Consider the following 72089-nt stretch of genomic DNA (forward strand, 5'->3'; position numbering starts at 1 on the left):
TGAAATAAAATATGTGCAACTGTCTAGAATTGAAATTAATTCCGGAATTAAACTATTCTAGTTTTTCCCTACACCCAAACAAGACCCTACGGTTTTTATCTGTTCAAATTTGAATCCAACAGGTTTGTATCTGTTTATTCAAACTGAACAGGTATCATACCTGTTCAAACAGGTTTTGCACCTGTTTAATTCAAACCCAACAGCCATAAATTCTCCTATAAATAGACAAGTCTCTCATTTGTTTCTTCACTCCAATTTTTGTCCATCCTTGCTGCAATTCTTCTCTGCATTTTGTTGCATTTATTCCAGTATTTTTCTGTGAGAAAGAGTGTATACACTAAGTGTGTTCGTTGAACAAATAAATTGTAGTGCTGCATTTATTTGTTGATTGATCATTTTATCCTGGGGAATAGACGTCCACATTCTGAAAGCACCGTGGAGAGGACGAATCTGTCTTAAGGACACAGTGTCGAACACTGAACTTGATCAGATTATTATTTGAAGAAATTAATCAATACCCAAACAGAATTGATTTATTTAAGTACAGTAAAGATTGTCCAACAGATTTTGGGTAATAAACTAAATAATTAAGTCACTTCTAATTATTCTACATGTTCAAAAAAAAAAATCGAAATTTGGATACTTGGACAAGAAAAAGTAAGTATAAGTGCAAAAAATAGAAGATTCTTTCATGACTTGAACATTGGTTACTAAAACTTGTATTTTAGTAGCCAAAACTTTCCCGCGGCAACATATTTTTTGGTTTCTAAATTTGTCGCCCAAATAATGATTTTTGACAAAATATGTGAGTTGCCAATAATGATTTCCAACAGTATATTTTTTTTGTAATTAATATTTGATTTATTAGAATAAAGGTAAAATAAAAGAGTTATTTTATCAAAATACCAATACTTATGTTTAGGTTTGTTTTGACAACATCAAATAGTAATAAAAAAAATCAAAAAATCACTAAAAAATCAATCCCTTTCCTCTCTACTTCTTGTATTTTTTTCGTAAAAAATTAAAAAATCATTCTAAACATATTAATTTTTTTCACCTCATATTTTAGTCAAAAAGACAAAAAATTACTAAAATAACCGGTATTGAGAGACTTTTAATCAGATTGGAGATTGCCCCACAAACCTAACTATCGCACGGTACAAACAAGGTTTTGCCGGCTGGCAATAAGTTGAGGGATTCAATGTCAATGATGCCACCCCTTACTATAGAAGCCCTGATAGAAGGAGTGCATCAACACATCCGGGTAGAGGAAGATGAGGCGCGTACCAAGGAAGAGTCCGGCATAACAGCGATACCAGAAAAAAAAAAAAAAAAAAAAAAAAAAAAAAAAAAAAAAAAGCCTTTGGCAAGAGTTAACACGGTTGACAAGTAGACCGACCGCGCAAAAGTCTTTGCTCGACTGGGGGACAATTAAGAAGGTTGGCAGGAATAACCAATATTTTGTTCTCTTCAGGCGAGATCAGGATCTAGGCTGAAGAAGGTTGGCAGAAATAACCAACATTTTGTTCTCTTCAGGCGAGATCAGAATCTAGGCTGAAAAGGGTTGGCCAGAATAACCAACATTTTATTCTCTTCAGTCGAGATCAGGATCTAGGCTGAAAAGGATTGGCCGGAATAACCAACATTTTGTTCTCTTCAGTCGAGATCGGGATCTAGACTGAAGAGGGTTGGCTGGAATAACCAACATTTTGTTCTCTTCAGCCGAGATCAGGATCTAGGCTGAAGAGGGTTGACAGGAATAACCAACATTTTGTTCTCTTCAGCTGAGATCAGGATCTAGGTTGAAGAGGGTTGGCAGGAATAACCAACATTTTGTTCTCTTTAGCCGAGATCAGGATCTAGGCTGAAGAGGGTTGGCAGGAATAACCAACAATTTCTCTTCCTCTAGCCGAGATAAGGATCTAGGCTCAGGAAGGTTAGCGGGTTTGACCAACAAATTTTTCATTCTTCAGCCGAGATAAGGATTACGGCTCAAGAAGGTTGGCAGGATTAGGTAAGGCCAAGCTAATTAATTCGGCTTGACGTGCAGTCGGAATGATGCAAAACATTGAAAAAGAAACACGGTAACCAAGCAAAGAGATCGAAAATTTTCATCAATTGGGCGATGATTACAAAAGGTAGAACATATAGCCCGGTTACACAGAAAGAACGTCTTCTCGTGTGATTGCGAACTCAAAGGTTTTAAATGTTGAAGAGAAAACAGTGGGCCCTTTTTCAAAAATTTTTGGGCAAAGTGAAACAGCTGGCATAGTACGACGGGGCAATCGACGTGTCTTGGGAAGGACATGATGTCAGACTTTTTTGGGGCGACAGGCTGTGCGACCAGCACAATTTCAGGATGCCGAACAGGCTTTAGTTCAGCTGGAATCATAGTTTTATCTCGGCTGGAATCGTTGTTTCAATACGGTTAGACTTCGGTAGCTCGGCTGAAAGTCAATAATCCCAAACATGTTTCGCAGATGAAATTTAGGGGCAATTGAGAGGGTAATTTGTGAACAAATTGGGTTGAGTTAGGAAAAGTCTTCTTTGGAAGTTAGGCTGCGCAATGGGCCGAGATAAGAGCTGATGTAGCTCGGTTTTGGGCTAAGAAGACACTAGGTCGGCCAGAGCTGGGTTGCTAGGGCTTGGACCTAGCTATCTGAAGGTAGTCTTTTATCAGACCGAGATGTTGTCAATGGAGAGGGCCGAGCTATGTGTAACTCGGCAAGGTGTAATCCAGTAAATCGACTTTTAATCACACGTCCCGAACGACAGGGGACCGAGATAAGGCAGCTCGGTCAGGAATGCATATCCGAGCATAAGGGAGTGGCCATCTTACTTGGCAAGCAGTAAGTAAGGAGTTATCAGAATGTGCATTATCCTTGGGAATGTAATTTCTAGGAGGACTCTACTAAGGAGAGTAGAGTCCTACTAGGATTGTGCAAACTATCTCACTTTGTTAGTAGTGAGTAGGGTGTGTAATTCTTAGGACTCTGCTAAGGAGAGTAGAGTCCTACTAAGATTGTGGAAACCATCTCACTTGGTTGGTAGTGAGTAGGGTGTGTGATTCCTAGGACTCTTATAAGGAGAGTTGGAATCATACTAGGATTGGGCCAGGCAGAATCTATAAAAGCTCATAGCAGGAACTATATATAGGTATCCCAATTCTTACTCTAGAATACACAGAGTTTATTGTCTATTGTCTAGTTGCTGACTTAGGTATCGGAGGGGTTTCCGGCACACACCCGCCGGCTAGCTCGCATTTTTGTTTTCAGGTGGCAAAGCGACGACATTTGGAGAATTGCAAACTTGATCAACAGGATTATACGAGAAGATTATTTCGTGCTCGTACATTCTCAAACCAACCCTATTTCAGTAAAAAGGAAATGAATGTACATTGTAAATAAAATCACTATTTACCAATTTAAAAAAATAATCATTTCATTAGAGCGCAAAAGAATAATCATTCTATTTTTTGTTTAAAATCATTTTGACGAACCAATCATTATTTTATAATATATTTAGATCATAAATTTAGATAAAAATTTGTGAAAAGAAAGAGAAAAAACTAGCGAACTGTAACTATATTTTACTCTTTTTTTATTTTAAATTTTTACTTAAATTTATAATCCAAACGGCAGTATTAAGTTACACCGACATCCCACAAGTTTGTTTCTAGAGAACCTTGATGTGAGCGAGCGGGGGCCTATATGTCGGGCTAACCCAACATACATGTTCGCTTGCTGCTGGAATAATAAAGTATGGGTTCGATGACATCAATAATTAAAGGTCAAAAAAAAAAAAAAATCAATAATTAAGAATATTTCTCATACATTCGGTTGAGATTTTATTTTTTTTGTTAAAAAAATCGTTTTTCGTTATATAATTTTTTTTTATAAATATCTTTATTTGGGCCTAAAAAGTGAATTTAAAACATTAACTTAGGACCCATTCCACTTTTTCACTAACAAAAGAAAGTATTCATCAGTTTTTTAGCGACAAGTTTTTTTTTTTTTTTTTTTTTAATGTATTTTTTAGAAACAAGTTTAAGCCAAAAAAAAAAATAGTAAAAAATAATTGTGAAACCATCTGATTGTATTACTGTATATCTACCTTTCATCAAACCAAATTATCTTATTATGTTCTCTCCGATTATTTTTAGTTAAATACTTTTATCATTTTACGAAATCACGAATATATTTATTTTTTAAAACAATATATTTTGAATCCAACAAAATATACATCAGAGTGTGGTAACACCTGAAGATATTGTATATCAAACAATACTGCATAAGATTTGATCCTTTTCAAGCCTTCCACAAGATTTGATTCTTGTTGGCATGCAATCAAATATAATATTAAAAAATAATAAATAAATAAATAAAATCAAGATGACATATACTGTGGGAGGATAAAACTTGTAGAACTGACACTATGGAGTTTTGTAAGTTCTTCGGTTGTAGCAATAAAAACAATCACTAGTCTAGTATGTCTTACTGTATATATCTATACTAGTTTGTCTAGTTTGTAAAACAATTATTTGTCTTTTTTTTCTTTGTTTTTTTTCAATAATTCATTGAGTGTCCAAAATATGAAAGTTTACCGAGTCGAATATACAGCACACAAAAATGACTCAACCATCAGGCCATTATTGTTTTGGCAACTTATTAAAATAGTTAAAAAATCAAAAGTTATTACTAAAAGTCAACTTTTCTCTCTACTTTTCAGCATCTTATCACTAAAAACTTAACTTTTCTCTCTATTTTTCTGCACGTATTTTCATAAAAAACTAAAAATCAACTAAAATAATTAGTTCCCAAAACAACCCCCTGTCTATCGCTTAAGGCCTCTAAATTGAAAAAAAAAAAATTTATTGTTGAAGTCTTCATTGAACACTAAATAATTCATCTTGCTACCCATTTTTTTTGTGCGCAGCAATATTAAAATGAGATCTTGTCCTACTTAGACAATAAATTTTTTTTCTATTACATTATATTGATGTGTACTTTTTTAGCTAATTACAATAAAAATAAGAGATACTTAAACATTTAATAATGTTTGGACACGTGTAATTTTTAGTAAGATTTTTTATAAAATTTTAATGCATGTAACATTGTTCAATAAAAAATTCTAAAGGCAGATAATCGGATATAAATCTATCATATTGGGTGGAATTCACCACGTGTGTAGTTCCAACACTATGGTCCCGTTTGGTGTAACTGTTAAAACAGCTTATAGATTATACCTTAACAGATTATAGATTATGACTTTAATCAGAAGTTGTTAATCTGTTTGGTGTAGATGTAGGATTATAGATTTAAGTTGCTGAGTAGTGTTTGTTAAATAAGCTGTGAAATAGTTTTTTCAATTAATTTTTATTTTTTATTTGTCTACATTTCTCATAAAAAAATAATAATAATAATCTATAGTCTATTTGAGTCTTTTTCTATTTTTAAAAAAATAAAAAATAAAAAAATTTAAGAGTATAACCATAAATTAACATGTCCACAGCAGAAGCTGATAATCAGAAGCAAGGGGTGAACAGCTTCTCAGAATCAGCTTTTTTGAGTTAAAATAAACTGTTAGAATCAGAAGCTGTTTGAAATAAGTTTAACTCCAAAATAACTTTTTCAAAGCTAAAAGCCATAAGTTAGCTCTGAAAAGCTGAAATAAACACCCCCTATTTATGACAGGACTGTGTATGCTTTCGTAATCTGATTTTGTACATGTAGATATGCAATCAATTTGTTGGGCATATGGGCTAGGCCCAATAAGGCAGATCAAAGAGTAAGGAATGATGAATGTTTCAAAATTTCAAGTTAGCCTATAACTAAAAGGTCCACGGGCTTAGAAGGCCTTACACTGATCTAAGGGCGGGCTTGGTTACTCTAGTTTGGGCTCACAAACAAAACTCCCAAACAGCCTTGAACCATTGTTTTACACTATTTTTATGAGCAATTTACATATAATTATATATCAAAAAGTTGATCAAACACTCATGGATATGATACCTACACTTATGTGAGTGTTTAATACAAATTTTGATGAAACATGTAGGGGTTATAACACTTACTAATTTTTTTAATATATGGAGTTATATATATACTTGTAAAAGTTAAAAAATAAAATAAAATTATATAAGTGTTAATATAGACACGTGACACAATTATTATGGTCGTAAAGCAGTGGTCAAACTTCATTAGCCACTTTGCTATGTTGCATCACAACTTTCAAACAAAATGTTGAAATCATTAGAAAATGAATAAATAAAATCAATAAAAGTGGATTAATCCTTTTTGACAACTTGAAGACAATCCAAAGAACAAGTTTGTTAAGATATGGCTCAAAAATTCAATTTTGATAACAAAATATGTTTTAATTATCCTCCAGGACCACAATGATCCAACCATCACCCACTTGTAATTGAGTGAACGTAACATTACTTTCATAAAAGAGTTTGACGAAAAATTATTAAGTGACTTTGAAGAACTGTATAGTAATAGTTATATCAATTATAAAATGTTATGCACTGCGTTATTTTCTTATTATCAATACAAAATTATAAATCTCACTCCTTTCACTAATTACAATATATACCACGTGATCACAATCCAAAACTACTAAGCCTCCGTTTAGAAGTGGGTTGGCTTTTTAATTTTTTTGACTATTTTAGTCTGGGCTAAAAAGCTTGTTTTGGAAAGGGCTTTTTAGCTTTTTGGCTTTTTTGACTTTTTTTGTGAGAGAAGAGTGTAATGATTATGGGTTGGATGTGATGTTTTGTTTGTTATGGCTAAAATAACCTATTTTATTTTTTGTGGCTAAAATAGCCAAAAAAGCCCAACCAACTTCTTCCCAAACGGTGCCTAAATAACTTCTCGAGTTTGACAGTTGGCAAAATTAGCATTTTTCTCCACCAACATGAATATTGGCCCCGTTTGGTAGAGTTGTGGGAAAGTGATTATAATTTATAACTTAACAGTTATAAACTGTGAACATAAGCTGATTTTTAACTTATAAATTAAGTTTCTCCTCCCTCACTCAAAGAATAAGTTGATTTTTGACTTACAAAAAGCTATAAGCTGTATCGTTAAGCTGAACCAAACACATCAAAATAACTTAAATTAAGTTAAAAATTAAAATAAATTGAAAATAAACCCTATCAAACAGGACCATTATAATGATAATTATTAATTAATTTTATGAATAATAAGCCACGTTAAATGTCTAACACACGTGCTTGCTTATTGGCTTTTACAATACCATTCGTGCCCCTTTTTCCAACCTATTTTTGAAAGGCTCTTTTTTTTTTGGATTATAGTAATTTTTTTTCTCCCTTTCTTTTCTGAATCTTTTATTGCCACAGGAGTTAAGAGAATATTCTATATTATTATAAGTTTGTGAATAAATTTATCAACACACAAATCAATCAAAGAATTATATACAACTCTCGTTGGGGTTTAACTCTTTTAGTGAGTTTGGAGAATAGTTTTTTTTTTTTTTTTTGTGGGTATAAAAAAAGAGAATAATTGGTGTGCTCGAATTTTTTTTAGTAGTTTTTTTTTTATTTTTTTCTTTGTTTATTTTATTATTTTAACTTAAAAATCAAATTTTCAAACAAGGCTGAAATATGTATGAATAGGCAAGATTTTATAAAAACTGATTTTATTAATAAATTTTGTAAATTTTTATTTATAAATATGTATTGTGTGTTTTATATTGTGTTTAATTTTTATATTTATAAGTTTATGGCATTATTTTTGGACAATGGATTGAGCACCCTTCCTTGTGAAATTTACAACAATATTATATATATACCATGTTTTTCATTGTAAGTGTCACGACTCAAATCCGCCCCTATAGGTTTGGCACTGTAACCGGCCAGTAATCCGTAGATTACCAAAAACCTCTGAACAGATTAGCAAATAATAAGGGGCTGCAGAAGCAATAATAAAAAATAGACAAGATCCAATGAGCTGTGATAACGTACATGGGACAGAACACTTCAAAATTTATATATATACATAAGCATGCCAGTCAAGGATACCAATATTTACAAAGTATTATATCCCAAGACTTGTCCTTACAAAACACATACAAAGACTAGCATGAATACAAAAACAGCCATAACATTAGACTTCGACCGGAACCTCCGCGGGAGGCGCAGCAGTTGGCTGACAAAACAGACAGAAGGCCGTCAACTCTGGCTTTGGTCGTGTACCGGCTCACCTACATACATAATATAAACTGTGAGTGAAAGCCCAGTGAATAATAATAGAGTAAAGGGTTTCAATGAATGAATTCGTACAGATTCAAAAATCATATTTCAGTTCATATCAAAATTATAGTTTGTCCAGATCATATACAGACAGAAATCATAAGTCATGATTAAGCTTACGTGATACATCCATTAGCATAAACAGAACATAACAGAATGTATACACGTAAGGTTACAAATAACCAGTTCCATAAAGGAACCTCCGGATTCGGGTAACAGAACAGAACAGAAGCTAAGCCCCCGTGACAGGGCCTCCGGTACGAGTAACAGAGTACAGACAGAAATAAGCTCCGTAAAGGAACCTCCGATACCGGGTAACAACTAATAGATATCACATGATGCTAAGGATGTCACGAATACATATCAAAAATTGAACAATCATTCATTGTACAGAACATATTATTTCGGAAAACAGATCTTGTTTTATCACACAGAAAGTAGATTTAGTTTGAACATAACTTTACTAAATTATTACTCACAGTTGGCCTTGAAACAAACAGACGGAGCAGGTTAGTCAGACAGGGTGCGGCACGTGACCTACATAACACATAGCAGATACAAACTTGAAACACACGTTCTAATTGTACAAAACTTATGTCGTTGGTTCTTAGTGTGTTTCTAACCTTAAATCCTCACTATAGAGTCTTAAATATGGCCTAGGAATGCCTAGGATGGAATGAGGATGCAAAGATGCCTTGGAAAACATTTCTCAAATTTTGCTGAAGATAAGGTCCACGCTTGAGCGTGGCTTTCCCCGCTCGAGCAGACAAAAAGAAGCCCCGCTCGAGCGTGGACATCCCCGCTCGAGTGGACTGCGAACTTATGAAAAAATGCTTGATGCAAGAAATTCACGCTCGACAGGCGTTCGACCTCCGCTCGAGCGTATGACATAGACCTTCGCTCGAGCGTGGCTTTCCCCGCTCGAGCGGGCTACAAAACACACAGATTTCTGGGTATACGCAGTTCAGGCTCAAGCGTGACTCTCGCCGCTCGAGCGGAAGTGCATGTACTCAGGCTTCACGCTCAAGCGTGAAAGTCCCCGCTCGAGCGTGGGTCAAATTTCTAGAAAATCCAGATTGACCTCCAAACATGAAACTCGACCTCTAACCAACCAAAACTCATTTTTCTGGGCCAAATCTTTGGAAAACACTAGTAAACTCAAAGTCTAAGATGTTTCAAAGATCAATTTGTAAAATCAAAGCCCAAGGGTGAGTCAATTAAACACAATTTCAAATAAAGTATCAAGAACATAACTTAAATGTAACATGCATGAATTCTCAAGACTCCTAATGCTCCAAAACATGATCCAAAACAAGATTAAGCTCAAGAATAGGATGAATTCATGGACTAAAACCAAAAGGTGGACATGCATGTGGAAGTTCACGAAGAACAACTCCAAAATCCAAGAATATGTGCATGCATGCATGAATTCACTCTCAAATCCAACTCTTAAAACCAATTCTAGACTTTAAACTCTAATCTTCCAAGAGCCATGCAAGAATTAAACTTAAATGCACAATTGAAAGGAGAATCTCCTACCTTAAGCCTTGAATTCCAAGCCTAGAAGCTCAAATATGCAAGCTACTCTTCAATTCTCCTAAACTCCAAGCCAAATCTCTAGATGAATCCTATTTTCTCCTAGCTCTCTCTCTCTAGTCGGTTTTGACAAGGAAATTAGCTGAGGAAATATGTTTCAAAGTGTAATAAGGTTGGTCTCCAAATCAAGCCACTAAGTGGCATAATGGTAGATAAGTCCAACTAATGTAATTTAGCTTTATTTAATCATACCAAATCAAATTTTAATTAAATCTACTCTAAAGTCACATAAATTCCAATTATCACATAGCACTAATCAATTTTGAAATCGGGCACCGATAAGGTTTTCAATTTGCAGTTTTAAACATAAAACACGAACAGATCATTTTAAGGCAAACAGATAAAAACACTAAGATAATGCAATACATATGCAATTTAATTCCGGATTCCTTCTAAATTACTGTTAGGCATAATTAATCATGGCTTAGCATTAATCGGAGGTCGGGGTTATTACAGTCTTCCCCCCTTAAAAGAGTTTGGTTTTCCAAACTCGAATTACCTTCATTCGAAATCAACATTGGGTCAAATGAGAATAAATCCGGATATCTCTTCATCATGTCTTCCTCGGTTTCCCAAGTTGCATAGGTTCCTCCGTGGTTTTGCCAATTAACTTTTACCAACGGTATCTCTTTATTTCTTAACTTTTTGATCCGGCGATTCACGATCTGGATAGGTCTTTCCTCATAGGTGTAGTCATCTTTCAAAAGCACATGTGTCGGTTCAATGACGTGGAGTGGATCTCTCAAATATTCCCGAAGAGTCGATACATGAAAGACGTTGTGCATATGTTCCATTACTGGAGGTAAGGCTACCCGATATGATACTGGATTGATCATTTCGAGGACTTCATAAGGTCCAACATACCTTGGCGCCAATTTTCCCTTAACACCAAACCGAGTTTGACCCTTCATCGGGGTCACCTTTATAAACACGTGGTCCCCAACTTCATATTCCCTTTCTTTTCTTCGAACATCGACATAGCTTTTCTGCCGACTCTGTGCAATTTTCAGGCGCTGCTGTATCAGTTTCACTTTCTCGGTTGTTTCTTGCACAAGTTTCGGTCCCAACAAAGGTCTATCACCTACTTCAGCCCAACATATCGGAGAACGACATTTTCTTCCATACAAAGCTTCGTAAGGAGCCATTCCAATGCTTGAATGGTAACTGTTATTGTACACAAATTCAACTAATGGCAAGTAGGTCTCCCAATTCCCTTGGAGATCTAACACACACATTCTGAGCATATCCTCCAGAGTTTGGTTTGTTCGTTCAGTTTGGCCATCTGTCTGTGGGTGATAGGCACTATTCAGCCTCAATTCAGTCCCCAAAGCCTGTTGCAAACTCTGACAAAATCTTGATACAAACTTTGAGTCCTTGTCAGACACAATAGACACTGGCACTCTATGCAATCTCACAATTTCAGTCATATAGATATTGGCCAATTTATCAGCGTTATAAATAGTTTTGACAGGTAGAAAATGGGCAGACTTAGTTAAACGGTCAACTATAACCCAGATAGAGTCCATACCTCGAGAAGAACGAGGCAATCCCACAATGAAGTCCATGGTAATGTGCTCCCATTTCCATTTCGGTATTGGGAGTGGTTGTAGCAAACCAGCGGGTCGTTGGTGTTCAGCTTTAACTTGTTGGCACTGTAGACATCTAGCCACGAAATCAGCAATACCCTTTTTCATTCCAGGCCACCAAAAATTCTGTTTCAAATTATGATACATCTTCGTGTTCCCCGGATGCATAGCAAATTTACTACTGTGAGCTTCGGTCATAACACGTTTCCTCAAATCATAACAATCGGGCACACAAAGACGGTTATGAAATTTTAGCACATTATTCTCAAACACAAATCCTGGCCTCCGCTTTGAATCAAATTCCTCTGTGATCTTTTTCAAGTATTCATCCTTGCACTGTTTCTGTTTGATCTCGTCAAGAATTGTAGGTTGAGCGGCAATAGCAGTTAATAGCCCATCTTGTTCTAGGTCAGTCAACAATTCTTTTCGGTTGGATAACAAACATGACAAATTCGCACTGGATTTTCGGCTCAAGGCATCTGCTACGGTATTAACCTTTCCTGGATAATACAAGATTTGCAAATCATAATCCTTGATTAACTCTAACCATCGCCTCTGCCTCATATTCAATTCCTTTTGGGTGAAGAAATATTTCAGGCTTTTATGATCGGTATCCACCTCACAAGTTACCCCATACAAATAGTGACGCCATATTTTCAAAGCAAACACCACAACCACTAATTCAAGATCATGTGTTGGGTAATTCTTTTCATGAGGTCGAAGTTGTCTAGAAGCATAGGCAATCACCCTTCCGTTTTGCATTAGTACACACCCCAAGCCTTTATAGTAAGCATCACTGTACACTTGAAACCCATCAGTACCATTAGGCAAGGTTAAGATTGGTGCAGTCACTAACCTGGTTTTCAACTCTCGGAAAGCTGCCTCTCTTTGTTCATTCCAGTCAAATGGCACATTTTTCTGAGTTAACTAAGTCAATGGCATGGCAAGCTTGGAAAAGTCTTTCACAAACCTCCGGTAGTAACCTGCAAGTCCTAGAAAGCTTCGGACTTCTGTCACATTTGTTGGTCTAGGCCAATCCACAACGGCTTCAATTTTCTGAGGGTTAACAGAAACTCCATCCTTGTTGATTACATGTCCCAAAAATGCCACATTGTCAAGCCAGAATTCATACTTGGACAATTTAGCATACAACATTTTCTCTCCAAGATCTGCAAGGTAGTTCTCAGATGGTTCTCATGTTCTTTCCTGTCTTTAGAATAAATCAAAATGTCATCAATAAATACAACAATGAATTCATCTAGATATGATTTAAACATCCTATTCATTAGATCCATGATGTGCATTGGTCATCCCAAACGGCATTACTAAAAATTCATAATGTCCATATCTAGTTCGGAATGTGGTTTTCTCTATGTCCTCAGCTCTAACCTTTACTTGATAATACCCGGACTTGAGGTCAATTTTAGAAACACTTGGGCACCCTGAAGTTGATCAAACAAGTCATCTATTCGGGGCAGAGGGTATTTATTCTTGATAGTCACTTTGTTCAGTTCTCGGTAGTCTATACACATTCTCAAAGATCCATAATTCTTTTTAACAAACAAAATTGGAGCACCCCAAGGCGAAGTACTCGGATGGATAAATTTCTTATCTAACAGTTCCTGAAGTTGGGTTTTCAATTCTTTCAATTCAGAGGTAGACATTCTATAGGGAGTCTTGGAAATAGGTTGTGTCCCCAGAAACACCCAGTGAATTCAAATTCTCTATCTACTAAGTCCCCAGGTAAGTCAGTCGGAAACACATTGGAAAATTCACAAGCAACAGGGATTGTTTCTACAGTAACACTGTCAGATAGTGCAGTTAGTATACAACACAGATAACCTCTACATCCCTTCCTAAGGAGTTTTACAGCTTTCATAGTCGAAATCAAATATGGGGGAGGAATTACCCCATTCCCAATAAAAGTAAATTCAGGCATACCCGATGGTCTAAACATAACAATTTTATTCGCACAGTCAATGATAGCGCAGTATTTAGTTAACCAGTCTATCCCAAAAATATAATCAAAATGATTAATGTCCAAGGGTAGTAAGTCCACATATAACATCATATCGCCAATCATAACATCACATGTTGGATAAATATGAGTGCGCACCATAGAATCCCCAGACGGCGTAGATACAGATAACACATATGTCATAAGTTCTAATGGTCTAGTCAATTTTCGAGAGAAAGCATACGATACAAAGGAATGTGTAGAACCAGAATCTATTAGTATACATGCATTTTGAGAACATATAGAAAGTGTACCTAACACCACAGTATAGGTGTTCGGTACGTCACCGGGCACTAAGGCAAACACTCGGCCTTGTCTCAGAGGTTCTTTCCCAATATTGGCTTTGGCATTGGTTTTGGCCACAAAAGCGGATCCCTCTGAACTTGCTGCATGACGGCTAGTAGTCTCAGACCTGAGCGGGCAATCTTCACTACATTATTTGGCTGGCCACACTGGAAACAAGCACCGGACGCTCGGTAGCACACACCCTTGTGCCCTTTTCCACAATCAGAACAGACCGGAATAAACCCACTACTCTAACTCGAGCTGTTCGAAGTCCTTGTGTTTTGCTTCTTACTAACAAAGGACGGGCTCTTTTTAAAACCAAACCCGGATCTTTTTCCTCTCCACTCAGTAGTTGTAGTTGCTGGGGCTTTACCTTGTTTCATGGCGGCTATGGTGGCCTCTTCCATTAAGGATCAGTCTAACACTTCCACATAAGTAGGCAATTTCAGGACGCCTACCCGATCAAACACCTCTAAATCCAGTCCACCTTCAAACTTTCGTGCTTTCTTGTAATCAGTTTCCACCATATGTGGAGCAAACCGTGCTAATTCGGTGAATTTAGCTTCATATTCCGCCACAGACATTCTTTCCCGTTTGAGTTCCTAAAATTTAGACACCTTCCGATCCCTGAAGCATTACGGAAAATATTTATCATAAAAGATTGCATTGAACTGTGCCCATGTCATATTCCCATTGCCACTTCGAATCAGTAACCACCACCTACAGGTTTCATCTTTCAGAGTGTACGTGGCTAGGAGGACTTTCTGAGTTTCAGAACAAGGAAATACTTCATATAACTTTTCCATCTCAAGCAACCACGTCTCAGCTTTCAAAGGTTCAATTCCACCATAGAACGTTGGCGGTTTCATTTTCATAAATTTTTGTGTCAGATTTATGATGTCGGTATTATATGCCTCGGCTTGTGCCGGTGGAGGTGGAGGGGGCAAAAGTTGTTGTCTCTGTTGTTGTGTCCAGGCTTCAGTCAACGTTGCTAACATCTGTTCCATTCGGCCCATGCGAGCCTCCGAAGATTCACTTTCACCACTTTCCCTTGCATTCTCCATCTTACTATACAGACATCAATGATAATAAGCACAGGCATAATCTTATTCGTTTCCTTCAATTCATTTGATTCAAATGCACATTCAGTTTTTCACATTCAGTTGCATTACCTCACACTCACACATGTAGATGGAATGCCCCTAACTCTTACTAGGACATCCTAAGCTCATACAGACCCATGTGTGTTGTAGAACACGTGTTCTGATACCACTCTGTCACGACCCAAACCCGCCCCTATAGGTTTGGCACTGTAACCAGCCAGTAATCCGTGGATTACCAAAGGCCTCTGAATAGATTAGCAAATAATAAGGGGCTGCGGAAGCAATAATAAAAAATAGACAAGGTCCAATGAGCTGTGATAATGTACATGGGACAGAACACTTCAAAATTTATATATATACATAAGTATGCCAGTCAAGGACACCAATATTTACAAAGTATTACATCCCAAGACCTGTCCTTACAAAACACATACAGAGACTAGCATGAATACAAAAACAACCATAACATTAGACTTCGACCGGAACCTCCTTGGGAGGCGCAACAGTTGGCTAACAAAACAGACAGAAGGCCGTCAACTTTGGCCCTGGTCGTGTGCCAGCTCACCTACATACATAATATAAACTGTGAGCGAAAGCCCAGTGAATAATAATAGAGTAAAAGGTTTCAATGAATGAGTTCGTATAGATTCAGAATTCATAATTCAATTCATATTAAAATCATTGTTTGTCCAGATCATATACAGACAGAAATCATAAGTCATGATTAAGCTTACGTGATACATCCATTAGCATAAACAAAACAGAACAGAACGTATACAGGTAAGGTTACGAATAACCAGTTCCATAAAGGAACCTCCGGATCCGGGTAACAAAACAGAACAGAAGCTGAGCCCCCATGACAGGGCCTCCAGTACGGGTAACAGAGTGCAGACAGAAATAAGTTTCGTAAAGGAACCTCCGATACCAGGTAACAGCTAACAGATATCACATGATGCTAAGGATGTCACGAATACATATCAAAAAATTGAACAATCATTCATTGCACAAAACATATCATTTCAAAAAACAGATCTTGTTTTATCACACAAAAAGTAGATTCAGTTTGAACATAACTTTACTAAATTATTACTCACAGTTGGCCTTGAAACAAACAGACGGAGTATGTTAGTCAGACAGGGCGCGGCACGTGACCTATATAACACATAATAGATACAAACTTGAAACACACGTTCTAATTGTACAAAACTTATGTCGTTGGTTCTTAGTGTGTTTCTAACCTTAAATCCTCACTATAGAGTCTTAAACATGGCCTAGGAATGCCTAGGATGGAATGAGGATGCAAAGATGCCTTGGAAAACATTTCTCAAATTTTGCTGAAGATAAGGTCCACGCTCGAGCGTATTCCCCGCTCAAGCGGACAAAAAGAAGCCCCACTCGAGCGTGGACTTCCCCGCTCAAGTGGACTACGAACTTATGAAAAAATGCTTGATGCAAGAAATTCACGCTTGACAGGCGCTCGACCCCCGCTCGAGCGTGTGACATAGACCCTCGCTCGAGCGTGGCTTCCTCCGCTCGAGCGGGCTGCAAAACACACAAACTTCTGGATATACGCATTTCACGCTCGAGCGTGACTCTCGCCGCTCGAACGGAAGTGCATGTACTCAGGCTTCATGCTCAAGCGTGAAAGTCCCCGCTCGAGCGTGGGTCAAATTTCTGGAAAATCTAGATTGACCTCCAAACATAAAACTCGACCTCCAACCAACCAAAACTCATTTTTCTGGGCCAAATCTTTGGAAAACACTAGTAAACTCAAAGTCTAAGATGTTTCAAAGATCAATTTGTAAAATCAAAGCCCAAGGGTGAGTCAATTAAACACAATTTCAAATAAAGTATCAGGAACATAACTTAAATGTAACATGCATGAATTCTCAAGACTTCTAATGCTCCAAAACAAGATTAAGCTCAAGAATAGGATGAATTCATGGACTAAAACAAAAATGTGGACATGCATGTGGAAGTTCACGAAAAACAACTCCAAAATCCAAGAATATATGCATACATGCATGAATTCACTCTCAAATCCAACTCTTAAAACCAATTCTAGACTTTAAACTCTAATCTTCCAAGAACCATGCAAGAATTAAACTTAAATGCACAATTGAAAGGAGAATCTCCTACCTTAAGCCTTGAATTCCAAGCCTAGAAGCTGAAATATGCAAGCTATTCTTCAATTCTCCTAAGCTCCAAGCCAAATTTCTGGATGAATCCTATTTTCTCCTAGCTCTCTCTCTCTAGTCGGTTTTGACAAGGAAATTAGCTGAGGAAATATGTTTCAAAGTGTAATAAGGTTGGTCTCTAAATCAAACCACTAAGTGACATAATGGTAGATAAGTTCAACTAATGTAATTTAGCTTTATTTAATCATACCAAATCAAATTTTAATTAAATCTACCCTAAAGTCACATAAATTCCAATTATCACATAGCACTAATCAATTTCGAAATCGGGCGCCGATAAGGCTTTCAATTTGCATTTTAACACATAAAACACGAACAGATCATTTTATGGCAAACAGATAAAAACACTAAGATAATGCAATACATATGCAATTTAATTTCAGATTCTTTCTAAATTACTGTTAGGCATAAGTAATCATGGCTTAGCATTAATCGGAGGTCGGGGTTATTACAGTAAGGTTCTAGTGTCCCACCTCAGGAATGAGAGGAAGTTCCTGAGCTATAAAAGTAAAAATCTAAACCCTTATATAGCATTGAGGCCATTTCCCAGGTGGTAAGATCCCTAACAGAACTCCTCAGTTAAGTGTGCTTAGGCCGGAGTAGTTTTGGGATGAGTGATCCACTAGGAAGAACAAATCCGTGCAGGCATGGCCCAAAACGGACAATATCGATAGCTTGTGAAGGGTTGGGGCATTACAAATGGTATTAAAGCCGACTCTCCGGAGTACCAAGTGTGGGCCCCTGGCGTCTCTCGGTGCATGTGGGTGGGCTTGTGAGCTGACAGGCTACTATACGGGGACATGCTACCCCCTTAAGAGGGGTGGATTGTAAGGTCCTAGGGTCCTACATCAGGAATGGAAGGGGAGTTTCTAGGCTATAAAAGTAAAAATCTAGACCTTTATATAACATCGAGGCCTTTTCTCGAGTGGTGAGATCCCTAACAGAACTCTCTAGTTAAGCCTGCTTAGACTAGAGTAGTTTTGGAATAGGTGACCCATTGGAAATAACAAATCTGTGCAGGCATAGCTCAAAGCGGACAATATCGATAACGTGTGAAAGGTTGGGCATTACATTCATAATCATTAATCTAACTAATTTTTTTGTATTGTTTAGTCTTGTTCCTTTATTTCTTTTATACTATAAGATATTTAAAAAGAATTATATAGTTGATGTTGAAGTGGAGAGAGGCACGCTATAATAATTATGGGTATTCATCTTAATTTGAGAGAGCGTATGGGCTTAGTAGGCTTATTTTGAGATTTATTTTGGTGATTTGTATCTTTAACTTTTTAGGACTTGTTAAGTATAATTTTCATATAAAAAATCAAGATAATTGAACTTTAATAACTATATTTTTTAATCAAATTTGTATTACAAAAAATGAATAGTAATTCTTGAAATTATATTTTTCATTCATGTTTTAAAAATAAATATGATTCAAACATATAACTACCGATATCTAATCATCATGAGTTTTTATATAAATATTCTACTCAACGAGTTATAATGGTTTCGATCACTGAAATCGATCTCAAAATAGGCCTATCAAATCTAACCATTCTCTCAAATTGATATGATAACTTGCGAGAAACAAAATCCAATAATTATAACATCTTCTAATAACCTTGAAAATATTCAATGGATTGAATAGTGGTAGTTGCGGCCTTGAAAGGCAATTGAGAATTTATCCACATCACAGTAAAAATCTCTTTAACAAAACCTAGAAAGTTAAGTATACGTGGAGACCGAATATTACTGGGTTTTTTTAATTTTTAATTTTAAAAAATAACAAACATGGTGTGTACATGTGAGATTCGATTTTCACACAATTTGTATTTGCGTGTGGAAAGTAAGTTGAAATTGTTCAAAAGTTCAAAGTTATCTAGATTTATATTTTACCATATGATGTTGTCACTAATGCATTAAAATAATGCATAAATGGTGAAGTGAGATAATTAAATCAAGGTGTTTTTTGTTAATTGTATCTTCTGGGTAGGAGGATGACGGCCATACAACTCCTTAAGTATTTACTAATGTTTTGCATTTTTTATGTAATTTTTCTTATTGTATAATAGGTTTACCATTTTTTAATATAATAGACCTTAGGTATACATATGATGTTTATTAGAATTTTTTTTAAGGTTTCTGATATTAAGATTTTGTAAGATAAATGATATATAAAATTTTCATAGTAGTTAAGGTCCCTCAACATTTATACAGAGAAAATTCGGCTTAGAAAAATTTTGTCCCGACTCAGAGAAATTTCAATTTTTATAGAGAAATTTTTCTAATTTTCATACCAAAAAAATTTTAGAATTTTTTTGTGATCATACCAAAGAAATTTCGAAATTTCGATGAGTTGGGTGAAATGTCTCTGAGTCGAATTTTCTTTATGAAAATATTGAAGAACCTTAGCTAACAAAAAAAAATATCTTGGATCTCTCCAACTATCCAAAGTTTGAGAGGGATGTTTCACTAATTTTCCCTATTTATTATTGAAATACACAGAGGATGTAAAGTAAATGATATGATAAATAATTTTTTTAAGACTGTGTTTGGATCATGAATTTAAATAAAAATTTAAAAAGAAAATAGCAAAACGTATAAAAAATATAAAAAATATAATTATATTTTATTCACATTTCACTTACTTTTCGATTTCATTCCCTTAAAATCTCTACCCAAATTTTATAAATTAAACACTTCCTAACAAATAGTATTCAACAAAGTATTAAATTATTATACATTCCTCAACAATCTCTATAACATACAAAAATTTTAAGAGATTACATTTTTTTTAGAGTGCTGCTATTAGCACTTCATAAATTATTTTGAACCTCTAATTTTTAGCCTTTTTTTAATTATTATTACAATAATAACCTCAAATAAAATTACTACAAAGGACATTATTAATTTTGGGATATCACATTTCACAATTAAACCTACACACCCACTACATCATGAAATATGGTTTATGAAGCTACCCATCTCCATCACCACCCATCCATCTTCCCCAAATCCCATCTTCAAAATCTACCCACCCCCAAAATCTTGAAAATCATTTGACGACAATATTCTAGCAGTAACGATGGCAACCATTTGATTACCTACACTTCTCCAGCAATGACAATGAGTGAAAATTTGTCTGGCAATCACAACTCCATAAAACGAGAGAAGTACAACAATAAAAGTTTGAAAAATGCTTGGGAGCACTAATTAGTGCTCCCACTAATTAGGTGGCAGTGGGTCCTGCCATTAATGATGTGATATTTTGGTCTTGGAGTTGTATTTTTTTTTTAATGCATTAGTGCTATTAGTGGTGGTGTTTTTAGTGGGATGAATCATTGTTGTAAAAGTTTATAAGAGGTTCATAGGTTTGATGTTGTTCTTAACTAAGAGGAAATTAACATTGTAAGAATAAGTTTTTTGGAAAAAAAAAATGACAAAAATAATAAAATCTATTCATCATTTTTTCAAGACTGAACTCCCTGAACATATGACTGAAATTCGGAAATACAGGGCTGAACATTGTTTATTTGTTCGGGAATCGGTGACAATCATTTATTATTTGTTCGGAAACAAATAACCGAACATTATTCATAGGTTCAGACCTGTTTTACTGAGAAAATTAAACCAATTATTATAATTTTTTTCTGAAAGAGAATAAATTATTGTTAGAAAACTAAGGGTGTGTTTGGTTTGTGTTTTGAGATAAATTTTCAAAAAAAAATTTGGGGGTGAGTTTAGAAATTTTTTTAATTTGTTTGGTTGTATATTTTGAAAATAGTTTTGGAGTTTGGGAGTTTTAGATGATTTGATATTTTGTTGTAGTTGAATAGATGTGTGTGAGAGAAAAAAGTAATTGAGGAGGAGCGATGAGAGAGAAAAAGTGATTGATTGCTGCATAAGAGAGAGAAAGTGATTTTAGAATTATTTTTTTTAAAAAAAAATTGAACCAAACAAAAATTTGAGAATTTTTCTTAAAATACAAACCAAACAAGTCCTAAGAAATTATGTGTGTGTATATATATATATATATATATATATATAAAGAGAGAGAAAGCATACCAACTGTGACAATGATGGATGAGGTAGTAGAAATAGTAATCACCTTGCCTTCGTGGGCTTTGTTAGAGTTTTTTTTTTGGAAGTGGGGTTTTTTTTGGGTATAGAGAGCGTGCATTCAATAGGTGAAATATTTTCACAAGAATAATTTAGTATTATTTGGAGGGAAAATAAATTTTAAGAATTTCAAAATTTATAAGTAAGGGTCCAAAGAAATGTGAAGTCTAAAATAATTCATGGAGTGCTAATCAATATGTTTAGTTTCAATTTTCTGAAAATTAAGTTTTTTATTTTTCGTATTTTTTTTAGTGAATATTTTTTAAATTTTAAGCATCGTTTTTTACTTTTTTAGATGTACCTTACTTAGATATATCTAAAAAGTAAAATATTTGTGAAAAAATATTTTAAAAAATTAATACATACATAAAAATATGAAAAATATATTGAATTTTTGTATTTTTTTTTATATTTTTGGTATTTAATGAATTTTTTAAAGATTTTCTTCACGAAAGTTATATTTTTTAAGTGTATTTATGTTATGTGTGTCTAAAAATTTTAAAAAAAATTGTTTAAAAATTTAAAAAATTCAGTAAAAACAGAAAATAAAGAAAAAAAGTAAATTTTTTTGAAGAGTATTTTAAAAAAACTAAAAACAAACATAGTGAATAGCACCACTTTTTTTTTTTATCTTTAAAAATAAAAATTTTATTATAAAAAATGTTAACAGATCAATTTTTCCACGATGGTACGAATTATCACAAAAAATAATTTAAAAGTCAACAAAATAATATTTAATGATAAAATTTTAAAATGTGTTTTTTGAATTTTTTAGATTAAAATTTTTGAATATTGAGTTTTTTAGTTTTCATATATTTTTTTTATTTTTAGTAAATATTTTTAAAATTTAAACATTTTTTATACTTATTTAGATGTACTATCTAAAAAATAAAACAATTATAAAAAAATATTTTAAAAATTAATAAATACATAAAAATGTACTGAATTTTCGTTTTTTTTTTTGTATTTTTGATATTTAGTGAATTTTTTAAAAAAATTCACAATTTTTTTTTTATTTTTTAAGTATATTTATGTTAGATAAATCTAAAAATTTAAAAAAATTATTTAAAATATTAAAAAAATTAATAAAAACGAAATAACACAAAAAATAAGAAATTAAAATTTTCTAAAAAATATTTTTAAAAAACTCTAACTAAAGTGATTACTATTACAAATTATTTAATAATCTAAAAATAACATATCACATATCACATCATGTAGAAAGTATCTAATAATTTTCGGGTAATTCAACTGTTCACAGATAAATTGATTTGTCTCTTGATTGCTTTGGTTCAATGTTCCAGAGTGGAATCATAAGCTTTGCTTCAATTTTTTTTTCTTTTTTATTCATTTAAGGCAAGTGATAATGATTAAAAAGTGAGAAAGAAGACAAGCTAGCTCCAAGAGTACCCATTACTTCCAAAACCTTTGAAGCTAACTGCTCTGCCCTCTGCCCCTCAATCCGAGGCTATCACAACCAACCTTTTGCTGATTTCTAATCCTAAGCAAGCCCAGGCTCGATTTTCAAAAGACTCCATTTTTTTTTTTAAGCAAAGAGATAAAGAGAGAAAAAGATAGAGAAGACCCACCTTGGTTCTTGGATTTTAGGGCTTGAGAGGGAAGAACTTTGAGATTTGTGTAGAATTGCAGAGATTTGAGGTGGGTTCTGAGTTGGGTTTGTAGAGAAGCGTGGAGGGAGATCTGGGGAAACTTGAAAAGCTATGGAGCCTCCAAGTGGGTTTCGGGCTTCTTTGTGGAATTTCATATGTTTCTTGCCTTACTTTATTGGACTTCTTATTCTGGGTTTTATCAAAGGTACAGTTTCGATTCATCACTTGTTTTTTTGCTTCTTCCTTGTTCTGCTGTGGGTTATCTTCTTTCCTCGTACTCTGCTGTGGTTAGGAACAAGTTCATTTAATCCACTATTTGTATCTTTCTTCTTATAATAATCAATGATATATTGGGCTGGAATACAGTTTGAATTCTTTAGGTTGTGTTTGGATCTTGGTTTTTGAAAGGGATTCGGGTATGGAAAGGAAAAGTGAGGTGAAATGTGAAGGAAATATCAGCTCAATTTATGTCAATTTCCGTTTGTTTTTTCTTGCACTCCTCAAATCCATCTCCAAATCCGAAATCCAAACACAGCCTTAGTATCCATTATTTATTTCAATCGACTTTGTGGCTTGAGGTTGTATATGTATCCACTGGCTCTTGTATTGCTTTGGACAAAATGGTTCCTATTATGCCAACTAGTGGTTGTCCCGATATGTGCTATGAAATCTACAACCAAAGCAATTGAGAGATTTTTAGGGAAAATAAAATAAAAAAACTGAAGCAATTTTGTATGGCATAATTGCTGTTGTGAGCATTTTTGGAAATTACAAAGATTCACCAACTTGGTCGTGGGCCTTACATATTAGTGTAGATAGTACAGATGGTTCTTAACTCGCCATTAAACTGGGAATTAATTACCAAATGCGACAGTTAGTTCTATCCATATAAAGCAAAATAAAGGTACATATTAGAAAGGGTGTTCAAATTTTCTGTTTGAAGGTGAGGCATTGTCTATATACTGTAATAGGTTATATTCATTAGTATTGAGTCTGTGAAATGTGAATGCATCACTTTAGGAAGCACCAAGTACTGGGTAAACTTAGGAAATGTTTTCTGAGGGATAACTGTAATTCTGGATAAATGTGATTAGGGCTTATACCAATGTTTTATTTCAGGTATCATTCTCTGCCCGTTGATATGCCTTATTATGGGAATTGGAAACTCTGGTATAATTTTGGGTCTCTGGCCTGTACACATTATCTGGACAAACTATTCCATTTTAAGGTGCGTTGTTGGGCCTTCCACATCCAGATATCTTTCATTCACCCTGTTATCTTGTCTAACTTGTAGTAATTTCTTTCTCATTTTAATGCCAGAGCTAAGCGGTTTGTGCCACTCTTGAAGATTGTAATCTGCTTATTCATTTCTCCTATACTGATTTTGTGGCCAATCTTTGGCATTCTTGGAAGTATCGTTAGCGGTGCAGCATATGGCCTTCTTGCTCCGATGTTTGCCACTTTTAAAGCTGTTGGTGAAGGGAAGACCAATGAATTCTTCCACTGTCTTTATGTAAGTTTAAATGTCCTAACTATTAATGTTTCTAGTTTTCTATGTTCTTGGTCGCCTTCGTAACATAAATTTTCCATTCATGGTTCTGCAGGATGGAACCGTGGATACTGTCAAAGAGAGCTTTACTGTCGTCAGGGATGTTTGGGATGTATGTTTCCATTCCTACTTCTCCGCTATGGATGACCTACAGCATCAAGGGCCCGGAGACGTAAAATATTTTGAGATTAGGTATGTTTTTTGTGATTAACGTTTGGAACTTTTTTTTGACAACGTTGATTTGTTTCAGCCTATAAAACCTGAAGTAAAATCCTTTTTTCTCATAGTATCAAAATCCTGCTAATGAACGAAACAGGCCAGTGTTGGTAGATCCACCCCAATTCAAGTTGCTAGGCCAATAGGCTGCGTGGGGCGTTACAACCATGGTCCATAAAAGCTTTTTTTTTTTTTTTGAATTATTCTTTTCCTTTTTGTAGTTATAAATTACTATATCACAATTGGTACTTTTTACTTATAAGTAATATTGTACTTGTCAAGGGAAAGTTGTACTTCTGTTGTGATTAAGCTAAAAGATGGAGGCAAACAATGAGTGAAGACAGATTTGAAATTTAAAATCCCGTGTCCATATGCTTGCCTTTGTACTACATTGGTTTGGTCGGTAGTTGTACTTTTGTTTAACAGAACCATTTTTGCTAAATATTTTGCAGATTGCTCTATCTTCCCGGTGCTTTTCTACTTGGGCTTCTTGGTTTCTTGGTTGACTTTCCAGTGATCTCACTCATCGCCATTTGCAAAAGCCCTTACATGTTGTTCAAAGGGTGGCACCGCCTGTTTCATGACTGTATTGGTCGGGAAGGCCCCTTCTTGGAGACCATTTGTGTACCGTTCGCTGGTCTGGCGATCCTACTCTGGCCCTTGGCTGTTGCCGGGGCTGTATTGGGCTCCATGCTATCGAGTATCTTCTTAGGTGCTTATGCAGCAGTGGTTGTATATCAGGTTTAATTAATTACCTTTACTTCTACATTTTTTTATTCAGAACCATTGGTAAGCAGGGTTCAATAACTGTCTAAATTCATCAAAAATGATGAATTAGGCATGGTCAACTATTAATACAAAATGGACTAGTTTTGTGTTTGTCTAGCTTTCAAACACCTTTTAAGTAATGGTTTCCTAGTTTTCAATGCTGGCCGCCTAGTATTTTTATCTGACATGAACCACGTAACGAAGATGCTCATGTACGTGCACCACATGTCATCTTTTTTTTGGGTGAATACACCATATGTCATCTTGATTCTTGTAGACACAGGCAAACCAACACATGCATCTTAAACTAACTTTCAGGGTAAGAAGCACGAACACAGACACAAAACACAGATATGCTGACATACCAATTTTAAAGAATGGCAAAACACGACACTCTGCGCATGCAATATTAACACCCATGTGACTGTGCCATATTCCATTTAATCTTGAGCTGCTTTTTAAATCCATCTTTCTTCTAATATGCCATATTAGATGCTTTAAACCCATCTTTCTTCTAATATGGATCTCAAACTGCTTTTTAATTTATTGCTTTTGGTAATGGATTGCAGGAGTCCTCTTTATGGTTCGGGCTTTGCTATATTGTCGCTTCCTTGTCCATTTATGATGAGTACAGCAATGATGTTCTTGACATGCCTGAAGGATCCTGCTTTCCCAGGTTCTAATCACCACTCTAATTCCATGTTTCATATGTAGGAGGACCACCTGTTTCGTTTTATCAAATCTTTTTTATTTTTTATTTTCCTGAATTTCTGATTTTTTTAAACAGGCCTCAGTATCAAAAGAATGTTGTGTCGTCTGAAACCAGTTCTCGAGCAGTTTCTTTCTCGAGGCCCGACTCTTTCCGAAATCCTCCCTCTCGCACAGCGTCTATGCAGTATCCTATGGTTGAGTTGAAGGCACTCGAGGTATTTTGTTACTTTTCCATTTGACATCTCGAATGAGTTCACCGCTTTGTACTCATGTCACTGTCTTGGGAGCTAATCAAACTGAATACTTGAATGCTGCAGTTACTCGATAGCTTTTTTAAAGAGTGTCAACAACAAGGGGAACTAATGGTTTCTCAAGGACTAATAACCCTTAAGGACATCGAAGATGCTAAGTCTTTTAAAGACAGTGGCATAGTCATAAGCATCGGCTTACCAGCTTATGTCTTCCTCCAGACATTATTACGTTCTGCAAAAGCTAACTCTGCCGGTATATTGTTAAGTAAGTGAAATTAACACTTCTCCTCCTAGCATCACTTTGTCAGCCTTCTAGGCCACAATTGAGTAGGCAGAAGAAGGTTTTAAATATCAGCCGATATGTATTGTGATTTTGGACTTCCAATATCGATATTTGCCGATATACCGGCTTCACCGATATACCGGTTGATAGTGTTTGATATGGGCTGATATATGATTGTATTGCCGATACTAATATGCATCCCAATTCTCCTCCTAGCATCACTTTTTCTCCTCCTAAGCCACAATTGAGCAGGCAACAGAGGGTTCTAAGTGTTGCCAATACAAATTGTGATTTTAGACTTCCGATATCAATATTTAGGGGTTGTTTGGGATGACCTAAATAAGTGCACTTTTTGTCTTTTTACGAAAAGATGTGCAGAAAAGTAGAGAGGTGATGTGATGGAAAAAAGATAAAAAGATGGATTATTTTGTAGTAGCCAAACTTGGCCTTACTGATATATTGGCTAATACTATCCAATATCAGCTATGACCGTATTGCCGAAGCTGATACATATCCCGATATAGTTATTCAGAACCACAATACACGAAGCAGTGATTATACAAACTTATTTTTGGTCAATGCAGATGACAATGTAACTGAGATAACCAGCACAAACCGACCCAAAGATGTCTTCTTCGATTGGTTTTTTCAGCCGCTTCTGATCATCAAAGACCAAATCAAAGCGGAGAACCTGTTTGAGGCTGAAGAGGACTACCTAGGCAAATTGGTTATGTTCAGTGGGGATCCCGAAAGGATGAAAAATCCAAATATTGGCCCGCCACCTGAATCTGAGCGTAAGCGAGCTGAACTTGACGCGCTTGCTCGAAGGTAGTAATAAAAAAAATTCATTCTACTTATTAAAACGGAGCTTCTTCATTTCCCTTACCTAATAGCTTCTTTTTTTTACTTTTTTCTTTTTAAAAAAAATTTCCTTGAAGACTTCGAGGAATTACGAAGTCGATCTCTAGGTATCCAACGTTCAGGCGTCGTTTTGAGGATAGTATTAAGATGATGTCTGAAGAACTTGCCAAGAAAAATGGCATCAAATCGACATCTAATGGGCGGCAAAATTTTCCAAGGTCTAGGAGTACGTTTGCTCGGATATTTAGCCAGAGATCATTTAGAAGCAGAACAAGCAACCGAGGGTCTTATCGTCTAGAGTCTCAATCTGTTAGTGAAAGAAGAGAGGTGGAAAATGTCTGACGGTTGAGATGTTGAAACATGTAACGTACGTTCTTTCAATTGTAATATATCTGTATCACTTGTTGATTGATTGCTACATTTGTTCATATTACAAGCTTTCACATGATTGCTTTATCATTTGACTGTAGAAAATACTCGTGTTTTCCCATTTCTTGGAACCAAAAAATTAGTTTGGATTAGGTATCATGTATTTCTTTTTTTTTTATTTGATTTGTATTCCTAAAGAAACCATGACATCAAATTAGATGTCGAATTTTATTTTTTTCTCCCTCGGTTGTTCAATTTTTGCATTTGGTACATGGCATGGAACATTTTTTATTTTTTTTTGGTTTGGTGCAAGTGATGAGCTTCAATTATGGTTGACATTGGTGAAATAATTTATTTTTTTGCAGGATATTTTTTGTTTTTGTATGCATGTTCCAAATGGGTGTATAGTTGTTTTTATATAGTTCATACTATGGCCAGCTAGATGGGGTATGTGAATGTGATGTTCTTGTTTTAAATCTCTCTACTCCAATGCACTTTTAGTTACTCATGGCTCTAGATTTTTGTGTTTCAAAATTTTCATATGATCATATGGTTAGGCTAAGAGTATTGGCTCAAGATTTTCACGTTTCAAAATTTTTATATGATCATATGGTTAGGTTAAGGCCATGTTTGATTCACAATACTAATAGTGAGGTATTAATAATCCAATCAAATTAGTGTGGTATTAACTATCCCACCCCTACCTCATTACTAATAATCCTACAAATTTGTTGGATTAATTATCCATTGGATTAATAGTCCTAAACCAAAATGTCAAAACAAACGTAGGATGATTGGACCCACGGATTAATAATCCCAATCCCATGCTCTAATCCACCCAATTAAACATGCCCTAAGGTCATGTTTGATTCAAAAGACTAATAGTGAAGTATTAATAATCCTAGTAAATTAGTGTAGGATTCACTATCCAATTGGATTAATATCCATTGGATTAATAATCCCACCCCTACCCCATTACTAATAATCCTACAAATTTGTTGGATTAATTATCCATTGGATTAATAATCCTAAACCAAAATGTTAAAACAAACATGAGATAATTGGGCCCACGGATTAATAATCCTAATCCCATGCTCTAATCCACCCAATCAAACATGCCCTAAGGCTATGTTTGATTCACAACACTAATAGTGAGGTATTAATAATCCTATTAAATTAGTGTGGTATTAGTTATCCCACCCCTACCCCATTACTAATAATCCTACAAATTTGTTGGATTAATTATCCATTGGATTAATAATCCTAAACTAAAATGTCAAAACAAACATAGGATGATTGGGCCCACGGATTAATAATCCCAATCCTATGCTTTAATCCTTCCAATCAAACATGCCATAAGAGTATTGAAAAAAAAAGACAGAAAATTTTGGGTATAGAGAATGTGGCTCTGTGCCATACAAAACTCATGAGTATTTTAATAAGAACGTTAGTCTCTGATAGTTGTTCATAAAAGAAATAATAAATAAAAATTGCAACATATCATTCTTTGGTTTCAAGGAAGGTGTCAATTTTTATATAGATTTTTCTAATGACAGTGAATAAAAAATACAATAAATTATATATAATTTCAATAAATATTCTACATATTTTATACACATTTTATACATTTTAATATAATATTTTTAACATTTTTCTTCTTATATTGCATTACTCGTAACTGGACAATCTTTTTTTTTTCAATTAAAAATTAAATCATGAAATTATGTATTTTTAAGATAGAAGAGTCAGATGCACTCAACTAGTATCCTTCGGCCATTTTGAGAACAATGGTAAAAAGTCAATTTTTTTGGCTTTTTAGTTTTTTTATAGCCAAAAGAGCCAACTTTTTTACCCAAAACAACTTAGTTTTTTGCCAAAAAAGACACCAAAAAAGCCAAAAAATCAACTTTTTATCAATTTTTCAAAACAACACGTATCAAGAAATTTGATAGCCAATAAATTAATTAAATAAATAAGGTTTTTTTTGTTTTACCTATTAATCATTTCGTCACTCAAACAACATTTGACTTCCTTGATATCTGATGTTTTTGTCTCACTCCCCACCCCCACAACATTGTCTCAACATTTAACATTACATTGCCTGCATGAGTTGTTAAACCAAAATGTTTAGAGCAATTTGTGTGTTGGGCATTTTGTCAAACACGTGGTAGGTTTGGTTGCTTGATCATCAGCGCAAAAAATGCTAAGTTAGAGTGTGTGGGGGTTTGAAAAAAAAAAATCATCTTAATCAAGCTGTCTTTGCCAGACTGACAATTTCTTAACTTCCCTTCAATCCGCATGACCTCAAATTTAGCGGGTTAATTTTGAGTATTTTGATAGTTTCAAACAAACAAGCTGGGGGTAGTCAGGTTGCAAATTCTAATACATTTTACGGTCACATTCTGAAGTCACATAATCAAAATAAAGAAAAGATTAAATGGTTCAGTACTGCAACCCCAAAAACTTGAAATTGTAAAGAACAACACATTAGATTAAAATTGACAGAGCACATGAAACGATATAAATTGAAGCATTATGGCACAAAAGAGTCTACGTTTTGGAATCAAATTAACCTCCCAAACAGCCTATCCTACTAGTCCAAATCTTCGCAACTTCTGATTCTGAGACAGATATCAAATAATAAAAAGGGAAGTAGATAAACAGAAGGAGAGAAGAATGCTTGTCTATTCCTTCTTCCTAGAGTCTTTGAGTTGTCCCTTCTTTCGGATTGCAAGGCAGAACCTTAGACGCCAAGCATCAACAACGGACTCAGGCAAAGAGTGGGCCAGCGCCCACAGAACAGTATGGGGCCAGTAAGGAGTGCAACGTGGTTCATAGCCTATCCAGCGCATTGCAGCCTTAGCATAACCATCTGTCGATGGAACAAAGAAGGAGGACCTTCTGATCGAGGCCATCTTCGTTGCCACGTACAAGGGCACCTATATTGAAAAGAACTCATTAGACTGTATAAAAGGATATGAAACCAAATTCATACACGTATATAAGCCTCCCGGTTTAAGTCCTTGTTTTAAATGGTTCCTCAAAACCACTAAAAAACTATAGTTCTTGTGTTTTCTAGCAAATCCATGATTCAAATAAGAACCTTGCAATTCTTGACATGTGTAAAATCACATATAAACTGAGAAAGAAAGTCTGCGGGGAAAGACACATAAAGCAATCCAACAAGGTGAACTACGTGGTTCTCACTGACATGGAAAAAGAAAGGGCAGCTTTCAAGATTGGCTCTGTATAAATTGTTTTCTTCTCATTTTTTTCCTTCTTGTTTTGTGAATTAAAATATTAGTTTCCAAAAGAATAATGTGGACCGATCATAAGAATCATAATAAACAGATCATTTCAGAGCACATAACCAAGTTCAACAGAAAATTAAAAGAGGATAGTATTTTTTTTTTTCTTTGGCAGGTAAAAATTAGTTTCATAACAAGTAGCCAATGCATTGACTATGGAGAAGAACAGGAAAACAAGTTCTGCTTTCTATCACCATCACAATATAAAAACGGTTATCTTACAGAGACAAATCTTAAAAGAAGATTTATACCATAGAACTTTCTTAATCAAGTCATAGAAGCATAATAAAAATGTATCCATGACTTGACAATTTTTTAATGTTCTATATACTTGCTAAGTTACTTTATGACTTCAAATAAGATTAGAAAATTTTAGAACCAAGTTAAACTGCAATACTGAATTATACACAGATCCAATTGTTGGGCATTTGAACAATGGAGAGTAAGAACAAAGTAGAATTTCTTCAATAAATCTTAGCGACATATTGTCCGAAAGTAACATGAACTAGGAAAGGCAATGTAGCAAGAAGGGGGTTCCAAAAAACAAGCATACCTGACACTGCACATCGATCCCATTCTTCTTGTACTCCACATAAAGGCACCTTGAGAATTGATCAATGTATCTGCAAAGTAAAACCACCAATCTCATCCATTCAGCATTCCAAATTATGAAAACCAATTTATATTTGTATACTTAGAAAAATAACTTTTCCCACAAAACAAACACAAGCAAAAACAAAAACTGATCTCTCAGTGGATGATTACAAGTAAACAAACATCAATAACCCAAACTACAAATTTAATGTTCTATGTACCATGTTAAATCACATCCATAAACCCCATCTATGAGACTTCATAAATCATTTGATTGCTGAGGATAGGGAAAAGAGTATGAAAAAGAGAAAAACCAATATCCGTGTTGTTTTTGATTTGTTGAGAACCAGTAGGATCAGCTCGATTTGGTCTCATACAACCAGTCTAGCTGATTTTCATGCTTTCTGAGTAACTAAACAACTCCATAAGCATAGAGAGAGCTTCAATTTTCTTTTACAACCCTAATCAAAACACCCACAAGTATGAAACTACCAGCAAGCATTCACTCATTACTTCAAATTAACGAAAAAAACAAACAGATGAGATGCATACGCTTTGGTGGCTGCATATACAGCATAAAGTGGATCAGAAGGGATGACAATGGCGGCACCAGAACCAATATTAACAATCGCACCTCTCTTCCTCTTAATCATCCCAGGCAAAACCGCTTGTGTAACCTTAGTAGTCCCTTCAACATTGATTTTAATCAAATCAGCCAACAATTGCTCGTCCACCTCATGGAAAAACCTAGCATAAGGATAGGAAACTCCAACATTATTGATCAGAACTCCAACATCCAGACCTTCAATGGTTTCACGAATCCGATTAACCCCTTCGTTCAAATCTCCAGAGAAATCAACAACCAGAGTCTTGACCTGGGTTTTCCCGAATTTGGCTCCGATCGACTCCGAAACCTCCTTGAGTTTCTCGGGATTTCGACCAACGAGAATCAAATTCAGACCTTTACGAGCCAATTCGAAGGCGAAACCCTTGCCAATACCGTCGGTGGGTCCCGTAACGAGTGCCCAGGACCCGTATTTCTTCAGATTCTTGGGAGGTCTGAGGAAATTAACGTAGACCCATTTGAGAAAAGCTAAAGAACACTTCAGAAGTGATAAAGAACCGAGAGCTAGTAGTAGAAGGAGGCAGAGGGGTTGAGATTTGAGTTGCGCCATGGAACAGATCTCCATGATGCAGAGTGTTTGAGTTCTCTGAGAAATGGGTTTTGGTTTTTGGGGATTAGATTGGAAAGCCCGGAGAGGATTTGTGAATCTAGATCTCCTGCAGGCGGGGATGGGGGAGCTGGAGAGAGTTTTATAGCTTTGAAGAACAGAGAGAGCTCATGGAGTTGAAGAAGGAGGATGATAGTTAGGAAGAAACGGTTGAGCAATTAATGACATGGCTAAATGTTTGAGGCTGGGCTAGGCTTGGCATGTGTTGGTTGAAGTAGATGAGCTAATATTTGCCAAAGGCAACTTCTTGTATGTCTCCGTCAAGGCTTGCTCTTTTCTTCGCTTTCTTTCTTTTATTTTTCTTTTTTGCAATTATAAATAATTTTTTTGTCTTTAAATTATAAAAACATGCTCTTTTTTATTTTTTATTTTTATATATATATATATATATATATTTCAATCTCAACGTTAAATAATATTCATAGAACACTTGTTAGGATCTGCTTGTTTTAAAGCGAAAAGTCTATGTTAAGTCACATAGTTTTTTACAAATCATTTTGTGTCAATTTTTGTTTATTTATCAGTAGTTTTTCAAAAATTATGCCAAACAAATTGTTATTAGAAAAAGAAAATGATTCACAAACATAAAATTTATAGAGAATTTTATGTAAAAATTGATGTGATAATGGCCTTCTAAAAATACAAATCACATTGATGGACTTTTGCTTTTGATAAAACTACCACATCATTTCCGTAATAAAATTATGTATGGTTTTCAGTTTATAAAATATTACTCATTGGACAATTATGTTGATTTTATTTTTGTTTTGTTTTGTTTTGTTTATATAGTATTACTCATTGGATAATTTGCATGGCCAACAAATATTGTATAATTTGCAAATTGCATAGCAATGCTCAAAATTTACCTAACACTAAAATGAATATTGTTTTATTTAACACTAATATCGAATTTATTTTATTGTTATTTTTATTTTTGATTGACAAGCTGGTTAAAAGTTCTTTTTTTTATTTTTTAGTTTTTTTTTTGATCATATCACTTCTCTACTTTTTTACATATTTTTTTTTAAAAAAAAAAAGAGTCAAAAAATTAATTTTTAACCACATTCTTAAAACAACCCAAAATATAGGCTCTCCAAAAGTTAAGGGGTTGGTTGTATCCCGCCAAACAAACACCCACTTAAGATACAAGAAAATTAATAAATAATCAAAACTCACAAATAAAAATTTTAATGTTTCTACTATTTATTACTTTGATAAATTACTTTGCATTATTATTAATATTAAATGATTATTTCATAAATATAAAATATATTTAAAAAGTCTCATATTACCAAATAATGGGTAAATTCATAAAATTTTAAAAAATTATCAGTAAATTAATCTAATCAATAGGATGTGTCCATCATTACTTTTCCCTTCCTGTTTACAAGTTTACGAGGTGGATCAAGAAGGGTGTGATGAACCAAAGCCCGAAAAACAGTCTGCTTGATATTTATGAAGCCCAATTTAACCTCATTCAGCCCAATTTAGAAATTGAAGTATTTATTTGGGATGACCATTTAAATCCGATCCACGGAGGTCCGCTCATACCATCTGAATGGGACGGATTTTACCTGCCCCAACACTTATGTGGGGCGGGGGTAGATTATGCTTTGGTCATCCGTAATGGGGGTGGGGCGGGGCCGGGAGCGGGAGCGGGGGGCGGGGATCGCTTTCTCCGGTCCAAACCTGACCCGATATAATTAATAATATATAAATAAATAATATATATATATATATATATATAATATAATTAGATATAAGAAAATAATATTAAAAGTCTATGATTTTATTTAAATATAAATAAATAGTAATCTTAAAAGTTTTACTATTTATATATATGAAAATAAAAAAATTATTTAGTGTGTTAAGAATTTAAATAGTTTTTAATTTTTTTGACTATTTGAAATGTGATCGGATAGCCACGGAAGTAGGGGTGGGGTTGAAAAATTCCACTCGTAGTAGGGATGGGGGTAGAGTTTGTCGGCGGGGAATGACAAATCCGCCCTATGGCCATCCTTAATATATACGAACCAACTTTACTAGAAATTCTTATCTTTTTACCCCCTCCAGAAAAAGAGAGAAAAAAAAAGAGAGAGAACATATATATTTTTATTTGTGTAAAATATTTAAATGCGTATGAACAAAACAATTCTATCTCTGATTTGAATTTTAAAATTATAAAATATTTACGCAATAAAAAACAATTATGTAACAACTTATTTAAGAGTTCAGTTACCCTCCTTGAAGCCTCTCCCTCACTTCCTCTGTGCAACAGCTAAGATCAGCCAGTCTAGATCCAACGGCTATAAAAAAATAAAAATAAATTTTTTTGAAACAAATTGAAATAGAAATTTTCCAGCCAAAAGCTATGCAGGTTATACACAGAGTTTTGGAATTCACTCTCACTCAGCCCCCTTCTCCTCCATCGAACCCACCCTCACTGGCAACCCATCTTCATCGACGACTCACTCCCGACGACGGCAAGAAGCTCCTGAAACCCAACCGACCGACGTCTTTCCTTCTTTCTCCTTACACAGGCAAGCTCTCTCTCTCTCTCTCTCTCTCTCTCTCTCTCTCTCTCTCTCTCTCTCTCTCTCTCTCTCTCTCTCTGTGTGTGTTTCTTGATTGTGTTTTTGTTTGTTTGGGGGGATAAGATTGGAATATCTTATTCAAGTAATTTTGATTCAGTTTTTTGTGGGTTTTGACTAGAGTCTTTTTGAGGGTTTTTTGTGGCATAAATCATGGGTTTGTTTTGAATATTTGGTTTGGGGTTTGGGAAGCTGTTTATAATTTTTTCTATTTACAATTTGTTCTGATTCATTTCTTTCATTTTTTTGAGAGTTTATTTTCCCCACCTCTGTTTCTTAATAATTTTTTTATTTTTTTTTTACATTGCTTGCTGGAGGAAGATGCATTTTCAGAGATTGGTGTGTTGGTGGTGGGTGATTTCTTTCAACAAGTGATTGTCAGGTTGGTTACTGTCTCATGTTTGCCTCTCTTGCTCTTTTCTAGTGTCAACATTTCTCTATTGATGTCTGTGTTCTACTTCTAATATGTGTACTTCCAAAGTGCTGTAGTTTTTGTGGTTTTAGTCTTTGTTAGCTTGTAGTAGTGCCATTATGTTCTTAGTTGTTCTTGCTTAACCATGGTTATATTGTCAATTGCATACTAGATTGTGTTGGACAATCTTTACTGTATTTGTAAAATTCATTCTGTTGCATACTTAACAACAAACAGAATATATAAGAAATAAAAGAAAAATAAGAGAATTGTTTGATTATAAAAATCAAACCAGGAAAATAAAATAAAATAAATAAAAATTGATTTTTATTTTGTTACAAAAACAAAATCAAAATCTGATTTAAATAAATAAATAAAACAGAAAATAAATAACCAACTTACTTGATTAATTTCTTGAATAATATTCTGATCAAGTCCAGTGTTCGACACTGTGTCCTTAAGACAGATTCGTCCTCTCCACGGTATTTTCAGAACGTGGACGTCTGTCTCCCAGGATGAAATGATCAACAGCAAACAATAGCAGCACTACAAATTGTTTGCCCAACGAACACATTAAGTGTTTACACTCTTTCTCACAGAAAATATATGCAGCAAAATGCAGAGAATTTTAGCAGAGGAGAAGTACGAAAATTATTGTAAAAAACCAAATGAGGGATTACCTATTTATATAGGTGAAGTGGTGGCTTGGTGGCTGCTAATTTTAAATTAAACAGGTACAATACCTGTTCAATTTAAATTAAACAGATACAAAATCTATAGGCATTGTTTGGTTTGAATTTCAAACAATTCAAAAACTTGTTTTGGGTGGATTTGAATTTGAACAGATTTGGTTAGGACAGATCCGAAACTGTGCAGAATTTCTGAAGAGGTGCAAACCAAAAATTTGAATTTTATTTCCAACCAAAATTGGGCCGGACAAGCCCAGCTGAACGGGACGGACGGTGGCGGCGCACTCGCGTGTGTGGTGATTTTTGGTCCAATAGGTCTAGCCTATTTTGCCCATAACCTCCCTCTCTACAAAACTTGGGTACCCCTTGGGGCACACCCCAAGTTCCAATCCCATGCCTTATAAACCCACTCAAAACTTCTCACCAAATCAATGTGGGACAAGCCATTTTTCAAACCTTTAAGGATTTTCCACCAAAACTCTATTTCCATGGAGCACACTTTGGCTTCAATTTCCCATTCACTCGATAATGGTTTTGAGTAACCAAATATACCACGTGAATCACAATGTGGCATAAAACGCGTTATCACTTGGACCCGCCAAATTTCGCGTACGGGTCCCACCTAAATAATAGACCAAAGTTAGGAAAAATTCTGTTATATACCTAGATTTTTTCCAAATCATTTCTAACAGATTGAACCAATTGTATTGATTGGAATGCATTTCTAATTAATTTGTATTATGTTTTCCATTACCATGAAACTTGAATAGCTCTCAGAATGGTGGCTTCTAAAAGGTTATAATTGACAAAACCTCTGTATGTATATATATATGGAAGATTTGCATTACAAAACTACGAAGGCAATGGTGGGTGTTTTAACTGGAAATTAAATGATCACAAGGAGTGACATCATTTTGTATGAAAATTTTGTATAAAAGTTTTGGTTTGTGTACCATTACCATTTTTTTTTCTTCTTTTTTACTGTCGTTTGTTCTTTTATTTTGATTTTGTTTTTTGAGCAAAACCTCACCCTTTTTAGCCCATTTGGATTAAAAATCCTTATTGGTTTTTAATGTAACTTGGACAAAGAAACATGAGAGTTGGTGCTAAATGTTTTGACACAGTAACTAAAACAAATTTAAGTTACAATAACATTGAGCTCTTTTTATTCTTCCTCTCTCTTTTTTTTTTAAAATTTTTTTTTATTCATTTTCTCTTAAATTGGAATGTTAGGCTTCTTAAACTTCCACTTAAATTAAAGAATCATATGCTATAATGTGAGGATATGTGTGATATGCTATACATGTCTTTATCAATTTTCAAAAAATGGGGTTGTGATCCTTAGTTGTGAGATTGTTTGTATTGTGTATGCAGATTAAAAAATGGCTTCTTCTTCTACAAACAATAGCAACATAAGATTAAAACCAAGACTGTGCAATTGTGGAAGAACAACTGCCATATATATTGTAAGAACCAATGAGCATGAAAATCAAGGGCGTTTGTTCTTTGTATGCCCATTAAAATATGTATATATTGTAAAAATTAATCCTTTAGTAGTTACAAATTAATTTGTCTTATTCGACTAATTGATTGTCATGCATTGTAGAGTAACACTGGCCATTGCAATTATTTTAAGTTCGTAGATGAAGATGATGAAGAAGTTACGTCCACAATCCGTTCCAACACTAGAGCTTGTGATGCTATAACAGTAGAAGAATTTAACGATCTAAGGGCGAAGCTTCATGGAATAGAAAATAAAAATGATGAATATCGTCAAAGACTTGAAAGGATGGAAAATGAAAATGATAACTATGGTCGAAGGCTTAAAAGGATTGAAAATCATTTGAAGGCAATGGTGTATGTCATTGTAATTTTTATGATTTTGTACTTTATGTTGGAATTTATGGTTTTTATAGGCTTATTTTAGGTCAACTTTGAGCTCAAATTTGAGTGGGTCCCACACGTTTTTTATGGTGGGTCCAAAGAGGTGACGTGTTCTTTGCCGCATGGCAAGTCACATGGTGAAAACGATTCGTCAAAATCATTTATGAGTGAATGGAAAATTGACATCGTTCTCGGGTTCGTGAAATAGACAATTAAAGAAGTAAAATGCGGATTGCTTTGTAATGGTAGTTCTACATTGAAAACTTAAGAGAACTTATGTGTATATATAAGTTCTAGGTGGCAACACTAGGGTTGGGTCCCAAGGGGCACCCAAAGTTTGTAGAAGGGAGGAGTTATGGACAATTCATTTGTTGCCTTCTAGCAACTTTCTGATTTTTGAAAATTCATTTGTTGCCTTCGTTTTGCTCTCTTGCATACATATATTCTTCACACTAGTTTTAGAGAAAATTCTGAGAGTATAGAACACAGGTTTGGTTCGCTGTACAGATTGTTTGGAGTGCTACTACAATCTGTGTAGATCATTGTATCTTGGGAGATAGATGCCATTTATTTGTAAGCACCGAAGCGGGGAGAATCTGTCTTAAGAACAGAGTGTCATACACTCGACTTGATCTTTTTATGATTATTCGGTTCGGTAAATAAATTCAATAAGTAATTTATTTTTATTTGTTTGATTTGTTTCAAGTTATTATTTTACACAGAAGATCGTTCCAATAATCTTAAGACATACCTGCTTGAATTATTCTGTTTATACAGAATTTTTCGTTTATTTCTCTTTCTTCCTTTCTTCTTCTTATAGAAATTATTTTCTGTGATTATACAAAGTAACATTCTGGTTGGAAAAAAACAAATAGTAGTAATATACTGTTTATTTTCTTTGACAATTAGTAGTAATATACTGGTAGTTATTAACAAATCAGAATATTTATTTGTGAAGTCGGTCAGAATTAATTTTGGTTTTCATAAATAATTTCTGAGTTTTCATTAATTAAAATTCTATTTTTAGTATTTTAATTTTTGAAGTGTTACAGAAATATTTTTCTGTGTGGAATTAATTTGTTTAAATAAAATTTTATTTTCAAATTAATTGGAAATAAAAATTACAATTCTTGTTTCTTTTATTTTTACAAAATTTAAATTCTGTATTTATGGTTTAATTTTTTGCGTAGTATAAAATTCTAATTATAATTTTGTTTTATAATTTAGAATTTATAGCTACTGAAACTAATGCTGAAACAAGTACTGGAATGGTGGTTGCAATAGCTCCAACCCCTCCTGCTGTTGTGACTATGCCAGTCAATTATGGTGAAAAGTCAGAGAAGTTCTTACGAACTAATTTTAAAAGATGGCAGCAGAAAATGTTTGTTCTATCTTACTACTCTCAACCTGGCGCATTTCTTTCGTGAGAATGGTCCTACTCTGAACGAGGATGAAGCCGACCGACAAGTAGTTGCTGCGGTCGATGCCTGGAAACATGTTGATTTCCTTTGCTGAAACTACATCTTGACGGACTTGACAGCACATTATAAAATGTCTACAGCCCAATTAAAACGGCAAAAGAACTTTGGAAGTCGTTGGAGAAAAAATATAAAATAGAAGATGCTGGCTCGAAGACATTCGTAGTAGGTAAATTTCTAGACTTTGTGATGGTTGATTCTAAGACTATGATAAGTCAAATTCAAGATCTCCAACTCATTCTGCATCACAATCATGTAGAAGGCATGTCTCTGAGTGAATCCTTCCAAGTTTCTTCCTTAATTGAAAAATTACCATAAGGCTTGAAGAAATTTAAGTACTACCTCAAACACAAGCGCAGAGAAATAACCTTAGAGGAATTGATTTTGCATTTGAGGATTGAGGAGGACAACCGCAATTCTACGAAGCGGGCTGGTAAGCATCCCATGGAGTCTAAGGAAAATGTGGTGGAACGTGCTCCAAAAGCAAAGAAACGAAAGTTTTTTAGAAGAAAGTTCTGCACAAGGCTCTAAAGGAGGGGAAATTAAAAAGTACAAGTTTAATGGAAAATGTTATATCTATGGAAAGACATCAGGCCAAAGATTGCCGAAGCAAACGCAAAGGCAAATGAAGATCAAGCAAGAAGCTTGCTCAAGCCAATATGACCGAAGTGGACAAAATTTCCAATGGTGTAGATGACATAAATCTTTCCTCAGTTGGTTTCGAGGCAAATCTTGTCGGAAATCCAAAACAATGGTGGGTGGACACTAGTGCTACTCGCCATATTTGTGCCGACAAAAAGATGTTCACATCTTATTCTATGGTGGACAACGGCGAACAACTTTTTATGGGCAACTCTTCGACTTCTAAAGTTGAAGGACAATGAAAGATTATTCTGAAGATGACATTTGGAAATAAAATCACTCTCAACAATGTGCTGCATGTATTGGACATTCGTAAGAATCTAGTCTCCGGATCTCTATTAAGTAAAAATGGATTTAGGCTAGTTTTTGAAAGTGACAAATTTGTACTTACCAAAAATGAGATGTATGTAGGAAAATATTACATGTTTGTAGACACCCCATTTTTGACTACCCTTAAGATTTGGGCGCTTTATTCCAAACACCCGATGATGAAAGTTACACTATGCAATCTTTTGAATTCTCAGCGAAGAAATTTGGATTCAAGCTCTAATCCCAAACCTTGCACCCCATTTTGGCCAAACTATTTTAGACCTTAAAACCCTCTTTTCAAAATAGTTTTTCAAATGTTTCTACGATTTTCCAAGGCTCGTATTTTGTTTAAAACATTGCACTTTTCGGTAGACTGAGTAAGGACAAAATGGAAATAAATGGAATGGAGGTGAACTCTTTGAAAAATATTTAAAACATCTTATTTATCAGTTTAGAGTTGAAGGAAATAGGAGGGGAGGGAAGAAAGCTAGTTTAGGAAGAAGTTGAGCATTAAACCGTTGAGAAAGAATGAGCAGCCTTCACTAAATTATGCATATCTCTTTGCACACTTAGAACTTAGATGTGAGGCCACTACCATTGGAAATTAGACTTTCGGGGCTTCAATTTAGACTCAAGAATAACCTAAATCCTAGTTTGAATGAGGGAGATATGTCTATTTGAAATCGGGCTTGAAATGCAGATTTTTAGAGCCGGCCAAGTCCATTTAGATTCAGCCGTGGCTCATTTAGAGCCGGCCGGATTTCAATGAAAATTTGTCCAGAATGTCTTTTTAGACTTGGCCTTGCATTATTTGGTCCGGCTGTGGGTTTTTTGGAGCTGGCCAACTGTTTTGGGAGCCAGCTAGCTCTCAATAGCGCCAAACAGACAGTTGGCGGGAATTGGATAGCTGGCTTTGTTTGAAGATATTTCTGACCAAATTGGCTCAAATCCTATAAATAGGACCTCCTACTTCAAATTTTAAGGTTATAAAAACCTTCAAAGAGGCTTAGACATTGATGAGAGCTTTTGGACCTTTAAACTTCCTTTGATTCTTCAAATCAATTCCCACCCTCCGTACACAATTAAAGCTTGGATTTGAAGCTTTCTTGTAGAGAATTCAAGGCATATTTTCATAACCTAGAGGTTAGAGAATTGTTCTAGGAGATATTTGTAGGAGCTTTGACATAACTTCCTTACAAAAGCTTTCTTTATCTTCAAACCTTTTTCAACAATACATACACCATTAGAGCTTGTTCTTGGAGTTTTTTGTTGAGATTTGAAACTAAATTTCAGAACCTTAAGGGTGTTTTGAATCAAGTTTGATAACTAAGAAGCATCCTCTCTTTCAAGAGGTATAAGCTTATCACCTTTTTCCTTACTTTCATTTCAATTTTTTTCTTGTATTTCCCTACTATTTTGGATACTATTTTGGATCCATTCTAAGTGTTGGAATTTGGGGTTGAATTGTTACCAAAGATAGAAAGGTTTAACACCCTTTCTTACTCCTTATTTCATAGCTCATGTTCTTGCACTCTTTTCTTTGTTTTTTACACTAATTTTCAGAGTTTAAAAAGGCTGAAAAACATGGTTTAAAAGTCTCAAAAGTGGAGGGATTAGCCACCTCTCTTTGATTTTGCTTACTAACTTTGTATCTTTTGCTTTTGTCTATCTTTTTGTGCTCTTTAAACACACTTTTAGCCACTTTTTTGGGGCTGTTTTGGGATTGTTCTTGGACTTTTTTGGGGTTGAAATATGTTATTTAAAATTGCAAAAAGTGGAGGGGTTAGCCACCCCTCCTTAGGCTTTGTTCCAAAGCTTTTTCTCTACTCTTTTTACTTACTTTCTCTTGCTTTTAGCTACTATTTTTTTACATTTTAGGGGCTATTATGGGCTGTTTAATTCATTTAAATAGTTTATGCTTTGAATATTGTACATGTTGTGTTGTAAGTCCTTATGGTTTCGGTTGTTTAGGCCTTAGACACCAAGTCATTTGAGTTGATAGCTTTATTTACTTAGTTTTCATGCGAAGAATTTTATTTTAAATAATCAACTTCGCATAATCATTTATGCACCCTCCCTTCTTTCTTCTTTTCTTCTGTTTGAGAGCTATTGCAAACAAGTGCTTGTTGTTCAAGGCATGAGAAAGAGATCTATATTCAATGGCTTAATCTCTACGAAGGTTCATCGTCAATGTATAGGCTCTTTTTCATGCTATGGATCACTTCTCGTTTGACATTTCTTCTCATTTAGTGGACTTAAACATCACTTCGGACAAATTGGTTAAAGAATGGCAAAGACTAACAAAATTGGCCTAAAATGAACTAAACTGACATAAAAAAAATGTTTAGAGTTGGTTGGATTTGGCCAGACGTTATGCCAAGTCCATCACTCCGAGAATTGTCACTTATCAATCCATGATATGTTTATGAGACTTGGAGCATGTCTACTTCCCTCTTTGAGCCTTCATGATAAGAGGAAGGGGTGGTTTTCCATTGCATTTATTAAATTTGTCCAAACGTGCTCGAAATCATCAAGCCATCAAATTGTGCTTATTGGTGGTTTTGGACTCGAAATCGTTCTTCTCTTGAGTTTCCCATGACAGAGAAGAGCAGAAAGGACAAATAGGGCCTATAAAGACTCTGTCTGCACTGTTTTCACCTCAGAGCACAAAAACATTTTTGGCATAAAATTAGGGTACGACTAGCTCTTTTTGGACCCGGCCGAATCTCATTTAGGGCCGGCCGGCTCCCAATGTTTGGTAAAACAGAGACTTTTGGTAGAAACAAAAGGCTGTGGCTGAAGGTGAGGCAGACCAGTCTGGGCAGACAGAGCAGCTTCTAGACATGTGCATGCAATCATTATGCCTCATTGTTACTTGTATTCGTATTATTATCTTATTATCTTATTATTGTTGTTATTGTAAATATTAATTGTTGTTGCAATTGCATTGGATATTATTATCGTGTAATTAGTATTGATATAATATCTTTGTTGTAATAAATTAGATAGTTAGCTTAGTGTCCCTTGAATTTGTAATAAGTAGTTAATTAACTTAGCTAGTTAGTTACTTAATTCATTTATTCAAATTTGTAATAATTAGTTAATCCGGACACTTGGACACTTATTCGGACCCTCTTGCACGAGGGTAAATATGTAATAATTATGTATGTCTTCCAACCCCCATTTCTTTCTCCCTTTTATTTACCCGCTTATAATGGTAGTGTAGAGTATAATGTTTCCTTAGCATTTCCCATGTTCGCATACACTCGTCTCACATGTATTTGGGTTCGGCTCATCATACTAACCAATGTCGATTTCAAATTCATTGCTTAAATACGTGATTTATTCTATGTTTTGAATTGAATCATATACCATGTTAGTTGCTGAACCTATGTAATTGCATGATTGCATGTGTCACATTAGTCATTTCGCATTAGTTAGGCACATGTATGTTTTCTAATTATCTTGCTTTGTTGGCTTGCCTTGGAGTATTAGGTGAGCGTTTATTGTTTTAACATATTGCATCGCGTGTTAGTGTAGCCATATCGAGTATGCTTTCCGTGAGACTAAGTGCTTAAGGGATATACCTATTTGAATGCCTATGGATGAAGGCCTTTTTACTTAAGTTGGAATAAGTTGATTAATGTCAATACAAGCTCACTTTTTCAAGTGACATGTATGCAAAACATTTTTTCAAAACAAACATAAAATCAGTGAGTTCCAAATTTTGTAAAGTGGTCTATACTTGTGTGCATCACATAGTAAAGATAACCTAATAACCGGAACAAGAGTATATAATGTAAATAAAAATCACATCATGATTAGTAGACGCCAATCTTTGATCGGGTGAGTGGGGTGTTCAATTCATGACCTTCCCCTCTCATACCTAAGTTCCCGAGCTGAGACACTTTGGTGATGACAGACTAATGGCCTTTGGCACGAGTCATGGGTTTCCTAAATTTTCCAAGAATATTTGGGTGGCGATTCTGTAATCTGACAAAGCAGTCCATTTTTGGCATTTTGATTCAAAATTGATTTTCCAAAAGAATTGCTGGATTTGGACTCATTTGTGTTTGTCTATTTCACATTACACTTATGAAATCAGATTTAGAACCACGGGAGTCCAAACTGTAGGGCTATCGTATTTGAAAGGAGCACGAAAAGCAAGCTACAATTTCTAATGGCCTTTTCAAAATAAATGTAATGACTGTTGTACCCTCTGTTATTAATAATAATACATCTTCTTCTTACTTGTTTTAGTCTTCAAATTTGTGGCATGGTAGACTAGGACATAAATAATTATGGATCTTTGCGTAGATTAATTAATATGGAATGTTTACCTAAATTTGACATTGATTTAAATCATAAATGTGAAATTTGTGTTGAGACAAAATTAACTAAAACTCCTTTTCATTCAATTGAGCGAAATACAAAGCCACTTGAATTAATTCATAGTGACATTTGTGATTTTAAATCAATTCAAACCAGAAGTGGGAAAAAATATTTTATCACTTTCATAAATGACTACACTAGATATAGTTATGCTTATTTAATTCGAATCAAGGATGAAACTTTTAAAACTTTCATTCAATTTAAGAATGAAGTTGAAAATCAACTTAGTAAAAAAATTAAAAAACTAAGAAGTGATAGAGGTAGTGAATATGAATCACCTTTTGGTGAGTTTTGTAAAGAACATGGAATAATTCATCAAACCATCGCTCATTACTCACCTCAGCAAAATGGAATTGCTGAAAGGAAAAATAGAACTTTGAAAGAAATGATGAATGCCAATGTTAATAAGTTCTGGATTACCTCAGAACTTGTGGGGAGAAGTAATACTTTCTGCTAATTATATACTTAATAAAGTACCTTGAAAGAAAGTGAATCAAACACTTTATGAAATGTGGCATGTGAGAGTACCATCCAACAAATACTTAAAAGTGTGGGGGTGTTTAGCTAAAGTGCTATTCTTAGTCCTAAAAAGACTAAGATAAGTCCTAAAACTGTTGATTGTGTATTCATTGGTTATACCAAAAATAGTAGTGCGTATCGATTTTTGATTCATAAGTCAGAACATTCCGAAATGCATGTAAATACTATTATTGAATCTCAGAATGCATCGTTCTTTGAACATATATTTCTAAATAAGACTGGACAAGAGACTTGTCACACCCCAAACTCACCCCTAAAAGTTTGGGCATGACCGACTTGATGATGGGTCTCAAAACCACATAATCAAATAGCAAGAATACCTTAAATAACACCGGGGCCTGAACGGAAGCAAATATTAATCTAATATGACCTTCGTTGAGCAGTGCTTAAATGCCAGGATCACAAAATATTTCATCACATAACCCAACACATAATGTAGTATATACGTAAGTGGCAACTATATACACACATATACAATCCCAACCCCATAAATGGGGGTATAACCAAAACATTCAAGGGTGAAAAGGTATACATATCTATCAACGTTTGACAAAAGTACTGATGACACAATGTTATGTGCCATGAAGGGAACTCTACAAAAATAAATAGGCTTCATTTAATTGATGAGACACAACGGGGTCGACAAAAGAGCTGCTAGAGCTGGACTAGGACTGGCCTCCAAGCTGATTACCTACATTGATATACATAACACAGAGTGAGCGAGGCTCAGTGAATAATAACATGTAGGGCAATTCGTATGAATGAATAGAAATCGCACCGAATGTAAACATATAATTTGCATGCTTGTCTTCGTTCTGCATTCATTCCCAAAATGGCCATGGGCCCAATATCATACAGAACGACCTCAGGTCCAACGTATCAATAGCTGTTTGGAACATTGGAGGGTAGGTAGAACATTGATGTCCCCACCTCCCTCGGCCCTAGGGCCGCCAACAATAAGTAGTTTATATCCGAATGGCCTTAGGCCCATTGATAGCAAAACAAAACGACCTCGGGTCTATAACAATACCATTGTTCAATAGTACGACACAAGTTTTTTAATTGTTCACCATATCGGGACACAACCCATTCACGAGTAACAGTATACTAACGATAATTATCAAAAGTAAATGGAACATATCACTACACTACTATTACTCACAGTGCTATGGAGAAGCAATAGTCCCTTCCTGTGTGTGACCTACACACAGCATGCAACCCACAAGTCAGCTACTTTTCATTGGACAATATCAGATTCTTTCAACTCTTACTTATTTTCAAGCATTTTAAAAGGTTCAAATGCACATTTTAATATGTCCAGAGGGTCTATCAGAAGAAAAGAAACACATAGAAGTTTTCCTCTTAGGCCGCATGTGCGGAAGCCCTCCACTGCATATGCGGGAAGGTGGGCCGCACGTGCGGGGGCCCTTCTCCGCACGTGTATTTATTTCAAAACCTCAAGTTTGTACTCCCCTGTTTTCCGCACGTGCCGCTGTGAGCCCCGCACGTGCGGTGGTGCTTCCCGCACGTGCGGCCATGAGCCCCGCACGTGCGGTCGTAACCTTTGTTTTGAGCAGTCCGAACCAAGGCAAACATCCAACTAGGTGTACACATCATAAGCTACAAAATAGAGGAATTCAATGCAATATTATGATACAACATCACAATAACATGAATCACAAGTTTAATTAGACCATCATCCCCTCCAAATTCATATACACAACTCAATTCTCTTTGATTTCTAGCTTTGTTTGTCTAAGCAAATATATATTTAACCATCTAGTTGCATAGGTGAGTTCAAACATGCAAAACTAAAGGATAAGATGTAATTCTCCTCCATATAGCACAAAATAATTTCCAAAACAACCTAAAACAAGAAGTATTCTTCCAATTAACCGATGACCATACACTTGGCTTTAATTATAAACCCTAGTTTTCATGAATGTAAAAGAAGTTCTAACTCAAATCAATTAGAGTGGTTATTCTTGGTGGGTTATTCCTACCTTGAACTCAAATCTCTACAACTCTTCTCAATTCCTTTAATTTTCTTCTTGTTAAGCCTTTTCTCCTTTCTCTTCCTCTCTAGCACTCTTTCCTTCTTAGGAGATATTTCTTTGTGATATGAAAAGTGACCAAGTTAAGAGGGTTATTTAAGGGTTGAACACAAATTAATCAATTTAATCATTATGAATCAAATTTTTACAAAAATTCATATTATAATCTAAAAATCATGCTCATCACAATTATAAAGTTAATTTCGGGTTATCGCGTTTCTAAAGCTTCCAATTACTAATCCAAACGTCACAATTGTAACAAATTTTTCACATAATTGATAGATATAAATCCATTGTCATATAATTCACACAATTAAACTTAATTTTACATGGAATTTCACATCAAGCATATAATTACACATATAATAAGAGACTGAAAGCATACCAAAAAGCATATAAGAGGGTCAGGTTATTACAAGACTAGTACTAATAAAAGATTTTATGATGTTATTACTAGTCATGGTAAAGAACAAGAGCAAGAGATAGATCAAAATGAGGAAGAGGAACCTAGGTGATGTAGGCCGAAAAGTACCACATTGAGGCCACTTAAGTTACATTTTTAGTTTTTCAATTTTGTTTATTTGGTAGAGATGATGTGTTTGGTGCACTTGTATAGATTTAGCAGGAAATACGTAAATTCAATCAAAAAGGGGCGCGAAAGCAGATTCTTCGTGCAAGAAGTGAAAAAACCGAGCTAGCCACCTCACCGCACGTGTGGCCAAGCTTCACCGCATGTGCGGCCCACCATCGCTCGAGTGGCCCACCTAGGGTTGCGTGCGTAAAAATTTTGAGCTTTTCTGCTGGGATAAAAAAAAAAGGGACTGAAGTGGGTTCGAAAATTATTCTAAGAAAAGGAAGGCTAGGGTTTAGAGAATGTGATTTTTCCTCAAGCTTCAAGGAGAACTTTCATGGGGGCTTCCACCTCTTCCATTTCTTCCACCTCTTCCCACTCCTCCATGAGTAGCTAGGCTTTTATTTTCTAGGGTTTTGATGAAACCCTAGCCATGTAAATGGATTTTTCTTAAGCTTTGATTGTGAACAGTTTGAATAAATGTATAGATGATTTAGAAGTTTATAATAATTGTTCTTCCCATCTCTTCAAGTATTTTACTCTCTATGATTGTTTAATGCTTTCCATGCATTAGTTTTCTTTGTGTTTGTGTTCGACGTACGAGATGAGTCATGCTACGAGAGACGAGTCGGATTGCTACCATAGTTTAGAGCAAACGCCTCGTGCTACTCGGAATGATTCGTGCCTGTACGTTGAATGCAATAACCCTCTTGATCAATATTTTAAACTTGTAGTTGTGAAATATTGAGTATTTCAAACCGGATTACAATTTATGACCGATGTTAAATCTCATTTTTGTGGTTAGTGGTGAATTCTTTGCCCTACGATTTTTTTCAAAAATTAATATCTCAAACCCTAATTTTAATTGTCAATTTAATTATTCAATTTCATTTAATTCTTGTTTAGTCATAATATCCATCAATCTTTTTAATCAAAATTAATTTAGAAATCTAGCAATTAAATTAGTTTAATTTCATAACTGTTCATGTGGATCGATACCTGGACTTGCCATTATTCTAAAAGAATTTGGAATAGTTTAGTGTTTAATTTTGGTATGTGAAACGACCCATTAAATTTTGGCGCCGTTGCCGGAGACTTCTGGCGAAATTGAGTAATTTAAAGTTACATTTCTATTTTAATTTTTAGTTTAGGATTTTATATTTTTGTGTTACTAAGTGTGCAGAGTGTTTGCAAGTGAAGCTATCATCGAAGTGCAAGCAGAGTGGAACCGAGCTTTAAAAACAAACCACAGCACCAAAGTGCTTTCTTTTTAAATAAAAAAACAAAAACAAAAACAAATACTTGCAAGCAAAGCACCAAAGTGCTACAACTAGAGAGCTCAAGTGGAAATTGGGGATAACGTTTACACGCCAAGCACCCGCAAGACGCGTAAAGCGTTTTCGTTAAATTGCTGTGAGTATTCTCTTCTTTGGTATTTTTGCTTTCATAACTTAGTGCACAGAGCCGGAACTTAGTGTGTGTGAGTAGTGTATGCACGGGCGCCATTCTTGTCGCCCTAAATTGTGGAATTTGGACCTTGAACTAGAAAGGACTCTTAGGAAACTTAGAGCCTCTTCCCGTGTTCCTATTCTTGAACACCCTTATCCATACTTCGAACCAATAAAGATGGAAAACCCAAATGGCCTAAATGGGCCCAACTGGACCCTTAAGGATTACTTTACACCCACTGTATATACATCACCATCATGCATCCAATTACACGACACCACTACTGCTCATTATGAGATTAAGTCTAGCACCATCCAAATGCTTCCATCATTCCATGGACTAGCTCATGATGACCTTATAAACATCTGAATGAATTTTTGGAACTTTTCTCTACAGTGAGGATCCAGAATTTCACCAATGAGGCCTTAATGTTGCGTTTGTTTCCACTTTCATTAAAGGACAAAGCCAAACACTAGCTGAACTCCTTACCTGCTAATTCAATCACAACTTGGGACCAATTACAACAGAAGTTTTTGGAGAAATACTTTCCCATTGGTAAGACCAACCAACTCAGGCGAGCCATCACCAATTTTGCTCAAATTGATGGCAAGTAATTTCATGAGACATGGAAGAGACTTCGTGAACTTCTCCAACAGTGTCCCCACCACCAAGTGCCTGATTGGCAACTTGTGTAGACCTTTTACTATGGCTTAACTTAGCCTCACCGCCAAATGGTGGATTCTTCTTGTGGTGGGACAATCATGTCCAAAAATGACGCCGAGGCATGACAATTATTTGAGAACTTAAGTGATAATTCCCTTCACCATACCTCCGCAACCCGGCAAGTCCGGCAACCAGTAGTTGGAGCCCTAAAAAGAGGGGGCATTTATGAGGTAAGGCAAAACCTAGAGTTAGCCCAACAAGTAGAGGCATTGTTCCACAAGATGGACCAATTATTAGCTTTGGGACATGGCCCTACACAATAAGATCAACCTCAATTTCACGAGGCATGTGCTATTTGTGCGAGTCCTGCTCATGACTTGAGTGAGTTCCATTCGGCATCACAATTTTTGGAATTAGTCCAAGAGCATGTGAATGCGGCTCAAGGATTCTCTAACCCGGATAATGACCCATATTACAATACATATAATCAAGGATGGAGAAATCACCCTAATTTTTCATGGAGACCTCCTTCACAAGGCACTTCTTATAATCCTCCACTGGCAAGGCAGGATTTTAATAATTTTGCCAACCAATCTTTCTACCGTCTACCACAACCTTATCGACCCCTACAACCTTACTGGTAACCATAACCCCCGCCTGTTCCTCAAGGCAACTCGGCCTTTGAGACTCAAGTGTTAGAAGTTCTCTCTGAACTTAAGAGGTTAGCACCAGTAATTCACTCCCATACTCACTCCATTGCCAAGCTAGAGGCTGAATTGGGTTAAATGGCTAACAACATGAATAGGAGAGAGGAGGAAAAATTACCGAGTCAAACTGTGGCCAACCCTAAGGGTCAATATGGGGTAGATGGGTCTTGTGGGAATGGAAAACACCATGAGCAGGCGCAAGCGGTGATTACTGTTAGAAGTGGGAGAGAGTTAGAGCGTCGCCCGGTTGCGTCTGATGCAACTAAGGCTAAGAAGGGTGATCATGGTGGTCAACCCAAAGAGAGCAAGGGTAAGGGAGAAACAGACTTAGCCCCTAGCACTTCACAGGAGCCGAAGGCACCCTTTCCCCAACGCCTTGATACACCATCCCCTTTTAATAAAAAGGCGGCATCCATGGAAGTGGTGATGGAGGTTTTTAAACAAGTGAAAATCAACCTCCCCCTGTTGGAGTCGATTAAGCAAGTACCCTCATATGCTAAATTTCTAAAGGACCTTTGTATACAAAAGCATAAATCTAGGACACACATGTCCCAACTATACTCACGGAGCAAGTAAGCTCTATCTTGTTGAATGACACACCCCCTAAGATTAAAGACTCAGGTGCCCCAACCATTGTATGCGTTATATGGGACGATTTCATTGATAGGGCCTTGTTAGATTTAGGGGCTAGTGTCAATTTGTTGTCGTACTCTGTGTACGAAGAATTTGAACTTGGCGAGTTGAAGCCCACTGCTGTTACTCTCTAGTTGGTTGACCAGTCCCTCAAAGTGCCATGTGGCATGATTGAGGATGTGCTAGTAAAGGTCAATAGGTTTTATTTCCCTGTTGACTTTTTGGTCTTAGATATGGAACCGATAGCCAGTTCTAGGAAGCAAATCCCAGTGATCTTAGGTCGATCTTTCTTGGCTACGACCAATGCATGCATAAATTGTTGTACCGGGGTTATGAAAGTTTCATTTGGGAATATGCAAGTGAAACTCAATGTTTTCCAAGTATCTCAACAACCCCATGAGAGAGAGGAGTGCTTATTTGTGGATGTTGTGGAGTGGATGGGATTGTGGAGGAGGCTTTACCCTTCATTCTTATAAAGGACCCTCTAGAGGCTTGTCTAGCTCATTTTGGGTTTGAAAATTTTGATATTGATAGGTCAGTTGAGGAGGTGAATGCCTTACTTAATTCTTTTTCTACACCAGATTTTCCTCCGTGGAAAGCCCGGTTTGAGTCCTTTCTTCCTCTGTCTAGAGAGCCTGCCATACCATCCTTAGTCACACCACCTATACTTGAGTTCAAACCACTCCCAGCTATACTTAAGTATGTATTTTTAGGGCCTCGGGATACTTTACCTGTCATCATTGCATCTGACTTAACTGCAGAGCAGGAAAGTCAATTAATGAGTGTTCTTGTGGCACATTGGAGTGTTATAGGGTGGTTGCTGGCTGATTTGAAAGGGATAGATACCTTCGTGTGCATGCATCATATATATTTAAAGGAGGATGCCAAACCTTCTCGCAAAATACAACAGAGACTTAATCCTAACATGAAGGAGGTTATGAAAAACAAGGTGTTAAAATTGTTGGATGTAGGTATCATATACCGCATCTCAGATAGCAAGTGGGTGAATTCCACGCAAGTGGTGCCCAAGAAATTGGGCATCACTGTTGTAGAGAATGAGCATGGAGAGTTGGTCTCCACACGAACCACTACTGGGTGGCGAGTGTGTATTGATTATAGGAGATTGAATTCCACGACTAGGAATGATCATTTTCCTTTGCCATTTATTGATCAAATTCTTGAGAAGTTAGCGGGGCAGGGTTTTTACTGTTTTCTTGATGGCTACTCGAGGTATAATCAAGTCCTAGTGCCACGCTCCAAAATTTGGACAATTAAATATTAAATTATCAAAATTTTAGGTTGTGACAGTTTGGTATCAAAGCTCTAGGTTACCCTAAACTTGTGAGAGTTTAGGTGATCCTCAGATTGTGGAAATATGGGTTAGCTAGTTTAGTTTGGTGGTTGAGTTTATTCTAAGTAGTTTTGAATGAATTCTTTTTGTGTGTTTAACTTGAAGGTGATGGCTAGAAAGTATAGTTTGAGAAGTGCTGAGTCCAATAGCATAGGGGAAGAAACAACTGCTAACCCGGCGGCAGCGGCAACGGTGGTGACAGCTACTACCGAGGCAACCAATATGGTGCAGATTAATATGGGGGAGATAATGGCTCAATTACTTCAAGTTGTGTAGAACAATCATCAAGGTCAGTAGGGAGATCCATTTGCGAAGAGAAACAAAGATTTTGGTTCTTTGGGAGGTCAAAAATTCTCTGGAGATGGAGGACCCATTGCAGCTCACACTTGGGTTCAGAAATATGAGAAGGTGTTTGGTCATATGCAGCTCATCGAGGTTCAAAAATAGGAGTTAGCTACACATTAGCTTGAGGGAGCAACCCTATTTTGGTGGAACTCGTAGAGGGAGGATCTAGATTTGATGACTTTGACTTGGGCAGATTTCAAGACTCGTTTTGACCGGAAGTTTGTTCTTGCTATTATTCGGTCTCAACTGAGTGATGAATTTTTGAAGTTGACTCAAGAGGGTAGAACAATGATCGAGTATGTCACCAAGTTTAATGAGTTGTCTCGTTATGCTCCTTACTTGGTCGACACGCAGGAGAAGAAGAATAAGAAGTTTATTAAGGAATTGAATCATTACCTGTCTAAATCCTTATTTCCTTTGATGCTGAACCGTTTGACAAAGTTCTTGAATTGGCACTGAAGTATGAGGAAAAGGAGAAGCAGTTTAAAGAAGGAAAAACCAAGGTCGGAGAGACTTCTAGAGAGAGTCACTTCCAGCAGCGGGATGAGAACAGATACCGACCCTATGATCAAAGGCATAGGGGTCAGCAGTTTCAAAGGCCATAGTAACAAGGTAGTTAAGGAAATTTCAGACCTCAAGGTAATTTCCAGCCTCAGAGCAATTTCCAGCCCCAAGGGCACTATTATCAAAGACAGGGTGGTCCGCACCCACAAGGTTATCAAGGACAGCGGCAGCTGTAACAGCGCCCGCGTGGGACCTCGCTACAGCTCGGACTCGATTTGTGCCACGGTTCTTAATCTGAACCAAAGAGTCCAAATCTGGCAAATCGTTTTGAGAAACAGATTTTTGAAAAAGTAGTGCCAAACATGGACTGCTTTGCCAGATACAGAGTCGCCACCTAAATATTTTAAAATGGGAGAATTTAGGAAACCCTGACTCGGTGCCGAAGGCCACGTGTCCGTCATCACCGGAGTTGTCTCGGCTCGGGAGCTTGGGTACGATCGGGGAAGGTCAGCTATGAGCACCCCCTTTCGCCCGGTCCGAAGACCGGCCTCTACTAACCGTGATATCCAATTTTGAAAACGCTATGTGTTCTTAAACCAATTATTAGCCTAGAATTACTATGTTATGCGCGCAGCAAACAAGTATAGACCAAATCGCCCAAATTGGAACAAAACATTTCATGTTTGTTTTGAAAATGGTTTGCTACTCGTAAGTAGGCTAAAATGCCGATTTTGCCACCCTCAAGTGGGCTTTTAGAAAAGATGATTTTGCCACTATCTAGTGGGCTTAAAACAAATATAGTTTTAACGCATTATCCCAATTTAAGCAGTTTGACCTCCACCCACAGGCATTCAAGCAATTTATCTCATGTAAACACTTAGCCGCATGGCAAGCATACTTTTATGGTAACATTCACACGCATGTTGGATGCTAAAGCATAACCACTTACATTGTACTCCGTGCCAAAACAATAAACTAGTTAGCAAATGTGCGTGTCCTAGTTCATGTTATTTTGCCTAATGCAACACATACAAGATGCAATTTTTTAGTTAGGCTCGGTTGACCTAAATATGGCATATGATATGTAACCAACTGTTTCATGTATTCAATTTTGGAACTTGAAAATACGAATGCGGTTAGTATGATGTACCGAGCCCGGTGCATGCCAACAGATGCATGAATGCACGCATGCATATCATAAGGTATGCTAATCTCAAAAATGCCCTAATCTACCATTATAAGCAGATAAATAAAAGGGAAGAAAGAAATGGGGATTGGAAGACATACACACACTCACCCACACTTATTACATGTTTCCCCTCACTCAGAGGGTTCGAATTAATATTACAGTCCCAAAATAATGAACAAATAAAATTATTACAAAATTTCTCTAATTAATTAAAAGAAATGAAGCAAAAGGAAAGAAGAGGGTGGCCACAGCCTCTGCCTCGGGATGCGCGGATGATGCATGCTCGAGTCCGTCCTGCCCGGAAAACCCGTACTGTACTCTTGTCGCCTCTGTTTGTACTGCCTTGTCTCTCTGAAAATTGCCAAAGTACTAGAACAAGCTCCTTGCATCCTGCAGAGCACCACCGGCCAGACAGAATTGCCACCGGCACTTCAAAATTCTCATCGGCACTTTATCGGATTCATCGGCACTCCAGATAGTGCCGGTCGGCACTAAATTCTGCCGGTCGGCAGAAACTTCCTGCAGAAGACAATCTGACAGCAAACAGAGAACAGACAGTGCATAGCATGGAGTTTTTGGACACATGTAAGCATGGTCCTACTTCTTATCATATTTTGAACTCAAAGAAGCATGACTTTCGATCCTTGAACCATCAATGGTACATGGTGAGTCAAAGGATCGAATTTGCCATTTGATATGAAAATGCATGCAACAAATAACATGAAAACCGGGGCCTTATCAAGGTGGAGTCAAAGGTCCCGATGACCGGGGATCGAGGCACATTGCATCACTTGAAGTATGAATGGTCCTTGATTCCCACACTTAGTTTGACACCCCAAACCAAGTAAATGCAATGCATGTAATGCTCAACAAGGCTCAAATGGATCATGCCATCAAGATGTAAAGCACACCAAGCATTATGCAACCAACATGATAAATGTATAATATCAAGTATACAATGTACAAACATGATATAAACATGGACCAAATTGACTATGGGATTGATGTGCTACAAAGCTTAATGGAACAACTATGCAACAAACATGGAGCAAGCATGCAAGAAGGCTTAAAAAAATGGCAAAGGGGCAGGCCCTCACCCTTCTCAAAACAGTGGCCAAAAGTGCTTAAAATGATAGACAATCAACTCATGTTAACAAGCAAACTTATGGTCCCAAAGCTAAGGCACTAAAGGAGACAACTTACCCCCACCAACATGGCCATTCATGGCATGATTAAAACAAGTAAAAAACAGAATTTATGCATGCAAGATAGGACCCCAAAAACTCCTAATATGGCAACTAAAATAAACCCCATGAAACAAATACACCAAGGCTCATTCTTAGGCATAGGAAGACACACCCTTAGGATATGAAAAAGACCATGCATGCACACATGTAGGCATGATTCTTGGACTAAAAAGAAAGTCCTTAGATGATATTAAACCAAGAGGGTAATCACAAACATATATGCTAGAGGCCATCATGCTCAAAGCTTTTAAGCTAAAATACAAAGTAACCCTAACAAACATGTCAAGCATGGCTAAATGGATAACCAATAAACCTTAAGCATGGAAAAACAACACCAAGAACTTCATGGAACTAAGCCAACTCTCACAAGAATCATGGCCTAACCATGATGTGCACTTTTAAGCAAAGTAGAACAATACAAAACAAGTATTACAAGCATGCAAGGAGGCACAAGTTTGACCAAAAAAAGAGATTATATATGACCTAAGATGCCTAAAAAAATGCTGGAATGAAGCCAAGAAACAACAAGCACACATGCTATCCTTTTGAGCCCAAAAAGCAAAGAAACAAAACCATAAAGGGAGAGGGGTGTCCCTCCCCTATGCAAGACTTCAAACCAACTTTTTTGACACTAAAATACACTGATTTTTGGTGATGAAAAGATCAAAATGCTGAAGTGAACAAAACCTTATCAAAGAGGCACCAAAATAGGCCAAACAAGGCCTATGAGGGTGAGTTTGCAATCTAACCACAAAGTGACCTCAATGAAAGTGTTAGAGCAGGAAAATATGAGCCTTTTTTATGTTATACACAAGAGCCAAAACAATAAACAAAATAGGTAGAAAACCAATGCAAGTTTGGGGAATAAAAGGGAAGATGCTCACCCTTGAAGAACCCTTGAAGAACAAATGGTCTAACCTCCTTCTTTGGATCAAAACCAGTCCAAAACTCAAGAAACAACTCCCCCAAGTCCCTCAATCTCGGACTAAGGTGTAATGGTGTGTGTAATGGTGCAAAAGTAAGGTAAAACACACCTTTTGGGCCAAGAAACACACACAAGAAGGGAGAGGGAGAGAGGTATAGAGATAATATGTATCTATATCTCTCAAGACTGATTTTTGCTTCTGTTTTTCTAACCTAGAACCAAGAGGAAAGCCTCCCTCTTATAAGGATCCCTCTTGCAAAGCTTATTCAACAAGCTTGGCTAGAGGGAAATCCCTCCATACACGTGTATGGAGGGGAAAGGAGTTGGTGCCAGCTATCACAGCTGGCACAAAATATCTCCATAAAGTGGATGAACAGTGGTCGGCTGCCCAAAAAAGCTATTCCGGCAAAAAACAGTGCCGACCGGCAACATATTATGCCGACCGGCAATAAAGTGTGCCGACCGGCAAACAAAATTGCCGATGGAAGAAAAAGACCAGCCGGTGGCCTCCAGCCACTGCCGGTGGTGTATGGGGATGTCTCACAAGGCATTCCCTGCCCCTCTAAGGCAAAACAAAAGTGTTCGGTGCAAAACCAGACACTAAACAGTCGAGTTCGGGGATCCTGAGGTAAGGCGCGCGAGCCGAGACCTCCGGGAACTCCAAACGAACACAATCATGGAAGATCACCGTGTGTTCAAACAGTGACGTCCAAGTCTTGAGGACGGTCAAAAATGGGGTGTCTACAGCAGCAAGTGCCACAATTAGGTTATCGTTCTCCCGTACCTCAGTTAGAGGGCCCCCCACCTATTAGACCAGTAGCACCTCAACCAATCAGTAGGAATTGTTTTGGGTGTCAGCAGTTGGGGCATGTAATCAAGGATTTCCCTCAAAGACAGCAGGCACGACAGGGTCAGGTAGCTCCAGCCAAGGCATTTGCAGTGATGCCAAGAACTAACAAAGTGCAAGGTACTTTTAATCTTTATCAAGAACCCATTAGAGTACTTTTTGATACTGGTGCCTCTTATTCTATTATATCTAGACAGTTTTTAGAAAGAGAACATATTGTAACTACCTCCTTGTCTAGACCTATTCGTGTTGAGACCCTTTTAGGAGGGGCAGTTACTCTTTATGAGATGTGTAAAGATTTTGAGATTGACTTTGCAGGATTAGTTGGGACTACGGTGGTGACGTGGAATAACTATAGTTGTTGGACATGTCTCTTGGATTTTTTTTTGTTTTCTTGAGCTTAGGATTGATATTAGTTTATGTATTTATTATTTTTTTATGACTTTAGTATTGGGATAATTTGGCATGGTTTGTAACCGTACATTATTTAAGTTATTTTGACTACGTATTGTTACTTTAATGTTAGAGGTATTGGTTAGTTATGAAATTATGGTGGATGGTTTGGTTGGTGTTTAGTTTTTTTTTTGTTTCACCCCTAGGATTTGGAAGATGGAATATTAATTGGGGTTTAATCCTAATTTAATATTTAATTGTCCAAATTTTGGGACATGACACCCGATGTACTCTGCTGACCAAGAAAAGACCACGTTCACTTGCCCTTTTGGCACTTTTGCTTACAGGCGCATGCCCTTTGGGCTATGTAATGCACCAGTGACTTTTCAATGGTGTATGATGGCCATTTTCTCTGACATGGTGGAGAAATTTTTAGAGGTTTTCATGGATGACTTCTCTGTGTTTGGGCTGTCTTTTGAGGAGTGTCTCCAGAACTTAACCAAAGTCCTTATTCGTTGTGTGGAGACAAACCTGATTTTGAGTTGGGAAAATAGCCATTTTATGGTTCGTGAGGGTATAGTGTTGGGACACATTATGTCCCCTTAAGGCATAGAGGTTGACAAAGCTAATGTTGACCTCATTGTAGGCCTTCTTCCACCTAATTCTGTGCGTCAAATTAGGTCTTTCTTAGGACATGCAGGTTTTTATCGTAGGTTCATCAAAGACTTTAGTAAAATATCACATCCTTTGTGTAGTTTACTTGCTAAGGACACACCTTTTATCTTTAATGAGGCATGTTTGAAAGCCTTTGAAACACTAAGAGTGGCCCTTACTACCGCCCCAATCATGAAATCACCGGATTGGTCGCTTCCTTTTGAAATCATGTGTGATGCCTCAGATTATCCTGTCGGCGCTGTATTGGGCCAAAGGGGTCAATAAGGCATAATATGCTATATACTATGCTAGTTGCACTCTCTTAGATGCACAATTGAATTACATTACTATTGACAAAGAGTTGCTAGCTGTGGTCTTTGCCTTAGATAAATTTCGGTTCTATCTCATTGGCTCTAAGGTCATAATCTTCACTGATCATGCCACTTTGTGGTATTCACTATCAAAGAAAAAGACCAAACTTAGGTTAATTAGATAGATATTGTTGCTTTAGGAATTGACTTAGAGATCTGAGATAAGAAAGGATCTGAGAATGTGGTGGCGGATCACCTTTCCCTAGTTCTTGTTGAGTATAATAGTGACCTTTTAACTTTGCATGATTCGTTTCCGGACGAACAACTTCTTGTGGTGTCACGAGCGAGGCCCCCGTGGTTTGCACATATTGTGAATTACTTGGCCATTGGGCAAATTCCTCAAAATTGGTCTAAGCAAGACAAAGACTGATTCTTTTTGCAAGTCAGGTATTATTTTTGGGAGGATCCGGAGTTGTTTAAATATTGCTCCAACCAAGTGATCTGACGGTGTGTGCCGGAGAGCGAGGTGCATAACATTCTTACATTGTGTCATTCTTCTACATGTGGTGGTCATTTTAGTGGGCATAAAATGGCTGCCAAGGTTTTACAAAGTGGGTTTTATTGGCCCACAATTTTTAATGATGCCCATCAATTTTGTAGCATTTGTTTGCGCTGTTAGCAAATGGGTTTGATATCTCGTCATGATATGATGCCAATGTCCCTTATTCTTGTGACAGGGATCTTTGATGTTTGGCGGATTGATTTTATGGCCCTTTTCCCGTCGTCGTTCGGGTTTGAGTATATTCTCTTGGTAGTGAATTATGTGTCTAAGTGGGTGGAGGCAATAGTTACTCGATCAAACAATCATAATGTAGTAATCGAATTCTTGCATGAAAACATCTTTAGTCGTTTCGGGTTTCCTAGAGCCATAATAAGTGACTAGGGTATTGTAGACACCCCATTTTTGACCGACCTTAAGACTTAGACATCATCGTTTGTGCACCCGATGATTATGCATGTTTGTGCTCGTTTTGAGTGCCTGAAGGTCTCGGCCGAGTGCCTTGTCTTTGAGCCTCTAAACTCTCTGTGTTTTGGCTTTGTTTTTGGGCTAAACCTTGGTACCCCATGCTTGGAGGGAGGGAAGGCCTTGTCGGCCACTTTTTCCTCTTGTCGGCCACCCTGGGTGGCCGGTTGGCTAGGGGAGGTGGCCGGTCGGCCACCTAGAGTGGCTGATGGCCATTTTTTTCATTTTTTAGATATTTTGTGTGCCAGTTGTTGATCACTGAAGCCATCCTCCATACACATGTATGGAGGGATGGAAACAAGCCTTAGGCTTGTATTTCTATATAATGGGGGGTCTCTCCCCCATTTGAGGGGTTCAAAATTTTAAATAGAAAAATTTCCCCTCTCTCAGAATTCTTGCTGCTTTGTTGCTGTGCGTCAAGGGTAAGAACTTGTCCCTTTTAAGCTTTGTTTTGGTTAAGTGCTTGGTTATCTTTTTACACTTGGCTTGTAAAACTTTTTGAGCCTTCTTTCAAAGCTTTTGAAACCCCCTTTTCTTGGTCTTTTAACCACTGAATTCCAAAGGAATTTCAGTGGTATAAAGTTGGTTTTGAGGACCAAAATAGGAAGGGGTGGTCCCCCCCTCCTCATATCTTGTTTGCATGTATAGATGGCCTAGTATTTGAGCATGCTTTTCTAACTTTTTGTAGCCTAGTTCAAGCATGTTTTTGGCTTTATTTTAACATGTTATAACTCTGTTTTTGGCTGTTTGGAGCACCTCTTATTTGCTAATTACACTTGTAGTGTGATTTTGCTCACTAGCCTAGCATGCCTAATGAGTTAGCCTATCATTCTAGTTTGTGTTGGCTCAACTCCAGCACATTTTTGCTACTATTTTAGTATGCTTTAGCTCTGTTTTGGGTGGTCTTGGTCATACATGCTTTGCTTTGTATAGCTATAGTGTAAATACCCTTTACTAGCTTTGAGTTTTAGGGCTTCTAGCATGCTTTGTTTGTGATGTTTGCATGATATAACATCATTTTGTATGTGATTTCAAAACATATATTACTGTTACACCCTCACATATCCCATTCTTTCATTACTTTTGAGAGCCATGCTTTGTGTCTTGTTTGTGAGCCAACATGCAAGCATATTTTTCTTGCCTTTTGGGCCTAAGTTTCAGCATGTTTACGTCACTGATTTGGCATGATTAAGCTCTGTTTTGAGTTGGTTTGATTACATTAGCTTTGCTTTATATGCTTGCAGTGCAATTGTGCTAAATTGCCTAGCATGTGCTATTGTCTTGGCCCCTTAATATAGCTATTATTAGCTTATTTCAAGAATGTTTTAGAATTCTATTTAGGGTGTTTTAGGACTGTTTTGGACTGTTGGTCCCTTTTGAGCATTGTATTGCATGCCTCTAGTGTTGTGTCCTTTACTAGTTTCAATGCTTTTGGCTTTTAACATGTTGTGCATGTGTTGTTTGCATGTTGTTGTATTGTTTTTCATGCCACTTTAACACTAAAATATCTGTTATCTCCCCTATTTCTTCACTTTTGATTTGTTTTGAGGGTTGGTTGGCCTTAGGTTATGTTTAAGTATGAGTTAGAGTTTATGCTCAAATGGCTTTAACCCTCTTTTGAGGGTTTCCTCCTAGTCAAAGGCATGATCTCTCTCATGTTTTAAACCATCCTTTGGTTTACCCCTCTCCCATTAGAGGACTTTTCACATTGGACTTAACCAGTTAAAGGATTAATTGGTAAACTAAAATGTGTAGACAAGAAATGGACCAAGTAAAACATGTGCAAGATAAACATTTATGTTGCATTGCATGTGTTTGGATCTGACGTTAATTTGGTCGCCAACACCCTTGATCATGCATGATGGGGTGGAGGCTCTTTGCGTATTGTTTGTGCATTCACTAAGCTTGTAAAAGTTTGGTTTTGGGGCCATCATGCATTGAGATGCTTGGTTGGTGGCTTGAGAGCTGAGAGCCACACTCCTTTGAGCTTGAGACATGGTGAGGAGAGTGGCAATACACACATTTCCTTGCAAATACATTGTCTTGGCTCTGTTGTTCTCTGTTGTAGCAAAACTAGCATTTTGGGAAAGGAGGTAGCCGATCGGCCAGTGGCAGTAGCCGACCGGCCACTTGCACTAGCCGACTGGCCAGTTGAAGTGGCCAGCAACCACTTTTGGTGGCCGACCGGCCACCAGTCCATTTTGGTGCAAAAATGTTCCTGTTTTGAGGCAAATGCAGTTTGAAGTTGGTACAATGTTCAGAAAATAGAGGCGAGTGCAAACAGAGACAACCGACGGCAAGGCGATGAATTTCCGGGATGGCGCCAACCGAGCATACATGTCGCCCTCACCCGCGAGGCCACTTTATCGCTTTATTAGCTAGTGGTAGCTGATTAATACATGTGTTGTAATTAATTAGTTTAATTTATTTTGTAATATTTTAATTAGCTTGGCATAGCTATTTATTCAATTGTGTAGTAATAATGAGTTAACCAGGATTGTTAATTAGTTCGTTTTGTAATAATTAGCTTAGCTTAGTGTAGCTTAGCTTAATTATTTAGACCCTCCTGTGAGAGGGCGCAATGTTGTTATAAGCGTGCGTGTGCGTGTGCATGTCTTCCAACCCCACTTTTTTCTCCCTTTTACTTAACCGCTTTCGATGGTTAGTTTAGGGCATGTTTCAATTAGCATACCTTATGCTTTGCACGTGTACATCATTCATTTGTCTTACATGCACCGGGCTTGGCGCATCATTCAAACTGCATCGTATTTTAATAATTATTTGAATACATGTATCAAATTGTTGCATTCATATGCTATCTTAGATAGCCGAGCCTATTTAGTTGCATTATTGCATATGTTGCATTATGCATCTTGTATAGTTAGGATCATGTATATTTCTAATTAGTTTTTTTGTTTTGGCTTGGAGTACACTGTAAGTTTTTACACTTTAGCATCCTTGCATGAGTGTGAGTGTTGCCATGATAGCATGCTTGCCATGATAGCATGCTTGCCATGAGGCTATTTGCTTAAGTGATAATCTGCACGAATGCTTGTGGGTGGAGGCTTGGTTGCTTGAATTAGAACAATTCATCAAATGAATGTTTTAAGCCCACTTTGTGAAGTGGCAAATCATCATGTTTTTAAGCCCACTTGAGGGTGACAAATCTGCGCTTTTGCCTACTTGCAAGTAGCACTTTCAAACCATTTTTGAAAGCAAACATGAATTGTTTTGTTCCAAGTCTTGTGATTGAGTCTATACTTGTATGTGTGCGCCACATAGTAAAGATAGATTAGTAACCGGATAAAGAACACATGAGGTTTATAAAACAACATATCATGCTTAGTAGAGGCCGATCTTTGATCGGGTGAGCGGAGGTGCTCATGTCATGACCTTCCCCTCTCGTACCCAAGTTCCCGAGCCGAGACAACTTTGGTGATGACGGAGACGTGGACTTTGACACGAGTCAGGGTTTCCTAAATTTTTCAAAAATAAAATATTTAGGTGGCGACTTTGTAATCTGGCAAAGCAGTCCATGTTTGGCGCTTTTTCATTCAAAATTGATTTTCCAAAACCAATTGCCAGATTTAGACTTTTTGGTGTTTATCAGTCTCGCATTGCACTTTGTGAGGTTAGATTCAGAACCGTGACAGGAGTCCGAACTGTAGTAAGACCAATTTACGCCCTCTCCGAAAGGGGGAGCGTGAAGAAAGTAGGGTCTATAGTTTCTGGCAACTCTGCTGGGGATTTAAAGAACTTGACTCGAAACTCATGATTTGTTGTTTTTATCTACATTTATGTGTTTCTTTGCATTGCATTTGCATTGGTGCACCTAAGTCACAATGTTTTCCATCTACTATTCCTGAGCGGTTTGCCGGAGGCTTGCTTGGAAAAACGTGCCATAAGGCTGACCAGTTGCGGGCTCTACCATGATGGGAACACAAACCTCAGATCTGGATCACCGCTGTACCATTTGATCCTCCTTTCACTTCTCGGTGTTAGGAGCGAGAGGTATATTAGGCGGTCTTGCTGAGGCACCCTTTTCGACCATTTGACCTTGTTGCATATCAAAAGCCTTAGAGGCTGTTCCAAACTAGGACATGTTGCTCACCTGAACGTACGATTGTTTGAAACCTCATGCGTACGTAGTGAAACCCTAGCTCCTGACGAAACTAAGACAGGGAAACCCTATCCCATCATAGGGATGTTTTGGCTCTTACTTGCTTAATATGTGCTGTTAGGGTGTGTCTCTACAGGAATGTATGTATCAAATGCAAGTCAGGGTATCAGTCTGAGGACATCAGTGTTTGAGGGTATCAGTTTTGAGGCAGAAAATTTGGGGGGCAGAAATCAGTGTTTGAGTACAGAATGTCCAGCTTGTGAGTTCAACTGTGTGTTATCTTTGTCTAAGCTGAGGTGCTGTACGTTTTTTCTGATTTTTATTTCTTTTGCTTTATTTTCTATTTTGCAAGGTAGTATTTTCATCATTGCTTTTGACGAGGCAGTTACCCTCCAAGCACTCTGGACCCGAGTAAGAAGGCTTTATCGATCTGGGGATCTGTTGAGTGGACAACCAGTGTTTGCTTCGCTTTCCCCGGTTACAAGACGGAGGAGAGTTACGCATAATTCACCAGTTTGTCAGTCACCTGTGCTCAGTAAAAATCAGTTTTCTGCTTCCACTTCAGAGGGTACATAGAGTCAGACAGATCAGCATTTTTTAGTCAGTATGGAAGAAATGATGCGTCAACTCCAACAGACTATCGAGGCCATGCAGCGGGATACTGCTCACTAAGCGGAGGTCACCGCTCATCAAACAAAGGTTGTAGCCTAGCAAGCTGAGCTGATTTCCAGGCTTCAACTACAACAACAACCGCAACAAGCAACGGCGTCTGCTTCGCACCCACCCCCACCTAGGGTTCCAGTACCCGAGGATGCAGCAACGGTCTAGGAGAATACGGACATCCCAACAGGGCCAGTCCCACCTCAGACAGCAGGGCCAGTCCCACTTCAGACATCTAAAGCGCCGGTTTACCTAACGGACACACCGTTCGAATTTGAGGTCGATCCAACTGCTCTGAAAGTGAGCAAGCTCGAAAGTTGTTCAAGCAAGCTCAGGGAGTTAACTCGATCCTAGACATAGAGGACGGCTACACAGATTCGGCGGTGACATTGCCAGACAGATTTAAAGTGCCTCACATAGACTGCTTTGACGGCTCGGGCGATCCTATGGTCCATTTGAGGTTGTTTTCAAACATTCTGCACCCGATGGGCTTGACTAGAATGCAGAAGCTATCCCTTTTTGCTCGGACCCTGTCGGGTATTGCGGCCATCTGGTATGCTAAACTGGAGGATTCAGTGAAGAGGAATTGGAAGGAGATGGTCGAGGCCTTCATTGCCCAATATTCATACAATACTCAAATTGAGGTCACAACTCGTGATCTCGAGGCAACCAGGCAAGAGTCGAAGGAGGGCTTCTCTGACTTTGTTACTAGGTGGAGGGCCAAGGCCTCCATGATGACCACCAGGCCAACCGAGAAAGACCAGATAAGGATGGTCGTCCGAAATCTGCAATCAAAGCTGCTGCAGAAGATGATTGTCTTACCCCTCCCCACCTTTGCTAATCTTCACGAGATTTGGGTACAGATAGAAGACGCTATGAAACAGGGTCTGATTGACCAAGAGAAAGAGCATCCCAAGAGGGCGTTTACCTGCAGTTCGAATGCAGCTACAAGTAGCAATGCGGCTGCGAGGACTTTTGACGTGGGCATGGTCACCACCACCTCAAAAACAGCTACACTCTTTACCGGTTCATCTAGAGCCACCCCACCACCTGTAAAGTACCCACCTCGAGGCCAGAGGACATTTACCCCACTTATATGTCTCTGTCTGTGGCCTTGAGGGTCCTGATTAGAAAAGGGCATCTGAAGCCCCTGGAACCCCGTCCATTGCCAAATCGCCTCCCTCCTACACACAACCCAGCCAAGTATTGCACCTTCCATCAGCAGCATGGGCATGATACTGATTTGTGCTTCAGATTACATCATGAGATTCAAGATCTCATTGATAACAAGGTGATTGCACCTCCCGAGAAGCCAAATGTCACCATTAACCCTCTCCCACCACATAACAACCCACCTCCTCTACCCAGGCAAATAAACCTGATCCAAACAATGGCCGTCCGGTACGACCCCAGCATATACATCACTCCCTCCCACCTGTCTAAGCCGACGTTGTTCATCCTAGAGAGCACAAACTTGTGCATGATGAGCACGTCATTAACCCTACCCAAGCCAGTGGTGGTGACTGTCGAAGAAAAAGTTGGGGTGACCTTAGAGGAGAATGGGAACGTTGGTTCAGAACCTGGGGGATTTGAGAGCTTAACTGAGGAAGCATACCACCCGTGTGGTTATATTGTGTCAATAGATCTGGCCAAGCCAATGGTAGAGTTTCCAATTGAAGCAGAGGTCAATGTGGTCCGGGAAGATAGGCTAAGTCATGGGTTGGATGATTTAGCAGAGCTTGAAGAGGACATTGCTAATCTGCAGTCCTTTGATGAGCAGGATCCGGGGAATGTGAGCGTCAACTGGTTTGACCTGAATGGATCAACAGACAATACAGGGTGGCTTAGTGATGAGCCAGATGTTGTTGAGGAGTCTCAGCTGAAATAGGGACAGTCAGAAACATGAGCGTCTGCAATGGCCGGAACGGTCGATAATGAGGAGAAGTTGCTGGAGAGCACTGGTACGAAGAATTTTGCTCGGGAATTGGGCAGTTTGTGTACAGCAGACACAGAGTAGGAGGGCGAGTTAATGCGGTTTGAACAAGAGAGGATCAAGACTGATCAGAGGGCTAGAAAAGCCAAGGCCCCTACGGGGACAGAATGTGCTGTGAGCACAAAAACAACTACAGCAGAATCGAACAGTTGTTTGTCAGTTGCTGAGGGCATTTGGTGGGAAGACGATGATTTGCGTCTGGCCCATACTGATGAAGACTAGGGACAGAATCTCTCGGATGATACATGGTACACCGAAGAAGTCGACTATATGACCCGGAGTGGGTGGTATTTTAAACCCCCACACCTGGACCAGCCAGAGGCATTTGGGTAAGACAAGGAGACAGAAAAGTAGAAGGACAAACTGTTAGAGAAGAAAGCTGTACTGAAGCAGCTGGAAAAGATTCAAGCAGACATCTTCATCTGGGGACTGCTTATGGCCTCAAGGGTGCATAGACAAGCCGTTCTTTCAGCCATGGACAAGGCTAAGCTTTCGATTGATATAACGCCCGAGCAGTTGGTAGGGTTGGTTTTCCCGGGTGGTGGTTCACCGACCTTGACCTTCACAGACAAAGAATTACCGCCTGAGGGCTCCGAGTACAATAAACCGTTAGACATCTCTGTGGAGTGTAAGGATAAGTGGATACTGGTTGTCCTAGTTGATACGGGATCTGCAATCAATGTATGTCCGTCGCAAACGGCATATACTATTGGGTTGAAGCCCACAGATTTCGCACCCACAGCCCAGGTGATATGGGCTTATGACAACACCAGCCAGGAGGTGATGGGGACAGTGCGGATCAAAACTCAGGTTGGCCCGGGCCAACAGGACATCGAATTTCATGTTCTGGATGTTCTAGCCACCTTCAACTTACTCCTTGGACGGTTGTGGCTGGACCAAGTAAGAGCTTTTCCACCCTACACCAGATGTTTAAATACCCCCACGGGAAGGGGGTGGCAATTGTTTTTGGGAACTCTTCCATACATCCGCCGCTAGAGGTTACTATGCTGATCTTGGAAATTACACATGGCGAGGAGGATGTCTTCCTGTCTGGGTTCACCTTGGATGAGGCTCGGGTAGTACAAGATCTTCTAGCTGTTGATGAGGGACTGTATGTCAGTGCACAATCTATTTACCTCATGAACAAGCTTCAACATGTGCTTGGGATGGGATTAGGAAGGAGTGGTTAGAAGGGCGTCGCTGAATTGGCCGAAGTGCCACACAATTCCCATACCTTTGGTCTAGGTTATACACCTACCAAAGAGGATTGGGTAAGAAAAAGAAAAGAGATGGCTAGAAGAGCCAAGGCTAAACAAGCTGGGAAGCACTATGAGTTAGTGCATAGACCTATCCAAGGAACCCTGAACGGACGCTTTGTCCGGGAGGGGAAGATTTCCCATTTTACGGCTTTCTAGAGCCATGGCTGAATTCAGAGAGGTGGCGCTTGCTGGGTTTTGAGATCTTTTTTGACTTACAGTTGCCAGGGAATAAAGTTGCCGTAGAGCAGACTGACCCACCGGCTGTGGCTGAGCAGTGCATGAGGATGCGTCCGATGGTACAGATTCTGAAACGGGAGTAGCGTTGGCCTGTCTCCTCTCGGATCCTCAGATTATAACAAAGTGCTCGGGGGTTGATTTCTCAGTTTCCATGATCGGAGATAACTTGGCTGTGGGCCCTTCTTCCGGTATTCTGGATGCATCCATCGCACCCTCCCTCATATGGAAATACGAGGAAGGCTTTTTATCTAGCAGTTCTAGGTCAGGTAGTGAACCGGAATCTGTTCCACAGAGTCTGTGGAGTCAGAATCAGATTCTAGTTTTTACGAGTCAGAGTCCGGTATTCCTGGGGGTGATAACTCAGATGCCGTTGTGTTGTCCAGGTCATCTTTTTCATTTTCTTTTGAGTCAGTTGTAACCAAAGAATCAGACAATCTGGAAATTGCTAATAAGAATGGTACCATTGTAGTTTTTGAGTACTTTTCTGTGCCTTTAGTATATTGCATTAATTAGGACTTTCAAAATTTTGATGAAAACGATGCGGAAGAAATTCCTCCGGTTTTGAAACACTTGATTGACCGAGAGCAGGAGAGGTTTGTAAAACCTTTGGTTGATGAAATCACCTCAATTAATGTTGGTACTGAGAAGGATTCATGTCTGGTCCAGATTGGATCCACGTTGTCTTCGGAGGAACGCGAGCGCTTAGTCGCTTTATTAAAAGATTTCAAAGATGTTTTCGAGTGGTCCTACGAAGACATGCCTGGAATCGATCTTGAGATTATACAGCACCGGATCCCTTTTGACCCTGAGGCCCGACCCGTCAAGTAGAAGCTTTGAAGAATACGCCCGGACTGGGCTTTGAAAATCAAAGAAGAGGTCACCAAGCAGATTGATGCAGGGGTCCTGTTAGTATTTGAGTATCCTACATGGTTGGCCAACATCGTTCCGGTGCCGAAGAAAGACGACAGAATTCGGGTATGTGTGGACTTCAGAGATCTGAACAAAGCCAGTCCGAAGGACGACTTTCAATTACTGCACATCGACGAATTGGTGGACTTCACCACTGGACATGCGCTGCTCTCATTTATGGATGGGTTTTCCAGCTACAACTAGATTTTGATGGCACCCGAAGATAGGGAGAAGACTGCCTTCACCACCCCATGGGGGACCTACTGCTATAGGGTGATGCCGTTTGATTTGAGGAATACTGGGGCTACTTATCAACGGGCTACAACCACGATCTTGCATGATATGATCCACAAAGAGGTTGAGGTGTACGTGGACGACATGATTGTCAAGTCCAAGGAAAGAGAGGGCTACTACACCGCCTTGAAGAAATTTTTCCAACGGATCAGAGAGTATCGGTTGTGATTGAATCCTCAAAAATGTACTTTTGGTGTTACAACAAGGAAAATACTGCGGTTCTTGATCACATAAAGGGGCATCAAGGTCGATCTTTCCAAAATTAAGGCCATCTTAGAAATGCCACCACCAAGGACTGAAAAGGAGGTGCGACGCTTTCTGGGTAAAGTACAATTCATAAGACGATTTATTACAAAATTAACCTTGACTTGTGAACCACTGTTTGGTCTCTTGAAGAAAGGAAAGAAATTCCAATGGGATGACCAATGCCAAGTTGCTTTCGAGCAGATCAAGCAGTATCTACAGAACCCACTCGTGTTGTTGTCGCCAGAGCCGGGGAAACCGTTGATATTGTATCTGTCAGTAACCGACACGACAATGGGCTCAATGCTTGCACAGGAGTTTAAGAACAAAGTGGAGAATGCTATCTATTACCTAAGCAAGAAGATGCTGGAATATGAGACTCTTTACACTCCACTTGAGAAGGCTTGTTTGGCCTTAGTATGGGTTACCAGGAAGTTGAGGCACTACCTGTTAGCTCACTCTGTAATACTGGTTTCGAGACTAGATCCCATCAAATATCTCTTCGAGAAACCAGCACTTACGGGTAGGCTAGCCGGTTGGTTGCTTATTCTCTCTGAATTTGATTTGAAGTACATGACTCGCAAGTCCGTGAAAGGGAGAGCAGTAGCGGAGTTCCTAGCTGATCACCCAGTGGAAGGAGATGAAGCAGTAGAGTATCTGTTCCCAGATGAGGCCATTCTGCAGGTTGAAGAAAAAATTTGGACTATGTACTTTGACGGAGCATCAAACCAGTACGGGTATGGGTTAGGGGTGTTGCTGATAACACCCGACAATTCCCACATACCCTTAGCTTTCAAACTCCGGTTCAAGGTATCAAACAACGAAGCAGAGTACGAGGCATGTATCATTGGCTTGGAAGCCGCCCTAGAACTAGGGCAAAATGGTTGGACATCATTGGGGACTCAAACCTGGTTGCGTCTCAAGCGAAAGGAGACTGAAAGGTTAAGGAAGAAAGGATGAATATCTACCACCAAACCCTGGACGTTCTAATTCCTAGGTTTGAGAAGTTAACCTTCACCCATCTGTTGAGAGAGAGCAACAGGTTTGCAAACGCTTTATTAACTCTATCTTCTATTATAGACATCTCTTTGGGAGTCTGGATGCGTCCAATCATTATTGAACAGAGGTATGTGCCGGCCTATGAGTTGATCGCCGCCATAGATGAAGTACAAGATCCGAACCCCTGGTATCATGACATCTGGAACTTCTTGGAAAATGAGGCTTATCCACCAGGGGAAAATGACAAATATAAGAGGGCAATACGAAGAATAGCTGCTCAGTTCATCATCTGCGAGGGTAAATTATACAAACGAGGCCATCTTGGGATGCATAAACTGTGTGTTGATGCTGAAGAGTCGAAGCACCTGATGGAGGCCATCCACGGAGGAGAGTGCGGATCGCACATGAGCGTGGTGATGCTAGCTCGGAAGATTCTCAAACAGGGTTAGTACTGGTCAACCATGGAGGAGGATTGTATTGGCTTTGTTCGGCGATGCCACAAATGCTAGATCCATGCAAATAGCATGAACATTCTGCCGTCAAAGCTTACAACATGACTTCCCATGGCCATTTTCAGTCTGGGGGATTGATGTGATTGGGGCAGTTACTCCGAAGGGGTCGAACGGGTATGAGGACA

The 72089-nt window shown here is 37.5% G+C and overlaps 2 protein-coding genes and 1 long non-coding RNA gene across 3 annotated transcripts; 2 read left to right on the forward strand and 1 right to left on the reverse strand.

Moving 5' to 3' along the window:
- The first annotated feature begins 22387 nt into the window (after positions 1-22387).
- On the forward strand, positions 22388-28055 carry LOC114316242 (putative membrane protein At3g27390). The gene is made up of 10 exons (XM_028262904.2): positions 22388-22997; positions 23912-24020; positions 24113-24305; positions 24397-24533; positions 25010-25298; positions 25895-26001; positions 26113-26251; positions 26354-26552; positions 27155-27398; positions 27509-28055. Exons 1-10 carry the CDS (start codon positions 22904-22906, stop codon positions 27771-27773), a joined length of 1776 nt encoding a protein of 591 aa, XP_028118705.2. The 5' UTR covers positions 22388-22903; the 3' UTR covers positions 27774-28055.
- Positions 28056-30270: 2215 nt separating this feature from the next.
- On the reverse strand, positions 30271-33211 carry KCR1 (beta-ketoacyl reductase 1). The gene is made up of 3 exons (XM_028262903.2): positions 32255-33211; positions 31662-31731; positions 30271-30739 (listed from the first exon to the last, which is right to left on the reverse strand). The coding sequence occupies exons 1-3, from the start codon at positions 32890-32892 to the stop codon at positions 30485-30487; spliced, it is 963 nt and encodes a 320-aa protein (XP_028118704.2). The 5' UTR covers positions 32893-33211; the 3' UTR covers positions 30271-30484.
- Positions 33212-35152: 1941 nt separating this feature from the next.
- On the forward strand, positions 35153-38862 carry LOC114316231 (uncharacterized). The gene is made up of 3 exons (XR_003648131.2): positions 35153-35907; positions 38001-38092; positions 38233-38862. It is a non-coding gene; the product is annotated as an uncharacterized LOC114316231 (long non-coding RNA).
- The last annotated feature ends 33227 nt before the right edge of the window (positions 38863-72089 follow it).

This window comes from Camellia sinensis, chromosome 4 (genome assembly GCF_055761805.1).
Source record: "Camellia sinensis isolate YWXY chromosome 4, ASM5576180v1, whole genome shotgun sequence".
Taxonomy (NCBI): Eukaryota; Viridiplantae; Streptophyta; class Magnoliopsida; order Ericales; family Theaceae; genus Camellia; species Camellia sinensis.

Excerpts from the sequence above, each read along its gene's own strand:
- KCR1 (XM_028262903.2), bottom strand. The coding sequence starts at position 32,892 with ATGGAGATCTGTTCCATGGCGCAACTCAAATCTCAACCCCTCTGCCTC. Across the intron at positions 31,732-32,254 it reads GTATATGCAGCCACCAAAGC|ATACATTGATCAATTCTCAA; the intron begins GTATGCATCTCA and ends TTTACTTTGCAG. Across the intron at positions 30,740-31,661 it reads GGATCGATGTGCAGTGTCAG|GTGCCCTTGTACGTGGCAAC; the intron begins GTATGCTTGTTT and ends TTTTCAATATAG.
- LOC114316242 (XM_028262904.2), top strand. The coding sequence starts at position 22,904 with ATGGAGCCTCCAAGTGGGTTTCGGGCTTCTTTGTGGAATTTCATATGT. Across the intron at positions 22,998-23,911 it reads TATTCTGGGTTTTATCAAAG|GTATCATTCTCTGCCCGTTG; the intron begins GTACAGTTTCGA and ends GTTTTATTTCAG. Across the intron at positions 26,252-26,353 it reads TTGAGTTGAAGGCACTCGAG|TTACTCGATAGCTTTTTTAA; the intron begins GTATTTTGTTAC and ends TGAATGCTGCAG.